The 71,889-nt window shown below is 40.1% G+C and overlaps 2 protein-coding genes across 16 annotated transcripts in view; both read left to right on the plus strand.

Annotated features, from left to right (window-relative positions):
* The first annotated feature begins 211 nt into the window (after window positions 1–211).
* Window positions 212–33,603, plus strand: SINHCAF (SIN3-HDAC complex associated factor). 2 transcript variants are annotated; one of them, XM_026695099.2, is made up of 6 exons: window positions 212–354; window positions 16,930–17,111; window positions 18,289–18,388; window positions 25,289–25,415; window positions 26,786–26,936; window positions 30,476–33,603. In XM_026695099.2, exons 2-6 carry the CDS (start codon window positions 16,984–16,986, stop codon window positions 30,636–30,638), a joined length of 669 nt encoding a protein of 222 aa, XP_026550884.1. In that variant the 5' UTR covers window positions 212–354; window positions 16,930–16,983; the 3' UTR covers window positions 30,639–33,603. The 2 variants fall into 2 exon arrangements, with proteins under 2 accessions (XP_026550884.1, XP_087824648.1); XM_087968522.1 differs by having other exon boundaries at window positions 218–354; window positions 16,964–17,111.
* A 20,947-nt stretch (window positions 33,604–54,550) lies between these two features.
* CAPRIN2 (caprin family member 2) overlaps window positions 54,551–71,889 on the plus strand; it is a 33,800-nt gene continuing 16,461 nt past the window's right edge. For 7 of the 14 annotated variants that reach the window (XR_015750159.1, XR_015750158.1, XM_087968551.1 and 4 more), the window contains exons 1-10: window positions 54,553–54,723; window positions 56,202–56,467; window positions 57,373–57,435; window positions 60,590–60,676; window positions 61,497–61,735; window positions 62,755–62,837; window positions 63,169–63,324; window positions 66,686–66,729; window positions 70,117–70,839; window positions 71,102–71,218. Coding sequence is in view for 12 of the 14 variants with exons in the window: in XM_087968551.1 (XP_087824677.1) it covers window positions 56,216–56,467; window positions 57,373–57,435; window positions 60,590–60,676; window positions 61,497–61,735; window positions 62,755–62,837; window positions 63,169–63,324; window positions 66,686–66,729; window positions 70,117–70,839; window positions 71,102–71,218 (1,764 nt within the window). In the remaining 2 variants the exon portion in view is untranslated. Of the gene's footprint in view, window positions 54,724–55,589; window positions 56,468–57,372; window positions 57,436–60,589; window positions 60,677–61,496; window positions 61,736–62,754; window positions 62,838–63,168; window positions 63,325–66,685; window positions 66,730–70,116; window positions 70,840–71,101; window positions 71,219–71,889 lie in introns of those variants that run through there. The other 7 variants (XM_087968562.1, XM_087968563.1, XM_087968557.1 and 4 more) reach the window with 5 other exon arrangements.

Genomic DNA, 71,889 nt, shown 5'->3' on the forward strand with positions numbered 1-71,889 from the left:
AGCTACGTGCCAATTGCTCGAACGCTCCTCCCCCCCCCCCAGTCTTTACAGTCGTCCCCGACGTCGCCTACGTCACAATGCCTAGACCGTCCCCTCTGCTTTTCTCTCCCAGGCTTTTCGCTCGGCCCTTTTCTCCCTTAAAAGGACAATGGTACGCGTATGCAAAATAGCTCGATTGAGAATTCAGCCCGTGGGAACGGCGCATGCGTACACCGACTAAAAAGTTAAACCAATGATTCCAGATCTTGCCTGCTCTCCAGACGCAGGAGCTACTTAGACAAGGAAAGTGGCGTGGCGCGGACCCGGGGAACCAAATCGCGGCACACACCACCTCACGCGATCGGTTTGTTGGAGGTGAGGGGATTCGGCGTTTGTCGCTTCGTTTTGGCATTTGCTTGAAAGAGCGGTCTTGAATAGGGATTCCGGCCAGTTTTGCGTCACGCGTGCAAATTGCAGTTTTTGAAAAGCGAATCCCTAGGAAAACTCAGGGATGACTGAAGAAAATACTTATTTTTAGATGGGAGGAGTGATAGAAGGTATTGTTATCTCTACTTTGTGGGAGGTTTGAATGCACATCATTGCGGAAAAGGATGAATCGGAGTAGGAAGAGGTTGATTGCATTGTTGTGAACATGTGGCCAGTGACAACGACTTTTTACCCCCCCCCCCCGGAGAAAAACAGTTGGAAGAATATAAGTGCTTTGGAGACCAAATTGCTGGGTACAATCCTGAAGGGAATGTTACCTTGTGTACACTTTAAGAAGTAAACTCCATTGGACCCATTAGGATTTCCTTTCAAGGAAAGTGTAGAGTGAACGTTTTAATGGAGTTAGCGGTTTCCACCGTGATTGCGTGACTAGAACCCTCCGGCTTCATTGAGTTTGAGTGGGTGGTAAAACTTCTTAAAAGCAACTTTTCGAAATCGCTGTCTCGAAAGCTCTAAAAATAAAGGGAAGCGGGAAGAACTGCAGGTCTATGCATCTTCTTTTCCTAAAGAGCAATCCCGGGGAACATGCAGCAGGGAGCAAAAGAATATCGGAATGATGGCAGCCACCGTTTGCTCATTCGGGAGCGTTTATTGGTGGCTGCAAGCGGCCAGAGCAGCGTGGTCCACTACAACTATGGACGCGGCGTTAGCGACGAGGAGAGAAGCAAAGCGGGACGCTTGGGGGTGGGGAGGAGGAGAGGGAAGGCAAGGTTTGTTTACAGGTTTTCTCTTCGGGAGTCCTAAACCGGGAGCGGAAAGTTCGAATTCAGAACGATCCCGATGCCAACGTTCCACTTCGAACGCTTTCCCGGGACCTTCGAAAAGAATACACCTGTAGACGAGATGGAAGAAAAATAAGATGCGAGGCGGGGCAGAGGAAGCCCGGGGGAGGTGAGGGGTGGGGGGCGTCAATCTGCTTTTCTCCAGGGAGGGTGAAAAGCAGCCGGGATGGGAAAGGCCGGTGTTAAGTAGTTTTTTTACACTCCTGATCTGCGAAGCTCGACTTGTGGGTTCGGTGATTTGGGGCGGAGGGAGGGGAAAAGAATCCCCCCCGTGGGTTAATTAATAGCGCCGCCTGATGTGCTTAGCAGGTCGTCACGTTCTTTTTTTTTTTAAGTGTGTGAAATTCTTATTAAAAAGATTTCCCAAGATTTAAGCTGGTTGCATAGATTTGCCTCATTGGTCGCCGGAGCCGAGTGGGTGGTGATAGCGATATGGGGAGGCAGAGTCTTGCCATCTTCAAAGCCCAACCGGGGTGGAGAACGAACTCCCGCGGACGGTCTTTGCAGATCCCACTTCTCTTATAAAAAGCCTTCTCGCTGCAAAGCCTCTCCTTGTTCCCTCACACTCTCTCTCACACACACCCCCCAAACGCCACGCCGGGAAAGGCGAGTGTTTCAGGTGAAAGGGGAACTGGCCCTTTTCCCACCCTCTGGTGAAGGCGAACAAAGAGCTGCCATGAACATGTGGCTCTCGTGCTTGGCGAGCTGGGCCGGTTCTCGACGCCCGCGCCCAATTCCCCTTGATGCGGACCCTCTGAGGAGAAGGGCCGGGGAGGGGGCGAGCCCCGCGCGGTTGCGGGCGCGCCTTCTTAAGCGCTGAAGCGCGGCGGCCTCAGGACTTTTTCTCTCAGAGGTTAAAACTTTTTCACGGCGGTGCCCACCGTCGCGAGGTATCACGTTGCGTGCAGGGCAGAGAAGAGAAAGAGGCGTGTTTTAGGTGCCCGGAGAGCAGGAAGCGGCGCCTCCCGACGGATGGGAAAGGAGCGGTGGGCACGGCACCCTCGCGCGGGTGGGAGGGCGCCCACGCGGGATCATTGTTTGGGGAAACTTCGGGGCCTGCGCGAGGAGGGCGGGTTTTCTTCGCTGGCTGTTGGGGCGCGCTGCGCTCCACGCGCCTCGTGCGCCTGTTTATGGGAGGTCTTCTGGTCGAGCTGGCTTTGAAGTCGGAACTGTTGCCATGTTTGAATTACGTCAGGGCAAAGCCATGAGGAGGAACCAGTTCTGGGTTAACAGGGAGACCGCACGCGCGTTCGCTCGCCCGCCAGCTAGCTAGCTATCCGCGCGCCCACCTACCCACCTTCACAATAAACTCTTCCCCGCCATCCCACCCCAGGTAGTTGGGAAGGGGGTCAGTGGGAGATCTTCAGCGAAGGCCCACGGAGCGTGATGGAGTCGGGACGCGGGAGCAGCCCCCTTGCCATCCCTTTTGTTCTGCGGCAAAAGCCCGGGAGTAAAAACTTGAAAGCGCAAAACTGGGCGAACGATTTCGTTCTCTCAACCGGGTTGGCTAATAAAAAGCGCGTTTTGGCTTGTTTGTGCCACTCTTGGCTCGGTCAAAAGCCATGCAAGTGAGTTCATTGGGCGAATCGAGATCCGCTTAAACTGAGGTTAGTTGGGATGTACAAAGATGGGCCCCCTCCCACGCTGGAAGAAAACCTGAGAGCCCTGAATTCTGGCTTGGTTTTTCCCAGTTCTTTTTCCAATCCAGTCCAAAGTAAGCCCTTATTTACACCAGGTGCTGGTGATCCCTTTCCCTTTACTAGATGCTAGAATCTCAGGGAAATGGGTGCTATTATCAGAAACCCTGTGACAGTAAATATGATCCATCTCTCTCCTTAAAAAAAGTTATTGAGACTCTGGAAAGAGTGCAGAGAAGAGCAGCAATGAGGGGACTGATGGTTAAAAAGTTCAAAGAACAGTTGCAGGGATTGAAGATGTCTAGTTTAATGAAAAGAAGGACTGGGGTGACCTGATAGTAGTTTTCCAATATCTAAAGAGCTGCCACAAAAAAGGTCAACCTATTCTCCAAAGCACCTGAAGACAGAAAAAGAAGCAGCGGATGGAAACTAATCAAGGAGTGAATCAACCTAAGAAATAACTTCCTGTCAGTTAGAACAATTAATCAGTGGAACAGGTTGCCTTCAGAAGTTGTGGGTGCTCCATCACTGGAGGTTTTTAAGAAGAGATTGGGATAACCATGTGGCCGAAATGACATAGGGTCTGCTGCTTGAGCAGGGGGTTGGACTAGAAGACCTCCAAAGTCCCTTCCAACTCTGTTATTCCTCTCCCAATAGCATTTGTGCAGTCTAGAAGACAAATGTTTTGCATCCCTTTGAAGCCACCGAGGCAATGAGTTGCCAGTATTTGGCATTAAAACATGAAATTGGTTGAAAAGAAAATAGGAAACCTCAACATTGCGCATACTGGGAAGAGAGGATGGAGAGAAGCTTTTCAGCTTCCCTGTGGGAATCTTGTCTTTACTTCTGCAGTTCCCTCCCTATCCCATCATTTTGTCATTATTAATCAAATCATACTTGAAGCAACCATAAAGTTTATTTTATTTATTTATTTATTTGATTTGCCAATTGTTTACAAGATAATAAGTATAAGTGTATACATAGTTGTGAATACATGAAATGGGTACATATAAGAAAAATAAAAGAAGAATAAGAGAAACAATAGGACAGGGACGGTAGGCACGATGGTGCGCTTATGCACGCCCCCTACAGACCTCTTAGGAAAGGGGTGAGGTCAATAGTAGACAGTCTAAGGTTAAAGTTTTTGGGGTTTGGGGAAGAGACTATAGAGTCGGGTAGAGTATTCCAGACATTGACCACTCTATTGCTGAAGTCGTATTTCCTGCAATCAAGTTTGGTGCGGTTTAAGTTCTGGGTATCCATCCTAAAACTTTGTGGCAGTGATTGATTAGGGCAGGGAAAGGAGTGAAGAGGAGTATCATTCCTGTACTGCAACTTATGGGAACCCTTAATACTTGCCTTCTTTTAAAAAAGATTTGGTAATGCAGATCTTGATGAATACAGTTCCTGATGCTTTGTGATTTGGCCTTTCCTGGGGCCAAAGGATGGAAGCCTCTGATTTTTCCTTGATGTGCTGGGGTCTGTTTTGAAAAGTAGGTCAGCTTTGGCAGAGGTGGACACAGATGGGTGGTCTTTGTTTAAGGCACAGCCTGCTTGTATGCCCTGGTGTGGCCTTTCTCTCAATTCCAGATACTGTTTTTATTGCTTCCTTGCTTGGAAATGCCTTTCCACTTCAGTCATTTTGAATTTATAATTTCTCCTGTCCCTTAAGGGCAGTGATCATATTAAAGGCAAAGAAGGTTGAGAACTTTTGAAACACGGCATTGCAAGCATATTTTTTCCCATCTCAATAATGTGGGTGTTCCACATTGATTGGCCAGCGTTTAAAACCTTATCCCATTTTGTTCAGCATTTCTGCATGCACGTCAATGGTGCAACAGCAGCGTATTCCTAAAATACCTCTGATTTTATTGGGTATTGCCACTGGTTGCAGCCATACACGTTTTAACATAAAATAACATGCATTGAATTCATCTGCTCAAATTCATATGTGAAGTCCTCAATTCCAAGAAAACAATTACATTTGCTCAAATTCTGCTTTTTTCACTTCTGCACCTCACATACCAAATTACAACAATTATTTTAAAGCTGGAATCCTTCCTTCCTTCCTCCCTTAGATGAACAACAATAATAATATAACTTTGAGTATAAAAATCTTTACCAAGTAATTACAAATGCCTTTTTTTGGTCATAAATACAAAAATTTGTTAACAAAATCAGGGAATCCAGGGAAGTTTAGTGATTGTTGCATTAATCTTTTTTCCATAGCAACTTTAAGAAACAAATTATCTTTTGGTGCCTGAATTCTAATAGCAACAACCTTGAGAAGAAAGAATGCACTGTTGTGAATTCCAAGGCAAGGAGATAATAGCTTGCAAGTAGATCACCCAGGCAGTTTTTCTTGGTAGAGAAATTATAATGAAGCCTGATGGTCCTTGCAACACAGTATGTGTGCCAAATGCACAACTGAATAACATCTTTATTATAATTTTTTGTCATATTACATGGTCCATTTTTTATGAAAATAAGCTGCTTTGGCTTTGAATCAATATTTTACTAGAATTGCAGTGCCTTAACATATACTGAAATGTACACAGGAGTTTAAATAAAAGCATTCTGGATTTTATGGCATTGAATGTACCTTAGTGGTGAAAACTATGGCGAAGGAACACATGGGTTACACATAGGAAGTATCAGGTTCAATCTTGGCATCTCTTATAGGGCTGAGAAAGATGCACTATCCTGCTTTAAACTGCAGAGGTGCATCTAAACCAGGGATGTTCAAGCCTTGGCAACTTTTAAGACTTGCAGACTTCAACTCCAATTTCAGGCCAATAACATCACACATAGACAGTATTGGTCCTTAGACCACAAATTGCAAACCACTGTATAATCCTGTCATAATGTGACTATCTTTTTCAGCTAAAAATGAAATCTTTGTTCCTCCTATATGTCTAACATTCTCCTGGATTCTGTTTTACAATTCTTTTCTTGGGGGTGATAGTTTTGATACAGTATGTCATTCTATAGCAGCAGGAAAAGGACCAGCCTTAAGCAATTCAAGTAAAAGTCCAAAAATAGCAAGTAGGAAATAGAAGAAAAGTAGATCTTAAGGACTAGCAGCTTAGGTCATTTGAAATGAAACTGTTGTCACTTGCTTGTAGAAAAATGGAAAAGACTGAGCCAGCCATAGAATCTGGAAATTTCTGACCACCATTTTGTGGTTTATGGAATTGATGTTGCATATTCACATCATACGGCCTGACACTTAAGATTCCAGTTGAGTACCACAATTTTTCTAGTGTGAAAAAGAATTTGCGTATATGCACAGTGCACTAGCGTGGTGTTATTTCTAGTTCCTTTGACAGAATATCTATTCCAGTGGTGGAAAAAAAATTCTTTGGTATCTTTTATACCTGGACTGAAAATGAATGTCTTTAAAAATGTTTGCCATAGTTTTACAAGTGGTGAAGCGAGAAGGGGTGTTTTGCTACAAGCGTGGCTCTTTAAACTAAAAGTACAGGAATTGCTCTCATCCATACTGTGGGAACTGAATTCGTTTCACATACAACAATGCTGAACTCATCTAAGAAAGAAACCCTGAACAGACCCATTGAGTTAGAAGTAAGTCCCACTCTGTTCAGTATTCTCAGGGATCCCTTGCATTAGATACAGTCAAAGAAGGACAAATGTTTTGTCTTCAAAGCCTCCCGCCTATCAGGAATTCTCAGTAAGATGGGAACCCTGCTCCATTGCCTGAAAACTCCAGCAAGGGGGGGGAGTAAATTCCTGAGTTAAAAGGCTGCTTGTGAGATTAGTTGAAAAATGCCCTGCTGGTTTATTCTTTTGTACATTTTAAAATCCAGAAGGATAGGTCCTTCTTGATCCTGTCTAGTTTTGGGATAAAACAAGAATAAATAAACTGCAAATCTACTGCAATCTTTGTAATGGCAGAATTAGTTTCTGACTGTTATGACATGAAGCACCTTGCAGTTTGTGGATGCAATATTGAGTTTGCATACTATGGGGTGGGTGTGAACTCCAGTATATAATTTTAACAGGTCAATGAAAATACATGCTTTTCAGCTGTGTAAAGTTTTTGGGGAGAGAGGGTGCTAGTTAAAATACTGATGAGTTATTTTGGGGTGCAAGTTTGTCCACCTGTTACCCTTTATAAAAGCTCCCATGTGTTTTCACACCTGGATGTTTCTGTCACAACTAGGCTGCCAAGGAGGTATTGTGGAGAATTGAAAACATAAAGATGAGAATGTGCCTTTTCTGCATGCCAAAGTTGGACAGATTCTTGTGGCTAAGAAAAGCACATTATTTGAGGAGGGGGAAGGGAACCCCTGCTTTAGGACTTTACACAGATTTCTTGCCTTCAAAATGGCAGGAAATCGGCCATCACATTCCGCCCTTTTGGGTTTTTTAAAAAAATTTTTTTTGCCTTAATATCACTTTGAAGTCTAGAGACTCAGCAGAGCTGAATTAGTATCACTTCATTCAGTAAAATGTAAATGATCAACCACATTGGGCTGCAGTTAATGGTGGAGGGTTTTAAGCTAGTGGCAAGAGAATTTTAAGCTCCTGTCAGTCCTCCCAGGTAAGCCAGACAGGAAACAGAGCTAGACAGTTAATTTCTACTTTATTGTAAGGCTACATTAACAGAATCTTGCAAACTTCCCTCTGCCACTTTTAACTGCTTGGTCAATTAGGGTGCATCCTTCCTGAGTTTCTTTCTCTGACCTTTCAGCCCCTGGAGGCTCCTGCCACTCTTGTCTTGATTGTTTCCTTGGCAGCATCTCTTCCCCTTGTCCCCCCAAGGTCATCCACTCATTCCATTACAGGCAATTTGGGTTATTAAAAGTAATCTTGGAAGTCAAATGTATATTTAGTATTGATGTTCTACTTGCTTTTCATTACAAACAATTGAACAGATTTTGAAGAAAATCCTCCTTTTTCTTGAAATAGAAGTCTGCTTAATCCTCATCATGAAATTGAAAGCTTCAACAAGAGGCTGACCCTGCTTTCAAGTTAGGAAGGGATGGTAAATGTTTCTCTTTAAAGAGTTTCACAGTTGCTGTCTAGCATGTTGGGGACTGCACTGCTTATCTATGTTTAATGTGTCTAGGAAAGCAAATGCAAATAAAAAAAAGATTTAGAGTCTCAGGTAAAAGGACTAAACTTAAGAAAATTAAAAAGTCGACATCTTTATCATCATCATTATTAATTAAAAGTTACCCAAATGTTGTGCCAAATTTTGCATGAGAACTCATGAGATATTGTCTTTTTAATATGACACATACATTAATTTTCACATTTTTGTTATTTTTGAATTCACACATCTATGATGGTGCCATTAGCTGAAAATATCCCTATTTTTTAAAAAAATATAAATACAAGTAGTCCTCAACTTACAGACATTTGTTTAATGACCCTTTGAAGCTACAACAAAGCTGAACAAAGTGACATATGACCTGTCCTTGCCCTTATGACTGTTGCAGTGTCTCCTCAGTAGCATGATTAAAATTGAGCACTTGGCAAACAGCATGTATTTATAATGGTTGCAGCATCCCAGGGCTGTGTGATCACTGTGTGTAATTTTCATAGCTGCCTTCCAACAACCATTGACAATGGGAAAGTCAGCAGGAAGTTGCAAGTCAGAGTCATGTGATGTTGTGTTTAATAAGCTGTGGCAATTCGCTTAATGACTGCAGTGGGAACTGATGAACTGTAGGTTGGGTGTGGTCATTTGATTTTATGACCGCATTGCTCAAAACAGAGTTTCCACTCAAAATCGTGGTTGGTAAGTGAGGATTACCTGTGAAGGAAAGGTTCTGTAACTTGCTAAGTTGCAAATAAAATAAGGGAAGCCATTGTTGTAATCTTATATGAGTGTACCTCTATCACATTTCCCCCCACCTTTCAGACGTTTTAAGACCACAACTAACAAAGTTACCAGGCTGTGGCATAGCTTGGTTGGAAGCCTAGTCAGCATAGCCACTGGCATACAGCACAATTTGTTATTCTACTTGCCTAGTATTTTTTGTATTTTTGGGGCTTCTTCAGCATGTCAGGCTGCAATTATTTGTTTATTGCCTTGTTTATACCGTGTTTCCCCCAAAATAAGACCCTGTCTTATTTTTTTTGCCACCAAAAAAAGGCGCCAGGTCTTATTTTTGGGGATGTCATCCACTGACTAACCTCACTTGTGCCCCCTGGCCTCCTTTTTGCTGTCAGAGGCCTTCAGGAACTTCTTCTGCGACCAGCAAGGCTTTCCTGAAGGGCTCTGCAGCTGATAACAGAGCTCAGTATCAATCTGGAGCTTTGTTATCAGCTACAGAGGCCTTCAGGAAAGCCTTGCCAGCTGCAGAAGAAATGGGCCAGCAAGGCAGGTGTCGGGGTGTGCGAGTCTAGCTACAACTGTCCAAAGGTAAGTAGTAGGGCAGCTTCCCCATCCTATCTTAATTTTTACCCATCTACTCTGGAGTTGGCGTGACCTTAATTAGGGCTTATTTTTGGGTAGGTCTTATATTGGGCACATGTAAAAATTAAGCTAGGACTTACTTTCAGGGTAGGTCATATTTTTGGGGAAACAGGTTAGTTTAATGCCTACAATGCATTATAGAATAATTTTTCTGGGCATTTACAATTCACTAATACACTCTTTTTCCATTGCTCTGTACACAGAGCCCACTCTGCCTTATAATTTTGCTAAAACAGTGAGCATACAGATAGTCCTTGACTTACAACCATTAGTTTAATGACCAAAGTTACAACAGCGCTGAAAGATGGTGGACATCAGGGGTGGGATCCGACCGGTGTAACTACCAGTTTGGTGGCTACGTGTCGCGGGTGCATGCACGCTTGATGCGCGCTGCGTGCACGTGCAATTAACAAACTGCTGAGCTGCCCAGACAGCTGAGCAGTGCTGCGTGCAGATGTGCAGCATTTGAAAAAGCACTTTTTTCCTGCTTTTTCAACCGCAGTTGTGCCACGCAAAGCAGCTGAGGTTGAAAAAGCAGGAAATAAGGGGACAGGTAAGAGCCCGGGCAGGCAGGTGGGCCAAAACAGCAGCAGACACAGAACCAGTTTGGTGTCTGCTGCTCTTCAGAGCTACTGGTTTTATAGAGCTTGACAGAACCGGTAGAATCCCACTCCTGGTGGACATGACCGCGTGCTTGAAGCTTTGGCTCTCTTTTGTATGTTGTACATGTGAAAAGGCACAGTTCGATTTGGGCAGGAATAACCAGCAATCCCCACGTATGCTTCTGTATTTAGTTTCTTAAATCTTCCAATTCAGCACAGAAAAATGCTTGTGTCTTAATAATCTTGCCCTCCCCCAGCAGACATATATCTCAACCTGTTTAAGTAAAGAGCCCAGGAAAGAATAAAACTACCTTGATTGAGATTGGCCCATACATCTTTATTTTCTAACATTTAAAGAGTGAACTCTGCTACTAAGTTCCTCCTCTTGTTTGGCAGGAGGAATTTGCATCAAATTATTCCAACGTCAAAAAAAAAGTTGATTCCAGAGAACTTTCTGAGAAATGTCAGTCTTATAGTTTATTTACTCTTTTCTGGAAAAGGCACATGGGTCTTTAATCCCCCTCCCCCTAAACAGCAGAACTGTGATATCAAACATCTGCTGTAGACTCCTTTAGAATAAGGATTTCGGTTTCTGTTTTTGCTTATGAATCTCAGCTCAGGGACATGTTGTGTAAATATAACAGCCATAAGAGTAAAGTAGAAGAACTTTAGCCAGTGGTACTTGGAGAGCAGATGATTGTTGAGAATTTCCCTTTGCCTTTTCAGTATCTGATGCTACGTTTCCTTTCTCTGTCTTGTGCTTGGTAGAACTGGGATTCACCAGGGCTACAATTACTGTTGTGGCCTTTTCCTGATTCAAAGCATTACACAGAATCACAGCTTCCCACTTCCATTGTTTCTTAAGGAATAAAAGGGTTCATTCTGGTGTGGCATGATAATTATGTAGGTTTCTTTTTTAAAAAAAATCCATTTTCAGGGCCAAAATTCACTTTTTAAGATTTGAAAGGAACTGTTGGAAACTTTTGAAAAAAAAATTTCAATGTTTTCAAATTCTGTTCGAAGCATCTTGTCAAACAGATATGTAACAAATAAGATCCGGTCTCAAAGTTGGAAAACCAGGATTTCTCCTTTGTCCCATTCTGGCCAACAGTGCGGAATCTTCACTACAAAGAAAAAGATACTTTTGAGTCAAGAGCAATTCTTGCTGACTGGTCCCAGATACAAATAGTCCTGGACTTTACAGCAGTCCATTGAGTGACCGTTCGAAGTTACCTTGGCACTGAAAAAGTGATGTGACCATTTTTCACACAACCTGTTGCGGCATCCCCATGGTCCCATGATCAAAATTCAGATGCTTGGCAACTGGCTCATACTTAAGACAGTCGCTGTCATGCCCCTGTCGGAATCTGATTCAGAGGGGGAGACCAAACAGCTGACAGGGAATGGGAGTGTCGCTCCGTTGGCTATGGAAGAAACTGGGGAAGGGCACAGTCTGGCTGGGCAGAGCAAGGAAGAAGTGTACAGCAAGGCAGAGGGAATTCAGAGGAAAACCCAGGCCCATCCCCTCTTCATCCTAGGGCACGCACGCAGGGAGGAACAGAGAAGGGAGCAACGTGAGTTGCATGGCTTACAGGGAAGAAAAAGGCCCTGATTCCCCTTCATTAGCTACAGCTGGGAACACAGTGTTTAAAAAGGAAAGCTGTGCGCAGCAAGTTGTTGGGAGCAAATTGTGAATTTATCTGTTATTGTGGCTTATCTGTGTTCCTGGCATCTTCCCAACTGTGTGAGTGTTGCCGGGCTTTCAAGTCGGAAAGTCTTTCTCCTGCCCTGTCAAGTTAATTACTGCGGCTTTGTTTGTTTGGATTTTTAGTTACAGTCTGTATGTACCTGTGATATGCCGCGCATAAGACGACCCCCGGCATTTCCACCAATATAGTTTGTTTACCTCCCAACGCCTTCCACTTTGCAAATATATTGAGGACTTATATGGGAGGGCATTTCAGTGCTCCCGGGGGGCGGGGGGGGGGGGCGACAGGAGTTGGCGCGGGCTGCCGTCCCGGGAAGGAAAGGGGAGGCGGGGCACGCAAGGAGCGGCCCCTGCTTCCTCCCGAGGCAGAGAGCGCACGGAGCCGCCCAGCTAACAACCCCGCCCAACCGACCAGCAGCCCGGCACCCCGGGAAAGGCGGGCGCTAATCCGCTCCATGGAAGCCTCAGCCGCTGCACCGCAGTGCTTCCAATTACGCCGCGATAAGACCGCATTAAGACGACCCCATTGAGGGTTTTCAGGGCAAAAGCGCTTTCGACACTACCTTGTTTTGGACTGAATTTTCTACAGTTAAAGGCTGTTCCTGGGAAAGTTTTTCTCCAGCCGAAGGTAACCTGGACATTGGGAGCAAAGTTGGAGATAATAAAGGGACTCTTCTTGCTTATTTGACTGTATTGCCTTTGTGCCATGCCCCGGGGTCATCACAGTTGCAATAGCCTGGGGTCATGCGATCTTTTGAGACCTTCTGATAATCAAAGTCCGTGGGAAAGCCAGATTTATTTAACAACTGGGTTACTAATTTAACAACGGTAGTAATTCACTTAATAACTGTGGCAAGAAAAGTCATAAAATGGGGCAAAATTCACTTAACAGCCATCTCCCTTAGCAACTGAAAATTTGGGCTCAATTGTGGTCATAAGCCGAGGACTACCTGTAAACGTCTTAACAGGATTCTGGAGGTGTTTTGTCATAGTTGTCTTCTGGAATGTCTTTTTCAACTTCCCAAGCTAACCTAGAGCATTTTATAATTCCTGCATGTTTCAGTGCGGCTTCTGACCAGAATTGGTTTATCCTACAGTATTCTAATTTGGTACTTTCTTTGGGTACGTTTTTTTTACAAAGCTCTTTTCAAGAGTATTGCAGTTTATTGCACCTTCAAACATTTTGTTATTTGCATTTACTTCTCTTGTTTGGTATTGGAGAATAAAATTGGATTTTTAAAAATGCAGCGCATAGGAAGGAGGGAGGTCTCCTTGAAAATCAAGTTCTTTTGCTTGGACTTTGTGACTTTGCATTCGCTGCTAATGAGTGTGGAACCAAATTAGTTTATTTAAACGTTCCTTGGATGTCAAGTTCAGAAAGCTTGCATTTGAAGCATTCAAAATCAGAGAACCTTCACTCAAATAATTCATTAACAGATTGTTATTTTAACTTTAAATTCAGTAGTATTTTATCTTTAAATGCATAAGTGACGGCTGCAAAATTATTTGGAAAGTTGGGGGTGTTATCATGGAATTTAACAAGTAGTTTTCTCCATAGCTTTGTTTTATTCCCTCATTGGTAATAACTCTTTTGTGTAGAATGTACATCAAATTAGTACCTTCTCAAATTGTATTCAGATTTTTTTAGCTTTGTCTTGGATTAATGTTGGAACTTGAATAAAAAGAGGGAGTGGACAATTTCAGTCAAATAATGATTTATAACCAAATGAAGCCTTTGTTTCTTGTATTTTTCCAGCTTTCATCTCTAAACTCAGTACTGTTGAGTTCTGGAAAGTAAGTCTTTACTGAGTTCATGTTCTCTTTGAACTAACTATGCCACTGAACAATAGAGCTGCTCATTGATACCAGAGGTGCTGCTGCTGTCATAACTGGGAAGGTAGAATAGATGTTGAGCAATGACAGCTTTTATGAAATTGTGGCTTTTCAAAAAACAGCAGTTAGGACAAGAGTCTTTAAACTTGGCAAGTTTAAGACTTGTGGACTTCAACTCCCAGAATTCCTGAGCTAACATGACTGGAGGAGAAATTCTGGGAGTTGAAGTCCACAAGTCTTAAAGCTGTCAAGTTTAAAGACCCCTGAATTAGGAGGACTGAAGTAGAAGGTAAGAATATCCAGTACAGTGTAATTCACCCACTGATGGCTGCTTTAAAACGTATCTGTTTGAAAAAAGGATGAAGTATAAGAAAAAAAATTGGAGAAAAGGTTGAAGCAAAGACAAGTGGTTGAAAACAAGATCTTTTACCATGCTGGAACGCATCCTGTTTGGAGATTCTGTCTGCCTGTGTTATTGTTAGCAAGTCCTACATGACCAGTGGAACAAAAGGCAACACTTAGTCCTGCTCCCTTGGAAGTTAGACAGACTTGGCCTCAACCAATTCTGAAAGTAGAAACCTCTTGCAGGCACTGATTCAAGGACACAGCTCTTGATAAGCTGGTTTTATGGAAAGTACTAGAAAAATCCTTAATGAAGACAGTCAACAGCTGCACAATGAAAGCTGCTCTCTGGGGGTGGGGAATATAAGAACCATTCTTTCTCCTTGCAACTATTGGCTTAGTGGCTGTTCAAAGTTACAACGGCACTGAAAAATGTGACTTATGACCATTTTTCACACTTATGACTTTTATAGCACAGGATCAAAATTATGTGATTTGGCAATGGGTTCAAACCATTGCTTTGTCCCTAGGTCATGTGATTACCTTTTGCAACATTTTGACAAGCAAAATCAATGGGGAAGCCAGATTTTAACCATGTACTAACTTAACAACTGCAGTGATTCACTTAAGTACTACTGCAAGAAAGGTTGTAAAATGGAACAAAACTTAACAACTATCTTGATTAGCAATGGAAATTATGGCCGTATGTCAAGGGCTACCTATACCTAGTTTTTGAATGATATTATGTGATAAACCTGACTAGGTTTACATACTGGACTAAACCATAATGTGGTTAGTTTGGTTTTTCCTTTGTGCAAACCTAGTCATAGTATAGTCAATTTACTATCAGCCCTTCCGGGTAAACCAGATGGGGAAACACGATGACCAAATGAACTACTATACTGCAAGGCGACATTAACAGAATCTTGCAAGACTAAAAGAACAAACTTGCTTCATTAAGGCAGGTCCTTCCTAAGTTTCTTTCTGATTATTCAGCCCCTGGAGGCTGCTGCTTCTCTTGTCTGATGGTTTCCTAGGCAGCATCTCTTCCCCTCATTCCCCAAGGTCATCCACACATTCCATTACAATGTGTAGTTGAAGATTAATGAAACGGATCTGGTGAATTTAGCCATCCTCCTGGGTGAATCTGATCCCTAGAATGAGCCATGAAAAAGCTCTCCCCTTGTGGAAACCGAGCTAGGGACTGGCTCATGAAACTGCTGCAATGGATCTTTCCTCCCTGTATTGTATCATAAACTTTTCCTGGTTGCAACTTAGTGGGTGGGGATCAGCTTAATTCTTAATACCCTCTCGGCATTTAGAAAGCTAATAGGTGCTTTTTAACAATAGCAGCCACCTCTGATGGATGTAAACCCTTGTGCCACGGAACAATCCATCCAAAATCTGAAAAAAGCTTGTTAGGTGGAAGATGAGATGGTAAGACGTGTCTGATTTAATCTTATCAACAATACTGTTCTTTCAGTATTGTTGCATGTATTGTCTGGGGGGGGGGCTTCAGCCGGTTTGTGCCGGTTGGCGAACCAATAGTTCTGACAATCGGCTGGCCCTGCCCCTTCCAGGAGTCCCCACACCACCCGTTTTGGATCCCAGGTAAGTGCAGGGATCGTGCGGAACCTGGGGAGGTGGAAAACAGGCCTCCCAGAGGTTCGTGGAGGGCAAAAACAGGCCTATTTTCAGCCTCCAGAGAGCCTCCAGAGCCCAGGGAGGTGGGAAAGGGCTCTCCACAGTCTCCTTTCACTCCCAAGATGGTGCAGGAGGCCGACTAGGCCATGCCCACCATGGCCACGCCCACCCAGCAACCAGGCAGAGAACCAGTTGTTCAATTATTTGAAGCCCACCACAGTGTATTGTTTAGTATTTTGATTTATTGTTTACCTTCCTGACATTTTATTTATATCCCTCCTTTATTATTTTCACAAATAACTCAAGACAGCAAATTATTCAACACACCTTCCTTCTTCCATTTCCCCCACAATTGCAACCCTGTGGAGGTGAGTTGGCCTGAGAGAAAGAGACTGGCCCAAAATCACTCAGTTGGCTTTCATGGCTAACACGGGACTTGAATTCACCATCTCTTGCTTTCTAGCCTGATGCCTTAGCCAAATCATGTTGTCCTGACAGGACTAACAATCTAAAGTAAAGTACCAGCTGTTAAACCAAAACCCAGTTACTATTACTGCAAATATGATTTCTGTAATGGTATTTGGAAAAGAACTTATTAGGAGACAGGAAAAGAGATGGTGCCCAGGGAACCATCAAATAAGAAAAAAACATAGATCGATAGTGGGTAGCAGAAGAGACTTCCTCTTTTTCTTGAGCTGTTAAGGAGATGATAGAAGAATTGTTCTTTCAAACTTGCAAGTTTCTGTTAATGTAGCTTTACAATAAAATAGAATTAGCTTATCTGGTTGTGTCTCCTTTCTGGACTACCTGGTAAGGCTGATAATTTCTTAAAAGACTTTCCTCTTCCATTATATTTTAATTTTGTTTCCTGCATGTAGAAAAAATGTGGATAAATTAGTCCCCAGAAGTCAATATGATGGAATGAGGAGAGTTTCAGGTTATCACATCACCCATACAGAGAAGGCAGCACTTTCCTTGTTTCATGCGACTGTTCATGAAATATCCTCATCCCTTCACTCCTCCAGAATAGATGTGATTGTAACCCCCTTGCCTGTCATCCACTCCCTGCTTGTTTTAAGCCTGGCAGATAGATCTGTCCCCTTCTACAAGGCGGGTGGTGTTTTTCATTTTTGCTTTTGGCATTCAATCTTGTGTCTTAGGTCACCTTGTTAACATGTCTCATTGCATTTCCTGTAACGTCCTTTGCCTTGAGAGGAAGGGCGGAAAAAGCTGCCAGTGTGATCCATAGCGATGAAGATGGATTTGAGACTTTTGCCTTTATGGATGGGCGGTCGTGGTAATGCTTAATTTAGAGCACTTGCCGAGCATTTTTTGATTGCAATGCAGAGTGTCAGTTGGCAGAAGAACCGGAACTGGAGGAGATTTCTTCTTCATCTTTTCACGGTGTTCTCCTTGGGTTTTTTTTAATCTCCTTTTTTTATTTTAGCTCAACCTCCCCCCTCACCTTGTTACCCCTGCAGACTAAAGGAGGGACGGAACAATGTTTGGCTTTCACAAACCGAAGATGTATCGCAGTTTGGAGGGTTGCTGTATTTGCAGGGCCAAGTCTTCAAGCTCCCGTTTCACAGACAGCAAGCGATACGAAAAGGACTTCCAGAACTGTTTTGGGTAAGAAGTGCTGCAATTCCGGTTAAAGTACCTTTGCCTAACGTTGGGGCTGGGGCTATGCAAAGGGGAAATGTTGAATGCAGCGCATGGGGTTCCTGCAACATGAAAGATGCCACATGTTTTGCGTTTGGCAAAGATCTCAGGGAGAAATTTGTCTGTTGCTGAACGTAGGGAGGTTTGCTTCCAGCTAATTATAGCCTGGAAGTCTGGAGGATAGATGTAGCCCCCTTGCATGCATTTACAAATACTTGGCAGATAAGACCTGTCTGTGTGGGAAGAAGGGCAAGGTAACCGCTTGAAGGACAAAGCAGTAATACCCAGCTGGCTGAAATTTGGAATATCACGTCCTTGGTTTCTGAGTTTGAAGATTGGAGGGAGGATGTTAGAGGGCTCAGTAACCTTGTATGAGCCAGATAGGGCCAGGCACTCATTTGTACTCCACAAAGTGATTGCTCTGGTGCTTATGGTAAATCACAGAACCACTCCTTTTTCCAGAGGGCAAATTAATCTCCCACAATGTCCTGTTTCATCCCAGTGAGGCATTTGTAAGGTCCAGGGGCAATCCTGCAACAAAGAGAGTAGAGCCTAGTGCTTTGATCTGCTAAACATTTTTCCCCTGAATGGAGATTTTCAGTCATCTGTGGTTGTCCCAAAGGTGCTTTTTCAAAAAGCAGCTGGACTTCCTTTGTTTTTCTTGAAGGCATTTCACTTCTCATCGAAGAAGCTTCTTCAGTTCTGACTGAAGAAGCTAAAGAACTGAAGAAGCTTCTTGGATGGGAAGTAAAACTTCTTCAAGAAAAACAAAGTCCAGTTGTCTTTTGAAAAAGGACTTTTTGGACACTTTTTCTGATTTTCTACCTTGTGTGTAGATTTTGGAGAACACCAGAATAATAATAATGATAAAAAGAAAGTCAATCTTTTCTTTAATGTGTTGTTAAAATATAATGGCTATTTATTCCAAAGGTGGGAAGACACCTTTGCTTAATTTAATGTAATTATCTTAAAGTACATTTTTTCAAGTGATCTCAATAGAGCAAGCTAACCCAAGATATTGATTTGAGTTTGGAACATTGCCTCTTGCAGAAAATCAAGCCATCTTTGTGTGTGTGTGTGTGAATATATGTGTTTTCCCTCACTGATTATGTGCAGTAATTGACCTATAATCTTCTCTTTACAGTCTGCATGAAGCTCGCTCAGGAGATATCTGCAATGCTTGTGTGCTTCTGGTGAAAAGGTGGAAAAAGCTGCCAGCAGGATCAAAAAAGAATTGGAATCACGTGAGTTCCTGAACTGTCATTATGATGTGATTTATATTATTTTTATTCATAGATATGGATGTTCACATTCAGGTATATTTTACCCCTCTAATGTATATGCTTATGCATTATTACATGAAATAATTAACAGTTAAAGCCAAGGAAGATTCACTACTTTAAACAGAAAAGGCAGTATAAGTCAGAACATAATCAGTTATGTAATGTGGATGCAATAGATCAGTGTTTCTCTTGCTGGCTGGTGAATCCTGGGAGTTGAAGTCCACCCTTTTAAAGTGACCAAGTTGAGAAATACTGTACTAGATGATTTGTTTCATAAGATAAAATATACATGTTGTGCAGAATAACATCTTACTGGTCATATCCTGCAAAAGTAAAGGATTCTCATCAGTTAATAGGCATTTCCTTTCTCTTGAGAAGGATTTCTCAACCTTGATAACATTAAGCTGTGTGGACTTCAGCTCCTAGAAATCCAATGCTGGCTGAGGAATTTTGGGATTTCATCTCTACACAATGCAAAATTGCCAAGATTGAGAAATATTACTCTAAAGAAGTCTAGCTGAGCTGATAGAAAATTATCGGAGTCCTCACCAAATCTTGATATATTACTTAAGATTTTTAAATGTTATACTAATTGGTTTAAAACATAAACCCGTGTATACTAGTAATACTAGTAAAATTAGGGGACACTGGCTCTGTGGCTAAGACGCTGAGCTTGTCGATCAGAAAGGTTGGCAGTTCGGAGGTTTGAATCCCTAGTGGCGCATAATGGAGTGAGCTCCCGTTACTTGTCCCAGCTTCTGCCAACCGAGCAGTTCAAAAGCATGTAAAAAATACAAGTAGAAAAATAGGGACCACTTTGGTGGAAAGGTAACACCATTCCGTGTGTCTTCGGCATTTAGTCATGCTAACTACATGACCACGGAGACATCTTCGGACAGCGCTGGCACTTCAGCTTTGTAACGGAGATGAGTACCACCCCCTAGAGCCGGAAACAACTACCACATATATGCGAGGGGAACCTTTACTTTTACCTTTTATACTAGTAAGGTACTTAATCTTTCTGACTGTGACTTAGTAGAACTATTTTGAATTTTACAGAAACTTGTTTTACAACATCCGGTAAGAAATGGCAGATTTTATGTTTTATATAATCTGTTTGTAATATCTCTAGCCACCCAGAGTTGCTTGACATATACATTTAATATGTGGCATTGAAATAAATGAGAGAGAGAGAGACAGAGAAACAGAGATAGCAGGAAAGAAGGAGGGGAGAGAGAGGGAGAGGTGATCGATAGCTTTGTATCCAATGTATGTGTGGCAAATAAGCATGTGTGCTAAGCATGTGCATAGTGGCTGGGTTCATACAACAACTAGTGAATCCCATTTTAGCCAAGTGAAGGCTGTTATTTGGGTGGAGTCTCTGTGTTAATAAGAGGGCTGCATTCAAGTTGCCAAATAAATGTATATTGAGACCCTTTTAGGGCAGTTTTTCCTATCCTGGCATTATTCAACCACATCAAGACTGCAGCAGTCAGAATTGGTTAATGATTGTCAAGCACAAAGGATCAAGACCATACTGTTAACTTGAAATTCAGTAGATTTATTGTCAAGCCTGCCTATACACAAGAATCTAGTCACCAATAGCAGTAACTGAGAGAGAGGGATCTTGGAGTCTTAGTGGACAACCAGCTAAATATGAGCCAGCAGTGTGCAGCAGCAGCCTAAAAAGCTAATGCAATCCTAAATTGCATTAACAGAGGAATACAATCAAGATAACGGAGGTACTAATACCACTCTATAAAGCCTTAGTAAGACCACACCTAGAGTACTGCATCCATTTTTTTTAACCACATTACAAAAAAGATGTTGAGACTCTAGAAAAAGTACAGAGGAGAGCAACCAGGATGATTAGGGAGCTGGAGACAAAAACATATGAAGAACAGTTATAGGAACTGGGCTTGGCTAGTCTAGTAAAGAGAAGGACCAGGGGAGACAGGATAGTGGTCTTCCAATATTTGAAGGGCTGCCACAGAGCGGAAGGGGTCAAGCTATTTTCTAAGGCGCCTGTAGGCCAGACAAGAAATAATGGATGGAAACTGAACAAGGGGAGATTTAACCTGGAAATAAGGAGAAACTTTCTGACAGTGAGAACAATCAACCAATGGAACAGCTTGCCTTTAGATGTTGTGGGAGCACCATCACTTGAGACTTTCAAGAAGAGATTGGACTGCCATCTGTCAGAAATAGTGTAGTGTCTCCCGCTTGGGCAGGGGGTTGGACTAGATGACCTACAAGGTCCCTTCCAACTCTGATTATCTGTAAGGGATGATTTATCCTGCTATTGTTACCTATACACAAGAATCTAGTCAACTAACCATCAGATCAATTAAATTGGTGCTAGATAAGGGTCAATGGAATTCAAGAGGTGGGACTGGACTTGGACTGCTTGTGGCAATGTAACAACTCTAGCATGATGAGTGTTTAATTCCACACACACTCCAACTGTTCTCCCACATGATGAGGCAATGCTAAGAATTGAGAATTTGGCATCAAACACCCATGGAGTATATAGGGTTGGAGAAGGCTGCTTGAGGGGCCACACTGCTGGATCTTTAGTTAAGGAGGAAAACAGGTAACTTTCCTGCCACTATTGGCAATAGAAAGTTGTGATTTACACAGCCTACAGTGAACATCTGTTTTGAAATGTAGTAAAACTCCTCACTTATGAGTAGATGCATGTCCTGTCTTCCTACTTGGAACATGCCCATGTCTCAGGTGTGAAACTGCTACTTACTCCTCACTCTTGTACTTTTGTTTTTGACAGCATTCATATGCTACCTTTCCGTCAAATTCTGGGCAGTTCACAACAGCAACATCAATAACATCTCCAAACATGCATGAAATTATAGGGCCACAATTTCTCCTGTGGCTAAAGTTCCTTTGGTAGATAAAACCATAAAATTATAACTCTCAGGGGCAACAGCAGCCAACTTTTCTTCAAGCAGTCCTGTAAAAACTGGGCAAAAAAAGACATACTTTACTTGTTTCCAGACTGCCGTTAAAGAGAGAACCATTCTCAGTCCAGTAGCCAGAAGATTCCATGAGTTTTTTCCCCCTCTGTATTTCCACCTTCTGGATCACTAAATCCTGCACAGTAAATCCTGTTCAGGAAGGGCAGTCTCATAATAACTGAAGTCTAATAACACATATTAGACTTTTGTCAGCTCTGCAAGGTAGGCCTGACTAAGGAACCAATGCTAATACATCTCTAGCAGTAGAAAAGGCATGCTTTGGGTCCCATCAGCCTGATTATTCTGACCAGCAGACCCCAGGAGAAGGGCCTTTTCTGCTGTTGCCCCTGCCCTCTGGATCATCTTGCCTCCCCCACCCCCAACATGAGTTAGCCCCAAAACTCCTTTCATAAGGGCCTAAAGACCTGGCTCTGCCAGGCTTGGGGTCCCAGTGAGGGAACAGCACAGTGGAGGTGGTTGATCAAGTAACAGCAGATTCCCATCTACCGCCATTTCGCCCCACATGTAATTAAACTTTAATAATTGGTTTCAACTTATTTGTTTTAACGTATATGGATAGATTTTCATGATAATAAGCTGCCTAGAGTTAATTTGTGGTAAGATGTGCGGCCAATAAATTTTAGAAAGGTGGAGAGAAGGAGAGAAAGGAAAGGAAAGAAGGAAAGATCAGGATTACTTTTATTTTACAACTATAGTAACAGAACCTTGCAAGTCTGAATGTGCTTCCTTCCCTCCCTTCCTCTCTGTTTTGAACAAGGGCTTGTCTGAAACATTTTCATAAATTATTTCCTTGGGCTGGACTCAAGTCCTATTTATCTGACCATTGTCTTGGTAGCTGCTCTTCCTCTTGTCCTTCAAGGCCATTCCTTATTTTTTTTACAGCTTTATCAGTAATTATCAGCCCATTGATAGTACTTGGATGCCTACTGAGGCCTAATCCAACTTCTCTGAGGTGGGTGCTGAACCTGGATTGGCCGATCAGTAATCAAGCAGCCATATTTTGAACCAGCTGAAATTTCGTAGTCATCTTCAAAGGCAGCCCCAAGTAAATCCCATTTTAGCAATTCAGACAGTAATCCCATTTCTGCTATAAGTCTAGATCAGGGGTGTCAAACTCAATTTCATTGAGGGCCACATCAGGGCTGTGGTTGACCTCGGGGTGGGGGGCGTGCGTGCATGGCCAACTGGGTGCTTTCTCCCCAAACTGCTGACATGTTTCCTTTTCACACTGGGTAGACCTGGCCGAAGCAACGCGGGCTGACCCCCCTTACATTTTCCACGACAGCCCCGCATACCGGTTCTGTGCCTTGAGTTTGACGCCCCTGGTCTAGATGATGGTAAGAACATGGGGCTATTATAATATTTCAATTCCTCAGGTAAAGTAATGCTTGGAAAGAGAAACTAAACATCAAGCTGTCCTGCTGGGTTCTGCTTCCTTTTTTCTTCCACACATTTAAAGGGGGCTATTGATTTTCCCCCTCACCCTGGATCCAGCCTGCAGGATGCTTATATCTAGCCCACAGATCTGCTCCGGAAATAGCAAAGGATGCCCCACCCCACCGCGGCCCATTTTTGGCTTGGATGGCCTCCTGCAACACTCTGCTGGCCAAAACAGGGCGTGGGGGGGCGGTTCCCACACTCCATTTTGGCCTGCAAAGTGCTGCAAGAGGCCATGCAGGCTGAAAACAGGCTGCAGGGGGCTCACCGTGCCCTGTTTTGGCTGGCAGGGTGCTGCAGAAGGCATCTGTCCTGTCTCCCCCCCCCCAAACCGGCCATGGAGGAGAACTACAATGCTGATCCAGTCCTCGAAGAAATTTAGTTTGACACCCTGATCTAGGTGCTTGCATGGTCCAAGACCTGATTAGCTTTGACAAGATTTCTCATATCTGTGCTGGTCTTTCTTTTTGTGATCATTGGACTGTAAGTTCCTTAGGGTAGCAGCTCTTGGGGATAATTGAAACAGCTTTCTTAGTTAACCTCACAGGAGTTTTTCAATTGGCCACCTCAGCCTTCCCAGGTAAAAAAAAAACCAGATCTGCGCCTTGTAGTGTAGATCATGCTAAGCCAAGATTGGTGATCCAATATATTCTTCTTCTACTGAGTAGCACTCAACATGCCTAGAGCTGCTGCCATTCTAGCTTTGTCTCTACCTGCCTTTATTATTAGTATGATTCACAGGAATCTAACAGGTTAAATAAACACGAGGAAGGTGGTGACAGAGAGATCATGTTTTGTATGAGCCACAACAAGTCTGGCTTGAACATTCCTAATTTACAGTCTAGTTCTCAAAGATGAAGCTACTGTAGGTAGACCATGACACTCCTGATTGTGGGTTGTGGCTTGAGTGTTGCTTGTAATAAATGTCTTTCTATATTAGGGTGAATAGGTAACAGCAGGAATGATAACAGGTGGTTCTTGATTAAGGATCACTTGTTCAGCAACTTCAAATTTAACAACAGTCCTGAACAAAGGATACTTCCAACCAGTCCTTGGAAGTTCCGGCCATTGCAGCCTCCCTGCGGTCATGTGATCTGGGTATTTGGTAACTGACTTGGACTTCGCAGTGTTGCAGTACTGCAGCCATAGTCAGGCTATTGCGATTTGCAGTCAGTGAGGAATCTAGCATGAAGTCACAGTTGTGGGAGGTCTTTGCTTAATGACACGTGATGATTTATTTAGTAGTAACCAGGAACTATAATCATTAAGCAGTGTGGTGACACATGACGTTGCATTTTATTACCACATTTCTTAGTGACAGAAATGCCCATCCCAAATACCGTTATGTAGTAATGACTACTTAGTTAGTAATCTGTCAAACTTCAGCTTTGCTCAAGTTTCTAGCCATTTCTCAACTTTACCTTAATTAAATTTTTGTCCAGTTTCTATATTATTCTAACTTCCTTACAATTTGTATGAAAATCGGGACATATTTTTAAACATCTCTTAATATAAATTGGAAATATTCTTGTAAACAGTCTTTTCTCCAATAATGCATTGGGTGGTATTTACGTTAACATAAAATTATACATTTCATGAACATTTTCCTCATCTATACCTACCCTTCTCGTGTAACGCCTTTATAACATTTGGAAATTATAATAATTGTGGTTTGGTTGAATATTAGTTCTAGAACTACAAAATCACCTCCCATTGTTTTCTGCTATAGAAGAAAATTCAAACCTGAAAGTTCCAATTTATATATTAGCACCGTTCACTATTTTGTGAAAACCAATCCTTTTTTCTTAAGTAGCATTGATGTCAGGATTCTGGCAGTTACCCCAATTAAATCATGAATCTTGAGCCAAACTTCCAAAACTTAAAAAGGATTTATTGGGAGTTAAACTGTCCGGCATTACCTGGGTGTAGCCAACTCTGAGGCACATAATTCATTGTCACCCTTGACCCTGGTTTTCCCCCACCCCCTGGGTGTATCGTAATTCATATTCTCCAATGGGACACATTCATAGCCAAGAGTCATCAATCATTCCAGTTAGAATTTTGCGTGGCAGAAACTTCAGTCACCTAGTTATTATCTTTGAAAACATTTATAGAATGCGGTTTCGGTTTGCAAGCTGCTGCACTGCACTGGCAGGAATCCAATGGCAGAACAAATTCTGAATAAAATATCACAATTTCCAACTGTTTAATTTCTTTGGTAAGTACCAATCACAAACTTTTATTGGCACTAGGGTTGGATAGGCTTGATAAAAAAAAATCAATTTTCCTGCTTTTTCTTCTTTTTAGCTTTGGAATCCGGTTTTTTTTTTAAAAAAACTTCAAATCAGCATATTTTCCCATTTTTAAAAATTTATCTGTGTAGGCCTTATTGTTCCTGACGGTACTAAGCTATCCTGTTGCCTTTCTACAGGTGGTAGATGCAAGGGCTGGACCGAGCCTTAAAACAACACTGAAGCCAAAGAAGATGAAACCTCTACCTAGTAACAGGATGAAAAGCAATCAAATCAGCAAACTTCAGAAAGAGTTAAAGCGACACAGTATGTTCTGTTCATATTGATTTTTTAATCTGATATGGGCGGTAGGGTGGCTCAGCGGTTAAGACATTGGGTTTTTCAGCTTGAAATCCTGCAGCCAAGGTTTAAGACCCAAGTGCCTCAGCTTCTGCAAATCCAGCAGTTTGAAAGCATGTAAATGCAAGTAGATAAACAGGTACCATTTCGGTGGGAACGTAACAGTGATCCATGTTGCTGGTCTCATGACAGCATAAATATCTTTGGAGAATGCTAACTTAATGGCTTTGAAATGGAGATGAGCATCGCCCTAATAGTTGGCAACAACTAGTGGAGTAAAATCCACAGGGGTTCCTTACCTTTCTCTGGTGTAATAGCTCAACTGTATGTTCAGTCAGCAAGGAGGACTTTCAGTCTATTGACTCTTGATACTTAATAGTCAGTCTCGGCTTTTACATCTTGCCTTTAGAAGTAGGTTCACAATCGTACGATGTGTGAATTTTATTTAATTTGTCAGATTATTTTTGTACCCAAGTGAAAGACAATTGCTGGAGGATATTTGAATATTAGTGGTTCTCATGACCAGCCTCAAAAGGTTCTCTGAGCAAACACAATCTGGCTGATTTTATGACCTGAGAAGAGATAATACCTGTTTATTCCAAACCATTATATATAATTTATTATACAAACGGGAGGCGAACAGTAATTACTCACTATGCCATATTTGTGCTAACCACAACAAATCTGGTGAGAAAAGGAATAATACAGTATGTTTGAAATAACAATTTTGTGTTTACTATAAACGGTTTGGTCTTTCCCAAAATTGTAAAGTTCAGATTCATTAGAATAGGATTAAATACTAGTAGTTTGAAGAAAAATCAGGAGAAAAATAGCCTTTGTGGTTGCCATAAGAAATGAAAACTTCCTATATGTTGCATTAAAAATATAGAGAGAGAATCTTAATTTTTCTTCATGTTATGTTGCAAATGAAAGTTAAAACAATGAAGAATCAAAGAAGTCTTCAGTCCATCTTTGATAAATATTTCTGGGTTTAAAACTGTGTTACATAGAATAAAACTTTGATTTAACAGAAATTTGCATCTGGATCTCCTATGGATGAACTAAATGTTATATCTGAAGTAAATTGGACAAAATTGGACAATCATTTGGTGACTAAAAGTGATGTTCAGTCCAAGTATAGTTCATTTGCATTTATTAATTTGATTTACGTCATTTTCCTAATAACATATCTGCATAATTGCATTATTATACAAATGACGTTAAGTTACACAACATTAAATTCAGATTTAATGGATATTTCGGAATAACAGACACTTCCTCTCCCTGAATGGTGCATTAAATTTATTTTAGTGCAATTATTTCCTTCCTTCTTATAGACTCTGATGCTCATAGCACTACCTCAAGTGCCTCTCCAGCCCACTCGCCTTGCTATAGCAACCAGTCTGACGATGGTTCAGACACTGAGATGGCACCAGGTTCAAGCCGTACACCTGTCTTCTCCTTCTTGGATCTTACATACTGGAAAAGGTGAAAATGCCCCATTTGTGAATTTGTGTACCCTATTATTCCTAGTAGGATCTTGAATTGTTTTTCAGACTCAAGCAGTGAATGAAGATTGATGGATGGATGTGTACAAACATAATGTTAAAAGAAGAGAAATTGATGAGTGCAAGACCATAATCAGGGGTCTTCAAACTTGGCAAGTTTAAGACTTGGGGACTTCAACTCCCAGAATTCCTCCTCCAGTCACGTTAGCTCAGGAATTCTGGGAGTTGAAGTCCACAAGTCTTAAACTTGCCAATTTTAAAGACCCTTTCCATACCTGAAAGGGACTTGGAGACTTAGCTTTAGACCAGCGGTCCCCAAACTTGGCAACTTTAAGACTTGTGGACTTCAACTCCCAGAGTTCCTCAGCCAGCTCTGCTGACTGGAGATTTCTGGGCATTGAAGTCCACAAGTCTTAAAGTTGCCAAGTTTGGAGACCTCTGCTTTAGACAAAAGAGAAGGTAGACAGAAGAGAGAAACTCAGGAAGAGAGACAGAAGTTAGAAATGCACATAATTGCATAAAATGTCATCTTAATTACAAGGCTCTGCTGCTTCCGTTCCCTCAACAATTAGACAGCATTTGCAGACAGCTGATGACTCAACCTGGTTGTTTAAGCAAGTGGGTAAAAGTAAGTGGATATCATGCAGAGCATGAATCGGATCACAAGGCCTGTTGTTATCTTAAGAGTAAAATTCTACGTCTTCAGGCGACTTTCTTCTCCCTTTTCAGTATTAATCCTTTCTTGGAGAGGAGTGATGGATGTTGTTGACAACAGCCAGCAGGTGTATTGATCTGCAAATATCCTTCATGCTTTAAGATTAGCTAGTGCTGCACGCTCATGTCAGCGGAAATGCTTGCTAAGTCTAGCAAGGACCAGTTCTCTGTAAAGAGAGTTGGGGATTAGGAAGATATTCGAAATGGGTGGGTTTTCTTGCTGCACAATACAGGTAGTTCTCAACTTACAAACAGTTCATTTAGTGACCATTCAAAGTTACAACGGCACTGAAGAAAGTGACTTATGGCCCCTTTTCACACTTACGGCCTTTGTTGCATTCCCTCATGGTCACATGATCAAAATTGGCCACTGCTTCACACCAGCTGGTCATGTGATCCCCTTTTGCAACCTTTTCACAAGCAAAATCAACAGGGAAGCTAGATTCACTGAACAACCGTGTTACTAGCTTAACAACTGCAGCAATTCACTTAACAACTGTGATAAGACAGGTCATAAAATGGGCAAAACTCACTTAACAAATGTCTCACTTAGCAACAGAAATGTTGGGTTCAATAGTGGTCATAAGTTGAAGACTACCTGTAAATTGATGGGAACTTTCTTATACCTGAAGAGTACCTTGAAGTCCATGGCAATTGTAGTGGTCTGCCGGCAGCCTGCAGAGATGGCAGCAGAGTTGGACAGTGGAGACGAACATGGGCCAGTCCAGGAGTCTGGGGAGGACTCGGACAAGGGTCCTGTGTCCGATACAGAGATGGGGTCAGGGCCATCTGGCAGTTATGTCCTGACTCCAGAGCCTCTAGAATCTGACAGCAGCGAGGCAGAGAAACAAGGGGAGCTTGTTCCCAGTGCGCACATGTGCAGAGCTGCCAGAAGGCAAGAACAGTTAAGACAAAAGGGGTGACTTGGGAGTAAGGCTTGGAGATGATTGGCCCTCCCATAAGACATAAAGGAGGAGCAAAGGGACAGGAACGTTTGCAGGAAGCAACTTTGTTTGCAATGTTCGAATTAAACCTTGAAGCTCTGTGTGGACTTTGTACGCCGGTTTGGGTTTTTACAGTTAATTTGGCACTTTGATTGTTGGCAGCAATTCAAAGGAGATAAAGGTGGATGCTTATTTCAAGAGACTGTTTGGGGCTCATTACAGGCTGGGAATGAACAGAATTCCCAGCATTGAAATAAAAAGAGTTGTTTGGACTAAGCATGTAATTAATTATGGTCTCAGGAAGCCTTGGTCAGAACAACAATGTGCTCGTCTTAATCCCTTGGAGTACCTTCCATCTATAAGACCAAAATTTGGTTTCCCACCAAGAAGACACAAAAAATGTAGCATAGGCCTAAAGAAGCTTGGCACAGTTCTAAAACAAAGACAAAATTGTACTTAATTCCACCAAACCTTGAGGGATGGAGAGTAATGGCAGTGCACTTCATGGCTGAATTTAAGTAGTGCTTTTAGATCAGGAGAAGAAGGCCCGCAGAGTAATCATTTTACTGTAAGTTAAGAGTAGTTGCCTTTGATTAAAAAAAAAACACACACACATCGTCACACTGATACAGCCTTTTGTTTCATTTGGAGTGCTATAAACACGTAGGATCTCTAAATAGAATGTTTTATACTTACCTAATTATGACTTTGAGCAGGAAAACAGCATGGTGTGATGATTAAGTTGGTGGCCTGGGAGGACGGTTCTAGTGTGTACTTATCGGGGGAACCAGCTGGGTGACCTTGGGGTCTTCTAAAGCTTTAATGAGACTCAGGCTTTGTGAGAAGCTGGCTAATAAACAGTGCTTGTTTTGATACAGCATGCAGGCACCATTGTTGTATGTATCATTATTTATTTTCATTTTGCATTGATGCTTTTAACCATGTTTGTTACCCAGAGTTTGATTTTGCTGATTGCCATGTGAACACAAATAAACAAGCACACAAGTAAACCACGTTGATGGATGTACTGTCAGAACTAGGCAATTGTAGTGAAAAAACACGCATGTCCAGCAACTTTGCAGGAAAAACGCTCAGGGGAAAAACAGCCGTTTATGAATGGAACAACTTTTAATGAATTTTGCTATAAGTCTGTATAAGTCATCCCCTCTTAATAAGCACAATTGGGACCCACAACTCCACCACTAACCAACAGGTTGATCTCACATGACCGCAACTTGTGTTTCTACTGCTAGCTTCTCCCTGGACTCTGCATGTGCATAGGCGCCCAATTGGTAATCGTGGCCATGCGATGCTGCAATGGTTGAAACAGTCATCAGTTGCAGTGCACCCAAATCTTCATTGCATGGCCATGGGGACCCTTTGATGGTTGTGCAAGTGCAAAACGGGCCATAAAATTACTTTTAGAGCACCACTGTAATTTCAAAAGCTGCTAAACAGGGCAATTGTTAAGAGAACCACCTATTAGTCCAATAGTTATCCATCTTTCCCTGAAAATAAGAACAGGTCTTATATTAAGTTTTGCTCCAAAAGACGCATTAGGGCTTATTTTCCAGTTGGGTCTTATTTTCGGGAAAGTACTGTGCACATAAATTATTTTAAAATTATCTTTAAAATATGGGCCTTACTGTGCTGTTGTTTAGAATAATCCTAAAGATCTGGTTCTTTGAGAGTGTTTATTGTGCTTGCCATTTTTTTTTTTATCTTTACCTTTTATGCCTTATTTTATTGCAATTTCTTTTTTGGATTGTTGTAATCCATTCAGAGGCAGCGAAAATCTGGCGAGATGCAAGTTTAATAAATTATACAAGTAGTAACAGTTTGATTTGTTTTCCCCCTGAAGGCAAAAGGTTTGCTGTGGAATTATTTACAAAGGCCGCTTTGGAGAAGTCCTTATAGACACCCATCTCTTCAAGCCCTGCTGTCGTAATAAGCAGCCTGCCGCCGAGAAGTCTCCACCGCCGGTTCCTCCATCCTCCACCATCCCCAATCAAGAAGAGTGGTGACTTCCTTAAAGAGAGATGCAGAGGGAGACAGATGCGACCTCTTCTTCCATCTGTTGAAGTGGCCTTCCTTTTACTTTGGAGACCAAAAGACTTTTATTTTTATTTTCCTTCGAACTGTCTGAAGATTTTTTTTTAACTGCATCAATTCTACTAATTCAGAGTCCCTTGATATCTTTTCAGAAAAAAAAAAGACTAAGAAATATTGGCCACATGGTGAAGCTGAACGCTGCTGTGTGTCATCTTTGTTTAGCCTCGTTCCCACCCTAATGACTGGAAGGCTGGTGACCATGTGGAGCAGGGGTGATTGCAGCGTATGGTTAAAAAGAAAAAGGATGGAGGCTGAAGTAGTGCAATCAAAGCTCTGCCTCTTTTTATGTGTAACATTGATTTAAAAAAGGAGAAGTTTTCAATTGCATTATTAGGGTTGCCATTTTGACTTTTCTAATCATACTCTGCACACATCCCTGATACGGAGTATATATACATTTGTCATCAGCAGTTTTCCTGCTTGGCATAATAAATTTTAGGTAGCCATTTTTTTCTGTCTCTATGAGGAGAGGAATGATTTACTCTAAGGTAGTCTTCCCCAGTGTAGTGCCCTTCAACTATTCTGCTCTTCCAATTCTTCGTATTTGGAGCCTTTCTATAGCTGGGAATTCTGCTGGAGTTGAAAGGCTTGTGTTTCCAGAGGATGATGCCATGTTAATAAAGCAGAGCCATGGCATGAATTTGGAAGCTTGTATAAGACTTCTCTACCATGCATATGATGTAAAGTTTGTGGAGTTCTATGAAAGATGTTTCATTCGAGTTAGTATTTCTGGATAGGAAGAATGTATGTGTGAACTGACAGTGGATGCATTTGACAGGCAAAACTGGTACGTGTGAAGGTTGATCAGACCAAGGGGTGGTACCACTATCTTAAATCATAATTTTCCCCACAAACAATATTGCAGGTAATTTATACAGAGAAACAATTTTTTCATAATATTTTAGGATAGGGACAGGCAACATGTGGTCCTTTAGCTGTTGGATTGCAGGTCCCACCATCTTTAACTGTTGAGCAGATTGGATGCATTTGACTGCAATAGTTCAACAACACCTGGAGATCCATATATTGTTTATCAAATAGAAAAGTCAGTAGAAATGTTCTCCATTTGCATACGGATTGCACAGCAATATGATGTAAACACAGTGATGTGATGACAAAACCTTTAATTACCAAATAGGTTTCTCTTGGTATGATGCTACAGTACCTTACAGGTATAAAACTATGCCCACTTTTTCAGAGTGGGAACAGTTGTCTATTATCCATTTGTAATACTAATTCTTAAAATGGCCTGTAGGCTTAGAACCATACCACATATGTTAGTAAGTTCTTCCTTTTGTTTGAAAACTTCAAAAGAAAGCCATGTTGACCAAAATTCAGGTTTAGCCCTTGTCACTCCCTCCTCTCTCCATATTGTTGACTTATTTCTTATCCAAGTCAGGAACATTCCAATACTAATGTTTCCCACCACTCTCCTTGAAGATGCTTTCTATGCCATTTGAAAAAGCAAAAATTAATATTTTGAATTATATCCTCCGTAAATATGTGTATAGCAACTCATGGCATTCTTCTTACTTCCACACCGTAGTTCAGCCTGACTATTGGGTGGAATCAATTATTGAGCAGGTTTGCCAGATACGACAGGAGCCCATGCACCAGCCTTGGAGAGGTTGAATTATGTAATATATTCTCTTAAAATATTTCACAGATTGACTGAATGCCTGCAGAGACCCACTTGTACGTTCATGCCACCTGGACATAGTAAATGTTATTCATTATTCTTGAAACTTTGTCCCAGCTGCTACCCTCCTGGAATTCTCATTTGCCCCTCCTTATCCAGAAGTGCCTCCAACTGTTGTAGCTCCTCCTTTGCCCAGACTCCCAATACAGAGCTACTTAGTTAACATCCCTAATGATTACCCCTAATTTGATAATAATATCTCATGTCTCAAAAACTTGAAAAACAAGTTATCTGGTTTCCCTCCAACATTCCCATGCGATTCCCTTTGGTGACTCCCAAGTTCCTAAACATCCCACCATTGTTTTCAGGCAATATTACTGTAATTAATTATTGTACAGTTCAGTAAGGCTCTTATGTCAAACTTGCTTCAGAAATAGGGTAAACTGAAGCATTATGATTCCTGGTTTTTTAATTGACATTCTGATTACCCAGGAATAGCTTTCTGTTAAAATGTGGCTGCTTTTTGGGATCAAAATAATGGCTTCCCGGCAAGAGTTCTGCTGCTTTTGATTTTTGTTTTACTTCATTTGAATAGTGTGAGAATTTTGATTTGATTCTGCAGTGCACTGTTATAAATGTGCCTGGGTTTTTTTTTTTTTTAACTGAACAATGAAATTTTAGTTGCGCTATGTCAGACAAATATGAATATTAAATAATGTCTTCCTATTTTTATAGGGTGTCCTTAATTGCCTTTCTTCTATCCCTATCCCCTGTTGTAAATAGGAGACTTATTCTAAAGGGAGGATAAAATAGTTTTTTTCCCCAGACTGACCTAATGCCTTGGCAGTTTTGCTGGCTTGGTAAACTCTGAAGGATGCGTGTAGGCGTCTTGGTTATCTTCTTCCTGTTGGTTTCTTGGTTGATGCTTACACTAGTCAATATTGGTCAACAGTTCTGTGCATTTTCAATTACAGTATGAATTATGTGTAACTATAATATGGATCATCTCTTCTTCTGTATTTATTTATTTATTACTACTACAGCAGACTGTTCCTCCCTTTCCCTCTTCCTCGAGTAGTAATGCAAGATGAATTGTATGTAGTTATGCACTTTGTATCAATGTAGTAGAAATCTATGGAATCTGTTTTTATACTTTTTATATTGTTCATACACTTGTAATCCAAGCTTTTTTTTTTTAAAACTAGGGCAACAAGCAAATAAATAAATGAATAAATAGATTTATCTAGGGGGGCAAGAAAGTGTACTCTTTCCAGTTGTTGACTTTAGTGATCTCATGGGTGTCAGCTATTTTGAAAAGTGAATAGAAGGCACAAGAAAGTTACTATGAAGCTTGCTCAATTTAATACTCAATACAGGTAGTCCTTGACTTACAACAGTTCATTTGGTGACTGTTCAGAATTACAACAGCACTGAAAAAAGTGTCTTATGACCATTTTTTCCACACTTATGACCATTGCAGCATTCCCATGATCATGTGATCAAAATTTAGATGCTTGGTAACTGACTCATATTTATGATGGTTTCAGTGTCATGTGATAACCTTTCGTGAACTTCTGACCAGCAAAGTCAATGGGGAAGCCAGATTCACTTAACCATGTCTTTAACAACTGCAGTGATTCATTTAACTGTGGCAAAAAAAGTCATAAAATGGGTGAAAATTCACTTAATTGTTTGCTTAGCTTTAGTCTTGCTTAGCTTTGAGCTCAATTGTCATATGTCGAGGACTACCTGTATTCTATATATTGATTCATAAAGTGGAGATTTGAATATTTGTGGTACAAAAAAGGGGAAGTTGTGTGTGGAGGGGGGGTTTCAATATTTTCCAAGAGATGATCAAGAAATGGCAGGCATGTCATTAACAATCTTGATGGCTATTTGCAGTGCTATATTCAGAATTGTAGGCTGCATGTGTTAAACAAGGTTAGGGTAAACAGTAGAAGAGAGTTTCTGCATGCACCTGGCCCCTGGAACTCTTAATGTTGGAACAGACAATCTTATTGACCAAATAAAAAGCCAAAGGAGTTACCACGATCTCTCAAAATGTGCTTTTTTCAAGAGGCAACTGGACTTTCTGGTTTTTCTTATGTTTTGCTCATAGCTGAAGAAGCTTCTTGGATGAGAAGTGAAATGTCTTCAAGGAAAAACAAAGAAAGTCCAATTGCCTCTTGAAAAAAGCACCTTTGGGGCAACCATGACCTGGATGACTGAGAATCTCCATAGGCATTCTTACGATCTCATTTGCCTTTATAATGTTTCGTGGAGAATCCTGTTCACTGAAGTCGTTGGCAACTACTCTGCATAATATAAAGAACTGCTATTTAGGAGTAGTATCAATCAACTACTCGGAGATCTTATAATCTGTGTTTATATGCTATATAATATCGGTGACGAATCTCAGGAATGGAAGGAACATTTCGACCTTGCTCAGTACAGGAATTGAAATTAAAACATCTTTTCATTATCTATGCAACTTCCGTATGAATAAATCTAATACAGATGGGGGAACCAATTTTTGGTATTCAAATTGCTATTATTAGAACATTTTTTATCAAAGATGGTCGTGGGCAGCATTTTTGCTCTGATTCTGAAATAAAGCTAGGTTTACAGTGGCAAAAATTGGGGAGGAGTTTTCCCTGAGCAAAGTTCTTGTTAAATGTTCCTGTTCCCAGTTTTCCATTTTCATTAGTAGAAATTGAACCCATTTATTAGTACACATTTTGACTCAGTAGGAATGTCTATGGCATATAAGGATCAAACTTCTGCCTTCCTTATTTGGTGAATTGCCAGTGCTAAACATTGACTCAGAACTTGAATTGTTTGCTTCCTTGGATGTTAAAGAAGAAAACAGTAAAGGATGCTGTTTCTACTGAATACAATGATTTGCAAGCAATCTGTGCCAACAATTTTATGTATTTGTGTGATATATGTATCACACAAATTCCTCAATCCTGAATTTGTTCCCTCAAGAAATGCTGAAATTACAAAAAAAAAAAACAACAACAACCCAAACCAGTGCCTTGAAAAATGGTTGTAAGTTGCAATGGAAGAACTATCAACACTATGAGTACTCTTGTCTAGAGATGTCCTTCTTTTTAAAAAACTGGAATAGTTCTGATCTGGCAGCTAAGCTTTATTGCTTTATTTCACTTTCTATTCATGCCCTTGTTTTTCCTATGAAGTTTCATAAGAAGAGACAAGAAATAATAAGGGCTATCAATGCACATGCTGCATTTTCAAAACAGGTGCCATGGTTCTCTTAAGTACACACTCTGTTGCCTGTATAGCTAGCAAGATCTGCCAAACAAAATGGCTCACAGAACAAGCAGAATGAAAAAAAAAAGTCCTGTTTTATATGGCTGCTGTTGTTTCCTAAAATTACCTATTCACAATTATTTCAATTCAGAGCTTAATCTTCAGTATCAGTTAATTTATCTGTCTGTGTTTTTCAGATGTAGAGAAATATGAACTGGTAAATTCTGGAATTCTGGGTTGAATTGAAGTCCATCCATCTTAAAATTGCCAAGGTTGAGAAACACTGCTGTACTTCATCAGGGTCACTGCCAGAAGATTATACGAATATGCTCTAATTCAGCCCTAATTGGGAGACCATTTCAGCTAGACAGAGGAGCTGAGGCGCACTGTTTTTAATATGATTTGGAACCAGATGGTTTCCAAGAACCACCAGATGGAGCAGTTTGCATAAGAAATTCCCACTGTCTCCATATTGTTATAAGGAGAAAACATATGGGAAATAATGTTCAATGTACCAGTAAAGGAGAATTATTTGTAGCTTAGGGTTGAAATGAGAGGTCCTTGGTGCTCTCTCAGCTCGATTGTTTTCTTGCAGGCATTTCATTACCCAAACTGGGTAATAAATATTACATTTATTTTTAATTATGTAATTAAATAACTGGCATGATGGCTCAGCGTTTACTATCTTTCTTCACACATTTGTTAAGTGAATCACTGCAGTTAATAACATGGTTGTAAAGTGAATCTGGCTTTCCCATTGACTTTGCTTCTAAGAAAGTTGCAAAAGATGACACCGCCATAAATAAGAATCAGTTGCCAAGCTTCTGAATTTTGATCACATGACCAATGGGTGGCTGCAACAGTCGTGTGAAAAATGGTCATAAGCAGAGGTGGTATTCAGTCAGTTCGGACCGGTTCTGGCATATCAGTAGCAGAATTGCCCCCGCCATTTCCTGTCCTATATCCCTTTTTTTTAAAGCTCAGCTGATTCGCGCAAAGCGCGCACTAAGAACCAATAACGCACGATTTGGAATCCCACCACTGATCATAGGTCACTTTTTTCAGTGTTGTAACTTCAAATGGTCACTAAATGTAAGTGAAGAGCTACCTGTCGTTCCGTTGTACCATGGACAATGCTATCAAAAGCTGCCAAAAAGTTAAAAAAAATAATAACGGAGCTCCTCCCACGAGATAACAAGCAATTCTTTTTCTCCTGCTGATAAACAACTGATTTTGCCACCAAAGCTGGTTATTTGGGGTGTCTGCTCTCCGTTTTTTTAAAGGGGAGACTAGGTGGGACCCAAGGTGATCTTCAAATGATCCTACCCTCTGGAGAAGATCATGGCCCCTGGAGAAGAGTTGTGGGTCTTGATGGCTGCAAATCTCGGTAAGTAAGGAGCTCAAATCAGGTCTGGTCTCTTGCTGTCTTTTCCCTTCAGGTGTTCGATTTTTTTAAAAAATGTGCCTGGGTTTTAATTGCATCTTTGGAAGCTACTATCTCTTGATTCATGACTTCTGACCTATTTTATAACTCCTTGCTGGACTTTTACAACTTTTTTTGTGTTCTTTTACTGTTCTCCGTGGAGCTGCTGTGAGCATCCAGATAGTGGGAGGTGCTCTAGTCTTCACTCTAACAGGCTGAGCTATAATTGAGGAACGCTCCTCCTCCACGTGACTCCTCCATGCGTTCCCCCAGTTTTAGCTCAGCCTCGCTAAGTCAGGCAGCTGGATTTCTTGCTCCTTGGCCGATTCAGGTTCTTAGCTATTTCTAAATCAGGTTTGATCTCTCCTTCCTTGTCCTTTGCGCTGGTAGTTTGTTTGTCTTAAATTTTACTGGAGGAACGCTTTGTTTTCGTCCCTCAAGGGGGAGATAGGGGATTTGGAGCCCTTGCCCCCCCCACCCCTCCTCTGTTTTTTCCTTCTGCCGTTTTCAAGCCGCACTGCAGCTGAGTAGTGGCTTGAGATCGCGCTTCAGATAGCGCGGTTGCGCCTTCCCCACGAACGCCTAGAAGCAAAAGCTTCTTATTTTAGCCCTCGTTCATTTTCCAGCCGTTTTTTGGTGTGCTAGAGGGTTGTGCGTCTCTGAGGTTATAGCGCCAGAATCGGTGGCCATTTTGGGCGCGCCTCGTGGCCGGCCGCCATTTTGGAATTTCTCTTGCTATCTCTCCGATTGGGCTGCGAGGGTTTTAAAGGCCCATAGCGGGACCGGCAGGCCGAGTGGTGCCTAATTGTTAAGGGTAGTGTGGGTTCAGTGCCACGCTGCCCTTCTCAAATTATTTCTAGTTGGCTTTCTTCTCCGCAGCTCGCCCAGAGACGTAGGCACTTACTTCCCATTTTTGGTGGGAGGCTGCCTCTGGAGGCCCCATCCTTTTTTTCCATTGTTGATTATTCCTTTCTGGCCTCTGCGTTCATTTGGTGTATTGGATGGTTAGGATTTAATTTTTTTAAAAAAAATTGTTCCTTTATCCTTGGCAAGTAATATTTTGAAAGCAGCTTATTATTAAGCCCTCCTTTTGTTTGGAATTGATTGATATTTTTGGGCCCGCCCTATATAAAAATAAAAATAAATAAATAAATAATAATAATAAAAATTAAAAATAATACAATATATTATAATAAAAAAATTTTTATCCAAAAGGGGGACGCGCCCAACTATAGGAAAGCCGGCCTGCGTTGTAGGTCGAACTCCCAGGCGTGCCAACTGCCCTTTTTTTTCTGATTTGATATCTTTTTGTGTCATGGCAGAAGGCAATCCCAGTGGCCCTTCTTTGAAGGCAAAGTCAAAAATGCACTATCTGCGCAAAAGGGACAAGGACTCTTCCAAGGCCTCTCAAATGGATGCCTTAAGGCGTCATAAGGCCTTGGAGAAGGAGTTTGACAAACGATCTAAAGACTCGCATTCTGTAAATCCTGCCCTGCCCTCCTTGTCAGGTCATCCTCTCCTTCCGGTGTTCACCCACACATAGTCACCAGGCTTCTCGCACGCCTGAGGCCACTTTCACACCAACTGCAGTGGGACTACGCCCAGAAAACCCGTCCTCATCCATTATTCCGGACAGCATTATAGAGTGGATGCAGCTGGCTATCAAACAAGAAATAGCAGAGGGCGTGCAACAGTTGTCCAGAACAGGATCCCAAACGATGGCACCCGAGGTCGAGTCGATGTCCGGAAGATCTCTCTCCAGACCGCCATCACATCACGGTCAGGTACCTTCCGGAAGGGGAGCCCCTTCCCGGAAGGGGAAGCCCCTTCCCGGAAGGGGAGGTGAGCCAGGAAGAGGAAGAAATGGGGTTTGAACCCTTCAGGGAAGAGGAAGGTTCAGACGGGTCGATCCAGTATTCAGAACCATTCTTCGAGGTAGACCTCATGGAAGGGGAGATGTCCGAGGACGAGGGCATTTCCCCTGACCAGCCAGTATTCGTGGGCTTGTTTAAGTCCTTGTTATTCAAGGCAAAGAATGTCTCGGGCCTGACTTCCCAGGCTCCTTCTGAACCATCACCGCGATCTCAGGGGGACCAGAAGACTCAGTTTTCAGACAGCCGGTCATCGAAACCGAGGTCGCTCCAACTCCCCCATTTTTTCCGATTTGGTCGCTAGACAATGGGCCTCTCGGGGCCCTCCCACTCCCTCCAGTCAAGACAAGAGGTTGTTCAATCTCGACTCGGAGTTTTCTAACATGCTAAACACTCCGGAGGTAGATGATCCAATAGTGAGGCTAGCATCCTCATCCAACCCCACCGACGCTTTAGAAGCGCTGAAGCCGGAGGATAAGCGAGCTGAGATGGCTTTACGGCGAGCGCACCAGTCGGATGCTTGGGCCATCCGGTCGGCCACAGCCGCATCATTCTTCACCCGAGCTTCTATCAGGTGGCTCAGGCAGTTAAGACAGCATGTCCCCCTTCAAACACTAGGGCACATCAGAACATTGCAAAACTAACGGCCGCAGCAGAGTTCGCGTCGATGCCACTTTTCATTCCATAAAATTTTCCGCTAGGGCCATCTCCTCGCACGTCTCTGCACGTAGGTTACTATGGCTTCGGAACTGGCAGGCCGATGTCAAGAACAAAGCCAAATTAGCCTCAGCTCCTTTGTCAGGGGAAAATTGTTTGGCCCAGCACTTGAGCCGTTGCTGATGGAGAGCCGGAATAAGAAGTTCCTTCCATCTCTTTTTCGAAGGCAAGAGTCTAGAGGGTCTCAGTCCTTTCGGAGGGGCTCCTTTCGATCTTCCTTTCCACCGGCCTTCACCCCCAGGTATCAGAGCTCCCCGATGTTCCAGTCGACCTATCAGGACCGGAACGACTCGGGGATAGAAATAGAAGGGGAGGCTCCTACAGGAGACCCTTCTGGGGCACTGGGAATAAAGCTCCCGCCGTCCCAGGTAGCCCTTCAACTTCCTATCCCATTGGCGGTCGCCTTAAGTACTTTGCCGACCAGTGGGACTTATCAACGCCTGATTCCTGGGTTAGGGATACTGTAAGGTTTGGTCTCCCTCTTCAGTTTCAGTCGCCTCCTCCGGAGCACTTTATGGTTTCTCCTTTCCAGGGACCCGACTAAGCGGGCTCTCATGGCGGCCGCTATCACTCATCTTTCCGATATCAAGGCCATCCAGCCTGTACCATTGTCACAGCGGGAAGGGGTTTTTATTCCCTCCTCTTTCTGGTCCCGAAGCATTCCGGGGTTGGAGACCCATTTTAGATCTAAAGAGGCTCAATCGCTATGTTGTTCATCACAAATTCAAAATGCACACACTTCAGTCTATTTTACAGGGTACTAGGAAGGAGACTGGCTCACTTCCATCGATCTTTCTGAGGCTTATCTCCATGTACCCATTCATCCCTCGTATTCCAAGTATCTGAGATTTTGCTATAACAATCAACATTTCCAGCACGTAGCCCTTCCTTTCGGTCTTGTCTCAGCCCCGAGGACCTTTACCAAGGTGTTGGCGGCCCTGGCGGCGCACCTTAGACACTTCCCTATTCGCATTCACTGCTACCTTGACGATATCCTTATTCTGTCTCCTACCCGACATCAGGCTGAGAGTGACACTAAGACTACCCTCTCAGTGCTTCAGGCTCACGGATTCCTCGTTAACTGGGAAAAGAGCCAGCTTAATCCTTCCACCCGTATAGCGCATCTAGGAGCTGTAATTGATTCGGTTCAAGGGAGGGTATTCCTCTCCCAAGAGAGATTCACCAGTATACAAAAAGCTATCAAGACAATCAGGCAAAATAAAAAGCGGCGTTACTAAACCTATCCAAGCTGCTTGGAAAGTTGGTCTCCTGTATATCAATTATTCCCTGGGCACGTTTACATGCCAGATCCCTGCAGTGGTTCCTCCTGCCTTACCAACGCCCGGAAGGAGCAACTCAGGTCTCGTGGTGAAGGTCCCCCAAGGGTTCTCGCCGCTTCTCTGGTGGACAAGACTGTCTACCAAACGAGGTCATCTCTTCAAGGAGCCCCAGAGGGTCACTCTCACAACAGATGCCAGCCTTTACGGATGGGGAGCTCACATACAGTCGTTTTCAGCCCAGGGAACTTGGTCAGCAACCGAGCGACGCTGCAGCATCAACTGGCTGGAGCTGCATGCAGTATATCTGGCTCTACGTGCCTTCCTCCCTCAGGTACGAGGCCGTCACATTCTGGTTTTAACAGACAACACTACCACCAAGGCCCACATCAACCGTCAAGGGGGCACTCATTCTATTCGTCTCATGAGAGAGGCCGAGCGCATCTGTCGATGGGCAGAAAGACATCTCTTATCCATCAGGGCGGAGCACATCTTGGGGGTCTCGAACGCCCAAGCAGACCGCTAAGCAGGGCCAAGCTGGACCAATCGGAATGGCGCCTGCACCCCTCCTTGTTCAGGAGGCAGCAGCGAGATTCGGTCAGCCCGTGGTGGACCTGTTCGCATCTCCTCTCAACGCCCAGACACCGAGGTTCTTCTCTCGTTATCCTGCCGACAGCGCAGAGAACCACGATGCCCTGCGTTGCCCCTGGCCCACCGGGCTTCTATACGCCTTCCCACCCCTCCCGCTAATACCCAGGGTGATTCAGAAATTGATCCTCGAACAGGCGGAGGTCCTCCTGATAGCCCTGTTTTGGCCCAGGAGACCGTGGTTTGCGGATCTTCGCAATCTATCAGTGGCCCCACCGTGGAGGATCCCCTTGACAGGATCTCTCTGTCCCAGGGTCCTCTTCAACATCCAGACCCGCAGTGGCTTCAGCTAGCCGTCTGGAGGTTGAGCGGGAAAAGATTAAAGGATGAGGGCTTGTCGGCCCAGGTCATCAATACCATCTTGGCAGCAAGGCGGCTTTGACTACTCGCATTTATGACGCAACCTGGAATATCTTTTGTCAGTGGTGCCGTAAGTCGTCCGTGGATCCGCTCTCACCTTCAATCGCCCAACTCCTAGCCTTCCTACAGGCCGGGCTAGATAGGGTCCCTCCCCAACACTCTGAGAAGGCAGGTCGCAGCCCTGGCAACGGTGATCTCTAGCAGTTCTGCTGGCTCACTCTCACACACCACCTCGCATAAGGTCCTTTCTTAGAGGGGCTTCCAATCTACGCCCTCCGGTGATTCACAGGTATCCTACCTGGGATCTTAATAAGGTTCTTATGGCATTAACTAAACCTCCTTCGAACCTCTCAGGGAGGCGCCACTTCAGTTCCTCACACTCAAAGTGGTGTTCCTGGTGGCGATAACATCAGCAAGAAGGATATCTGAAATAGCAGCTCTATCCGTGAGAAAGGACATGTGTCTTCCCGCTGATCGGGTGGTCCTGAGACCAGACCCCGCCTTTATGCCTAAAATCAACTCGGCCTTTCACAGATCCCAGGAATTGATCTTACCTAATTTTTGCCCCAAGCCTTCTCGAGAAAGGAAAGGCAGTGGCACACTCTTGATGTGCGAAGGGCTCTCTACCGTACTCAATCAATCAGAAAATCAGAATCCTTATTCCTGTCTTTTCAGCCAAAGACGCTGGGCTGCAAGGTTTCCCCGTCTACTGTTGGCCGCTGGATTAGGGCTACTATATCCAAGGCCTATATGGCACAGGCTCTTCCTGTCCCTAGTGGCATTACCGCTCACTCTACAAGGAGTGCGGCCACCTCGGCTGCCTGGGCTACTCAGGCGTCAATTCAGGACATATGTCGAGCAGCTACCTGGGCGTCTCCATCTCCATTCATACACCACTATAAAATCGATGTTTACGCCTCAGCTGAGGCTTCCTTTGGCAGGCGAGTCCTTCAACAGGTGGCAAAGGATCCAGAGGTGATTCCGGACCAGACGGAGTCCCTCCCGTAGGACAAGCCAGGCTTTGGTATGTCCCACTATCTGGATGCTCGCAGCAGCTCCACGGAGAATGGGCGTTGGTACCTACCTGATACGCCCTCTTGTCGAGCTGCGTGAGAGCATCCAGCCCCACCCTAATTGGTCCGTCTGGGGGAGTCCTGTTTCGCCAATGATGTATATAGTTCAGAGTTGAGTCTTGTCATATAGTTGACATGAGAGGATAGCTGTTGTCTTCTCGTCTTCGTAAAACTGGGGGAACGCATGGAGGAGTCACGTGGAGGAGGAGGAGCGTTCTCTCAATTATAGCTCAGCCTGTTAGAGTGAAGACTAGAGCACCTCCCACTATCTGGATGCTCTACGCAGCTCGACGAGAATGGGCGTATCAGGTAGGTACCAACGCCCATTTACTATTAAATTCCAAATGATTTTCATTTAGCCCTAAGGCTATTTGCGGTGAAAATATATTTTCTTTGGCAGTAAAAAGGTCTTATATTTACACAGGATTATATTCAAATTTTACTCTTTCTAGTTTTTTTTAAAGAGTTTTGATATTTATTTTTTAATTTTGGATGGGAAAATTTCCCTTTCTTTAACCCCAGGTGTGGAGGGAGAAGCCTTTTCCTGGGCTACAACTTATCCGCTTCTCTTCTCCTTGTAGAAAGAACAGTGTGATTCTCAAATGTCTCTAAAAGGAGATAAAATGTTATGGAAAGCATTTGAAAAAAGAAAGCTCTCTAACAGGTTTTATTTGAAAATGTAAACAAAAAAATCAAGGGGATCAATAACAGTTGTGTGAACTCAACATGATGTCCAAACGCAGTCAAGAAGTAGTTAGACTTGGTTTGCAGCTTGATGAATTGGAACCTGATCTTTGCTGTCAGATGTGTAGAAGAAAGTACTTGGTTTGAAAAATATGGATTTGCCAAAATAGATTGAAAGGAATATGAATAAAAGGAATTCTGAGATAATGGAATTGATGAAGGATGGACTGGACTTTCTTCGTAAGAGGAATACTGTGTTATTCAGGAGAAATTTTCAACAATGGATATTACCGAGATTTACAACAAGAGATTTACCAATTTTGGAAATGAGATGCAATTGTTGGGAAAGTTCTCAGTATTTCATCCGCGACAAATCAGAGATAATGATTGGGGTGATTTGTGGTAAATAAGAAACCAGACAGGCTTTCTATGAGTAAGTCACAATAACAAACGGTTAACAGAATGCCTTGAACTTTATCTGTGCTGTTGTTTAACCTTATTAACTACTTTTTCTTTCATATATGTAATATATGACAGGTCAGTTGGGCTGCAAATAAATGCTGCAGCTTATAAATTTTGGACCTGCTTTTTTTTGGGGGGGGGAGCTATTGTTACAATAGATCTGTCAGTGTTCATCTAGGGGTATAATATGTGTTTTTGTCTTTTGTTCTTTTTAATACATATTTTTTAATGTTCTTGTCTATTTTTGTCTTTGTTAAAAATTTCTTTTGTATTTTGTATTTGAATCTTCTGAATAAAACAAAATTAAGAAAAAAATACCAACAAGGTTACACTCTTTCCCACAGCTATTAGGGTGACTAAAACCAATTCCATGCAAAAGCATTTTCATCTAAAAGCTAAGTCAGCAATAAAGTGACAGGCATGTTAGTGCTTAAGAAAGGGTCAAATCCCATTTGATAATTTTCTCAACCTCCCTTATAAGTAATGCCTTGCAGAGACAAAAACATTGGGACAATTTATTTTAGGGCTCTTTGGATTATAACCTATAACTAACTGGATTATAATCCATTGTCTGGATTAGAACACCTGCCTTTCATTTAATTTTCAGAGAAGTAGGAACATATTCATGCCCATTTTGAGAATTCAGACAGGTAACTATCCTGTGAACTCTTGGTTTACCTAAAGACCTTAAAGAGCAAAGTTTTGGATCCACTGAGTGGACATTTGGCAACCAAAAAAGCTAATGTAACCTCTCCTTAAATATATATACGTACTGAAATTCTGATTACTGTAACCTTTAATTGGGTGAAATGGTGCACCACAGAGCAACATTTTTTGAAACCAAGGTACCTTGAGTGGGCTAATTTACAGAATGGGCTCAAAATCTGGGAAGCAAATTCTGTGGAATTTGGCATATTTTATAAAACAATAAATAACATAAAAATTATAAAACAGTTGATGACAAAATATAAACTGTCATAAAACATTTCCTATGCTGATGTTTCATTGTACTATACAATTCAACACAGGCTATTTTCAAGGCAGATAAATCTCTGGATGGATCCCAAATTTTCCAGTAGAGACAATACATTACAGACTCTGTCATTATGAAGGCATTAAGGAATCTGATAAGGAAATATTTCTGAATCAAATGACCCAATGAGTCCACTAGTAACACTTTAAAAGACATTCAGAAAAAGCAGAAGAGATTATACTGTCATTAAACCCATGAAGCCATTTCAAGGACAAATATTTTATTTGCAGAACATTCTTAGTATTTTCACTAAGTTATTTCTAGGCAATGCTCCAATTAATTTGAAGATTGCAGCAAAAAGCATCTTCTCCTGCTGATAATGAACAGGTATACTGGTATATTCTCCACTCAAAAGATCCTTCTAAATTTAGGTGACATGGAATGAAACATATATTTCCCTTTTTTCTGTCTTGGCTTCTCACACAAGCAAGACAAACTGGCCATTGTATTCACAAGCAAAAAATAAAGAAGAGTCATATATTGAAATGAGACCTTTCTGCTTGTGGGGGGGAGGATCTTTCAAATATAAATACTGGATCAACTAAGTGGTTGCTAGTTATTTACTGTACATTACTTGGACACTGGATTTCAATAAAATTAATCACAGAGATTATGTGATTAGAAAAATGTCACCAGCAATCCTCCCCGCCTTCAGCAAGGTTACTTACTATCCTTTTGGCAAATGTTCTCAAGACAACTCCATCTATTTTTGCAACACATTAAATCCATATTAAAAGATTAAGAAATGTATCCAGTAAAAACTACTAAATAGTAACATGGTAAAAAGATGGCAAGTAAAAAAGAGCAACTAAAAACTATTAAAATCCTAAACCTTAAAACTCTGCCAATAAATGTGTATTTCAACAAAGACTAGAAAAAGCAATGGAAGGGCCAAATTTGTCAACTGGATGTAGTCCAGATAGGTTAGATTTGAGCTGTCATTATTGTCAAGCATAGCAGCAAACAGAATCATGGTAAGAACTGAAATCCAACATGTCCAGAATGTACCATTTTAGGAAAAGATGGGCATGAGTTCCAAAGCTGTAGGGCACCCTATTCTTTGAAATTTATTTTTCTGTGTAGATGTATGAGTTACAAAGGCAGGGATGGGTGGGTGCGAAGAAGAATTTTACACTTCTCTAAGATTAAGAAAAAGTGAGAATAAATATTTGCAAGATGGTTGGAGGAGAGTGAGAAATAAATTATCTTGCACCTACTTAACCTAAAAGAAAGGTGACATAGAAATGTAATTATTTTTTACTCCCCCAAAAGATATTTTTTTTGGATATTAAACATGGCTCCTTTGACTACGGTACATGGAAGAAACCATAATTTCTGAATTTACTTATTGCACTGAGTAGAAGTATGATTTACTTGGTTTTCCTAGAATCAAAGAAGGTAAGGATTGGAAAGGACTTTGGAGAACATCTTGATTAATATACTGCCCAGGCAGGATTTTTCTATTTAATTACTCCTGACACATGGATAGCCAACCATTCTTAAATATGTATAATGAAGGAGTCCTTTGCCTCCTGAGGCAGTCTCTTTCATTACTTTATAGTTAGAAAATTCCTCATAATTTTTTTCCTTCCAGATTTTTTCTGGTTGATTGCTTTCCTCTGAACATGTTATAGTTTGTCCATATCCTACATTCTATACTTCAGTTGATGCAATTGTAGGAGTATATTTCCTTGTTTTGCAAGCTTATATTCAGATACCAGTCAAATTCACTTTTTTTAATTATTTACATTGAAGGATAATGACTAAAAAAAGAAAATTTTTACCGCTAAATAATACTGAGCACATACATAAATGCTATTGGAAAGATCTTTATATTGTTACTTTACAAATTAGGATTAAGCTTTGTAGGGCTAGTTCGAGATGCTGACCCAGAACTGAATGGCAGCTAGAACTTTTGTAACGCAAAGACTGAGAAGATTAACAAAGGGAAACTCACAGTTGTATTTTCTAATTCCTCCTGGAAAAACAATATAATGATGTTCAAGCTGTTCTTTGTACCCCTGACAATGTAGGCCTCTGTCACGCTTGTTCTGAGTAAGTGCTGGACAGTTTTGCAAATGCAGCAGCATTCTCTTTTGGCAGGCCTCCATTATACAGCAAAATAAGAAAATAGCTCCTATAAATGTAAGGCATGCAGAACAACTTTTTTTTACTATTTGACAAAGGTACATCAGACTGATAACTCTGCTGCCTGACAACTCATTGATAAAGCAATACATGCCATTCATTGCTGGATGTCACAGAATAGTTAAAATGGAAAATATAATTCCTTGATCAAACAGATGAACATTAAAAAGTAGTCCTTTTTTAAAAAAGTGGAAATGTGAAGGTTTCATCCTTTAATAAACTATCATGCAAACTTCAGCCAAAACTCTGACTATAATTTGTGAATGCATGGCAGAAACAAAAAGATGATGTGTTTTGGTGTTGGTCTTAAAAATTTAGACTGGCTATGCCTAATTTACCATAGCCTACTCTTTAGAGCTACTGGATGGCAGCTTTCTTACTTCCCACCCAGCATTTGAATACAGAAATTAAAGTTTAATACTTTAAAGTTGAACAGAACATAAATAGATGAACATGTTACAGCAGTAGATACCATTATTTAAATAAAAAAGCAAACTGCTTGCACTTTTTCCTTTTTTGACAATTAGATATGATGGTAAGCTTATCACATTGCTTATTGCATCTTTATGTGGCTAAAACAAGTTTTTAAAGAAAATTTTCTACTTTTGTAAAGTGTTAAATAAAATCTTGTTGCCTATGGTTTGCAATTTCTTTGAAAATAATAAAGAAATTGCAATATTAAGAGGAAAAAAAATTTTTTTTACAGCTCACAAAAGTACAGAATTCTTACTTCACTTCTACATATTCAAATAATTGTGATAATTATGCCAAGGGCAAGGGTTCGAATTGTAATCCCAGTAATAAAAGTGACTATCCATACAGATTAGCAATTTGTAAGCTGTTTAGAAAGATGGTCAACAGACAAATTAGCATAATTTTCTCTATTGTCGGCCTTAAGTTTTGTTACAACTTTATTAATACCTGATGCAGAAAACAATTTTATAATCATTTTAGTTCAATTAATAATTGTATTCAAACTCATAACTCTCTTAACTAAATGGTTGCCTAGTTATAAATATTCACACACAATCTATTCATGCTTACTCAAAAAAAAAACAACAACAACCCAACCACCATGACTGATTTTAACAGAGTTTCATTTTAGGAAGATGGGACACGGTCGCTCAGTGACTAAAACACTGAGCTTGTCGATCAGAAAGGTCGGCAGTTTGGTGGTTCGAATCCCTAGCGCCGCATAAGAGAGTGAACTCCCATTACTTGTCCCAGGCTTCTGCCAACCTAGCAGTTCAAAAGCATGTAAAAATGCAAGTAGAAAAATAGGGACCGCTTTGGTGGGAAGGTAACAGCATTCTGTGTGCCTTTGGCATTTAGTCATGCTGGCCACATGACCACAGAGATGTCTTCGGACAGCGCTGGCTCTTCAGCTTTAAAACAGAGATGAGCCCCCTAGAGTCAGGAACAACTAGCATGTATGTGCAAGGGGAACCTTTACCTTTACTAGTTTCAAGAACCATGATACAGGATTATAGTTTTAGTGTGGTTTTCCCATCAATGTTAAAAATAGTTAACTTATATGATAGCCATACTAAGCTTTTATAATAAAAACTAATTACAGCTTCTAACCAGACATATTTTTAGAAGTAACAAGGGATAATTTTATTAAATGTGAGGGAAATCACAGATGAGGTTTTGGAATGTGATTAAAGACCACAGTCAATTTGCCTCTCCTCCAATCTGGATATTATGAAATATCTAAATTATATGAGAAACACGGTAGATATTTGATGTATTGGTATTAAAAATCCTATTTTTCTAATTATTCCTCGCTCCTTCATTTTAGAACAAAATTAATAAAAGTTAAAGCATACAAACTTACTAACTAAAATATCAAAATTATCAGTTAAATTAAATAGGCTCTTAAAAACAAATGGCCAAGAAACTCATAAAGTACAAGCTCACTTACAAAGATTATAGCTTGTGTTCATGCAGCAGGCCTAACCAGTTTACCAAACATTTTAGCAAAGCATGTTATGAATATCGAACCTCTTTGGTTAGCTTGTATTCAAATGTCATGCATAGTCCAGAAAACTGGGATATTTGAATTAACGAACAATTTTTTTTTATCTTGCCATTTTGTTTTACTATCATGCAATGCAAAATTTAAAAGAGAGATATTAACCTTAGCTCTTTAACAAAGAAGGAAAGGCTGCAACCCTACAACCTTTACTAATTTAACCAGGGTTTAATTGATTACCTTGGTTCTTAATTTGTGGGGCACAAATTAGAAACCCTATTCTAGGTTAACACTGCAACTGTAATCTCTTTTATGTACTGCAGCAGAGGCACTTGCAAATAATTCATGTTATGATTGCAAATAATTCTTTTCAAACATGCTTTCAAACTTCATTTATTCATTTTTAAAGGATTAATTTGTTTTCTCAATGAATAGACCTGTCTTTTCTCCAATAGTATAATTGTTGTTGCATCATTGTAGATTTACAGCTTCACATATACTGCTCTAGAAAAAATGAAAGAGGGAAGTACTCTCCTTTTGATATATTTCAAATAATTAGAAATGTAAACAAGAACATTTATGATTCTGATAAATATTCTATTGACTCACGGATGCAAATATCAATATGGATATTCTTTAGAGAAAAATGGCAAATAAAGACTCTAATTTATGATACTCTTTATGTGTATGACTGCATTCCTATTCACGCTAGTAATACTATTATTAAATTTGCAGATGATACAACAGTGGTAGGACTCATCTCCGCAGGGGGGGATGAGTCTGCCTACTGACATGAGGTGGACCGGTTGCTTTCGTGGTGTGGAGACAATAACTTGGTTCTCAACACCAATAAGACCAAGGAGCTTATAGTGGACTATAGAAGGAACAGATCAGACATCCAGCCCTTACTTATCAATGGTGACCGAGTGGAGCAAGCGGCCAGTTTTAAAATTTCTGGGTATTACCATAAAAGAGGACCTGACCTGGGGTGCTCACATTGCAGCACTGGTCAAAAGGGCTCAGAAGAGATTATACTACCTGAGACTTCTCAGAAAACAACAACCGAATGAAAAACTGCTGGTGATCTACCGCTGCACCATAGAGAGTATCTTAATTTACCGCACCTGTCTATGGTTTGCCAATTGCACGGTGGCAGATAGGACAGCACTCCAGAGGGTTAACGTCATTGCCCAGAAGATCATTGGTTGCCTTCTTCCATCTTTGGAAGAGCTTTATAGCTCCTTCTGCCTTAAGAAAGTTCAAAACATTCTCAAAGATCCATCTCATCCTGGGCACTCTTTTTTTGAACTATTACCATCTGGCAGATGGTACAGGATAATAAAAACAAGGACAAATAGGCTGAAAAACAGCTTCTATCCCAGGGCAGTAGCTCTTTTGAATTCTGCTGTATAGTGCAATATTAATGCAATATCAGAGGTTTTCAATTCAATGTATAGAATGTGAAGGATGTGTGTTTGTGTTTATTTTCAGTCATAATGTATACTGAAGATGGTATTTAATTTTGTTGTAGGAGATGCAATGACAATAAGCTCAACTCAATTTAAAATAGGAAGAAAAAAAAATCTAGTTACCTAAATAAACCATTGCTTGTTCTTTACTGTGTTGTAATTTATCCAGTACACTACCAGTCATTAAAGCAACTAATCAAAACTATCTTCAATTTGATTCTGATTCCAATGAGACCCACTACCAATAAATAAGCATGCTGTTGAATGCTGCATTTTCTGTATCTTTATTTTCATTTATTATATTTGTATAGTCACATTTATATTGACTGTTTCCTAGTATGATTTGATTGCTTATTGTACCCTATGACTATAATTAAGTGTTGTACCTTATGACTTGACTCTTGACTCATGTACCTTTTCTTTTATGTATACTGAGAGTATATGCACCAAGACAAATTCCTTGTGTGTCCAATCAACTTGGCCAATAAAGTATTCTGTTCTGTTCTGTTCTGTTCCGTTTCTGTTTCTGTTTCTATTTCTATTCTCACATAAAAGTGACTCTGGGTGGGTTACAACACTTAATTAAAAAGCACTAAATACATAAAAACAAATAAGTTATAACATAACTATAAAAAGGGCACACAATTACCACAGAAAGGAGCAATCGCAAAATTTCTCCAGTCCCCTGGGACCCTCAGGCTGTTAAGTCTTAAAATGCAAACAGATTTTCCACTAGACTAGAGCAATATAACTAAGATAACTAAGATTGTTTCAAATATTCATTCGAGAACAAATTTCTATGCTATATTGCCCCCCCAAAATAACCTCCTGAATTCAGATTATAAAAAAGATTACCTGCTTAAAAAGTAGATAAATAGGAGTTTTAATTAAAACGGTTTAGAATTGTGTTTCTTAAAACATTTTTCTCTCAGGACCCTTTCCCACTGTTAAAAATTATGGACACTGAAGATTTGTTTGTTGGGATGTTTATCAACATTTCCTGTATTTCCTGTATAAAAAAATTAAAATTGGTATGTTCACTACCATTATAAATTCTCACAACTATTTGGTGGGATTTTATTATATTTTTCAATATAGGTTGGCAAATAATTTTGATTTCATATATCTGAAAAGGTTTTGGGGGGGTCCCCCAGGGGTTCTTGGACTACACTTTGAGGAACACTGGTGTACCGAAAAATGGATGTAGAACTGTGTTACAAAAGGATTGCAAGTTCTGTTCTGGTACCAAAAACAAATCTGCAGTGATGAGAATTAAAACAGAGATACTGTGTTGTGTGAAAACTTTGGGTCAAGTCAAAATTAGTCAAAACAAAAATAACATAAGTCACAATTCTGCTCAAGAACACTCCAATGTATTGTGGGGGGGAGCACACGCATTCACATGCAAGAGGAAGAGAGAGAGAGACAGAAGCAAAAAATTCCACAACTTTAATACCTATGTAGAGGTAAATATCTACTGGTATTGTTCACAATCCAAATCTAGTAGATTTTCACTACTGTGTGAAGTAGACCTATTTAAGTCATGGTTGTTTTAGCAATAACAAACCTAATAGCCATGGCACAATTTATTGAACCAGAATCCGGTTTGCAAACCACAGTTTCATTCATATTACACTAAATCAAACTATAAACAACTGCATTTTACTAAACCAAGCAGAACCTAGACTATTTAGTACTCCTTACAAAGATTTACAATGAAAAAGCAGCAATTAGCCAGCCAAGATTTCAGATTAACACAAATATTCAGCAAAGTCTCTGATCAGCTTCTGAAAAATCTTAGTTTTTTAATAATACCCAATAGTGAGTATAATACTTAATAGTAAGTAGATGCAGATTAGCAGCCACAATGAAATGGGCTTCTTTTCAGTAGAGACCTAATCATGAAAACCCCTCCCTTCTTCCCCTATTCTTTTATTAACTCCTCCTCTCAGCTGGTTCCTCCATTCTTTTCCTATTTGCTTCCAAACAAGTAAAAACCATGAAGGCTGGGCAGGTAGGTAGAAGCTAGTTAGAAGCAATTCTACCTGGCTTTCTACTTTCATATTTTGCTGAAAAGCTGGAATTTCTCATCTGGGTCACTACTTCATGGCTCTTGGGTAAGTATTTGTTTCTGGGGAAGGGCTGTTGTGTACAAACTGAACTAACCGCAGGCTTTTTCAAGAATTAGAATAACAGTTTTTCTACAGTTTGAATGTTCACCTGGGCAGGAATTAAAAAAAAAATTAAATTCCCTAAAAACATTAAAATGAGACAAAGTTGTCACATTTAAGTGCTTTTTAATTTCTGGAATGTTACTCTAATGTAATTTAACTCAACCTCTGAAATGATTGTGGACTGGTAGTTCTTAAAAATTTAAAACTAAAATTTAATTTTAAATTAACTTGTAATTATAAAATATTAAAAAATGGATTAATGAAGCTTGGAAAATAGCATTTGGGGAGAACATGGCACACGAAGAGAGAGAGAGAGAGAGAGAGATTAATCCTTGTATTTTCAAATATTCTTTGTAGTGGCTCTTTACACTGCTTTTATATTTGTACAAATATGAATATAAGAGCATATTTGCCAAGTTGTTCTTTGGCAAGAGCATATTGTAATTGTTTTAGAGCATGTTCTCTGAAGACAAAATTTGCCTTTCAAGTTTCCTATGTGGAAAAAAAAAGCAACAATTGTACAATACCAAATATAATGGTATAAAAGCAGGGGTTCCCACAACCGGGGGTGCAAAAACTTGGGTTTAGAAGTTTCAAAAGTATACTGTATATGTATAATTATATGCATATAATTATTTTAAGGGGTGTGAGAATATATCAGAAGTGTTATAGGGGTACGGGGTATAAAAAGGGTTGGGAACCCCTGGTATAAAGGAATGCTTTAAAAAAAAAACTCTTAAGATACCAATGAGGGTCAAGCCCTATGGCCTGAGGACCCCTAATCTTTGGTCATCTGTCTTTCTATAAAATATTCATTATGGCTTATGGCAGAAAAACCTAGGCAAGTACAGTATAAAAAGTACTTAGTATCAAGAGCCAGTCTTAAACCAAGCAACTTTAAAAGGCAGCCGGCATGCTTTATGTAAAAATCCCTTTAAATTTAGGGGCCTGATATCTGGCTACAGCCCTATAGGATTGAACCCACATCATACAATTACGCTGAAACGGGGGGAAAAGTGGCCCCTAGTGAGGGGAAATGTTGCTTAGTCTGATGAAAAAACAATTCTAGGTTTGCAACAAAAATTGCAGGTAATATAATTTTGAAACGAGTAAGGAAGGGCAGGGGCGCGGGGGCTGCTCATTCCTAGCGCCCCTCCAAATTCAGTCCCTCCAAAATCGTTTCGGTTTGTTTATTTTTTTCGGTGCATCCCTGAACGTGGCTCCCTTTGCTTCCACGAGAAGCGAGGCGAATTTGCGTTTTGCCGGCTTCCACACGTTAACATATCCGGCCGCACGTATAAGCCAAAACTACTGAGTCTGCTGGCTCATCGCTTCTGATACACGCCGCTCTATTTTGCAAACCGCTCGTTCGCCAGGTGGCGCCGACCCAGCCAAAGGATGCTCTTTCCCCTAACCTAACTTGGTGCGCGAGCGGGTCCTTCACCCTATCGGACCCATGAATAGCCGCAGCGCCGAATTTCCCTCAGCGCGGTTAGAACCCCAGCGTTCCTTCGCTCCCCCACTCCCCATCTTTCCCGCCCCACCCCCCGCGGTTAACGGTCCATCCAGTCACGTGGCGAGGCCCCGAATGCCGGAGAAGGCGGCCATGCGGTTGCTGGGGTGGGACCGGGCGGCCGAAGCCGGGTAGTGATTGGAGAGTCGTCGGCTGACCTTCCGCGGAGGCCCCGCCCCTTTCGTAGCTCCGGGGGCGTAGGGTTTATAAGCGGGGACGCGAGCGGACGGGCGGGCTTGAGTTGCTTTGGCTGATGAGGTGAGTTGTTGGTTGGGGGTTGGAGGCCGGACGGGTGTGAGGGGGACCGGTCGGGGCTGTGATGCCGACGTATCGCGGAGCCTTGGGGGCGCCTGTTCCTGGCTGGCCGAAGGATGTCGAGGGAAGAAGAGACGAGCCTTGTCACGGTCCCAATTCGACGAAGGGATGCCTCGGGAGCTCCGGTCCGCCAACAACATGGACGGCTTTGAGCGGAGGATGACCCAGCGCTGCCTCGTCACTAGTCCCCGCCAAGCTGTCTTGCGGGCACTGAAGGAGGGTCCCCTCTTTTCCCCCCCGGCTCTGGCAGGGATGGAACTTCCCTGGCTTCCCTTGTTGCCCTTACCTGCTTTCCCCCCACAAAAAACACCATGGGAGATGGGCTGCGAATGGATGTCTCCACCGTTTTTCCTGGGTGGGAATTAGACTGATGCTCCTTTGAAGAGGATACTTCCTAGAAAGTGAACTCGGGAGTCCCTAGTAGGCTTTGGATGAGGTGGTGGAGCTGCGTTCCTCTTAATTACCTTTAGAGTAAGGGACTGCTTGTTTCTCCTCTTTGGAAAGAGATAAAAAATGCTGATTGATTTACCTTTTACTCCTCCTCTCATCATTCCACTGGATGATGGTATAAACATTTGTAAAATGGGACTTTAGTCTTCAAAAGCACATTTGCACATGCTTATACTGTATATGCCCAGAAGCATGCACACAAGTGCACACATGCATACAAAGGTACTCCCAATATTTGGTTTCTTATGTATCGGAGGGCTTCTGTCCCTTTGGAAGTTTGTATTTTTATTTCAAGGGATGCTGGTGTGGTGTAGCCTTGTTCTACCATGTGCTATAACTGTCAGTATTAATTCTATGCTTCCCTGGTCATCAAACAAGACAGGAAGGGCAAAGGTTTCGCTGCTTTCTCTGCCCTCTCTGTCTCCCTGTAGGTTGCTGCTAACATTTCATTCCAGATCCTGTGTTTTTAGTGCATTGAACAAGAGCCTACGGGCTTCTTAAATATCTCTGGAATTTTAAAGAAGAGTTTGGAATTGAATTCTGTATAGATGAAACCATAGTGTGTTTTTGGCTTGGTGTGAATTGTGGATGGTCCTTAGTGGATATGGCTGTTAGCACTATACTAGGACAATAACAGCAAATCAGGAGAAATTGAAGCATGAAGAATGTTGGTTCTTCTAAAGGACTCTTAAGGAGCTGTGAAGTTTGCAATTCCTTAACACTGAAATGCTGTAGTGAGTATCCTTTGAGAATTTCTAAAGTGATGCCTGTATTCCACATTTAAAGGAGAACATAGTTTGTTCCTTGAAAGTTCTGTGGTTCTGGAAACACCTTTTGCATTGCAGTGTATAAGGTATTTTCTGTTGAAGGCACACAGCACATTGTTACTTGCATATTTATGCCATGCTGCTTGCTTTAAAGATGCTGTGAGGGAGGGAACAGCTAATCAGCCCCAGTTTTTTTTTTTGCAGCCCTAGCCGTTCCAATGGTGCAACTTTCACAGTCCCCCCTCCGCCGCCCTTCACCTTCATGCCACTCTGAGGAAGGGGAAGAGAAGAGCATGAAGCCTGATAAGCAGCAGGTGACTCAAGGTCCTCGAGGGGATAACCAGCCTCCCATGAGCCCCCTGCAGGCAGCTTTGAATTCTGCAGCCACAGCTTCTCAGGCATACGAGACTTACATTGATAATGGACTTATCTGCTTGAAACACAAAATTAGGAATATCGAGAAAAAGAAGGTAGGGATATTTTTCTAAACTAATAAAGTGCAAGAAATAATATTGTAAGACCATAATTGCTTTCACTGTATAATCTGCCTTTGCTTATAGATTTGGAAAGCAAGGTGCTCAGGGGAAGTAATTTTATTTACTGCTTATAAAAAAATAATTTGCTCTATCCAGAATAAGTGTATGGGTAGTTACTTTTCTTTAGATATTTGCGGCTTTTAAAAGAAATTTTAAGATGGACTTTACATTTAATTTTAAGATAGCTTTGTGACTACAGAGGAATAGGTTTTAAATAGATATGACATACATATTCATTTCTTTACTGTGTCTTTTATTATACAACAGTCCCTTGTAATAAAAAGTATAAGTTAAGTTACATTGAATTACTGTGTAATTTCTGTGCTGTCAGTGTAATGAAACCTGCCTGACTGGAAATAACTTCATGCTTCATTAATCCCTTTCTTTCTGTTGAAAGATTGCTTTACAATATAGCTGCAAGAGATTTAAATATGTTAAAAGGCTGTAGTTAGCTGTGAATATATATATTATCTCCAAATCACAATGGTGCTTTTGATATTCTAACATTTCTATTCATCAACAGTCCTAAAACACTGTTTCTGTGTTTAGAGAAATGCTAGGTCATATTAGCTCTGTTTGCAATCTCCTGTATAGAGCTTGGACTGCAGCAATGAATTATAAAGGGTACTTTTTGATTTATTGTTTCACTGATCTCTAATGCAGTGCACTTAAATATCTGGTATATTTTCCAAAAATGTCAGATTGAAAGTTAACCTTACAATAGCATGATATAATATATGGTAGCAATGAATGTTGCAATGAATGGTATTTGTGTGGTTCAAGCTTGGCCTGTGTCTGAAGAAAAAACTTGTTCATACTTGTTTGACTTATGTTTGCAGCTCAAGTTAGAAGACTACAGGGATCGGCTGAAAAGGGGGGAGGTCCTCAATCAAGACCAGTTGGTAAGGTATCTGTTTTTATACCTCATTTTTATTTTACCAACTTTTTTTACAGCTACTCTTGATCAGTTAAATGGCATGTGGTAGGAATGCCACATGTGCATATATCTAGCTAGCTAGGCTAAATTCCTGCTATATACCGAGTGTATATAGAAAAACTTGGGGTTCTTTTTGTTAAGACTTAGCAGAAAATATAGGCTTTAATAAATAAAATGTGATAAAGTTTAACGCTAATGGGAATAGAAGGCTTCTGGGAAATGAAACATGTTCCTTTCAGTGAAACTCTGCATCATTCAAGTTCCCCACCTATAACCTATAATTTACTTTGGCCTGTTGATTTACTTTAGCCAGTTGATAAAGGGATAAAGTAATGGTACTGGGTTCAAACCATGCTAATCAACAAATTAGCCAATAACATTTTAACTTAGCATGTTTGTGCAAACCATAACTTATACCTCTTAGATATAAGAGCTGTGGACATTGTCAGTAGAATGGACCTGTCTCATCTGCTCTTTACAGCCTTCTCTTATTTCCTGCAGCATTGTCTGAGTACCTTACAATATAGCCAAAAAATGTTTCTGAGTATTTAAAGAGATTTCCAAATATAAGGTACCGTATTTGCCGGCGTATAAGACGACTTTTTGCCCTGAAAAAGATGCCTCCAATTGGGGGTCGTCTTATATGCCGGGTCGCCTTATACGCCGGCAAATAGTAATTGGGAAGCACTGCGGCGCCCGCTGGTGAGGCACTTTTGCGCACCGTGGAAACGAATCCCGTGAAGCCGAAAGGAGCAGCCAGCCTTCTCCCAGCTCCCAAGGAAACGAGGCTCGACCGCCTGGGCTCCGCTGAGGTATCCGGCTGGGGCTGTCAGGAGTTGTTACCGCTGGCACGGCCCAGTCCCGCTGCCTCGGGAAGGGAAAGGCAAAACCAGGAGCCACTGCTGCCATTGCAAAGCGCGCCGCGGCTCTTCCTTTTGCCTTTCCTTCCCGAGGCAACGCGGACTGGAGCCGCGTGAGCCGCGCCAGCGGTAACAACTCCTGACAGCCCCAGCCGGATACCTCAGCGGAGCCCGGGCGGTGCGAGCCTCGCTTTCCTGGGAGCTGGGAGAAGGCTGGCTGCTCCTTTCAGCTTCACGGGATTCGCTTCCACGGTAGACAAAAGTGCCTCAAAAAAAAAAAAAAAGTGCAAAAGTGGAAGGCGTGCGGAAGAGGGGGCAAGTATATAACAAACTATATTTTGAGTGGAAATGTTGGGGGTCGCCTTATACGCCGGGTCGTCTTATACGCCGGCATATACGGTACTTGAACAAATTTGGTTAATCTGTATGTATTAGCAAAATCAATTGCCATGATCTTTCAAATAGTACTATAATGCAGACTTTTATAACCTGGGAGCCTTCCATTGTATTTGGGATCACAGCTCCTAAAATTCCTTATAGAACAGCAAAAAGTAATCAAATATGATGACACTTGGAGGATTCCATGGGAGATAGAATTAATGTTTTGGTGAGAGGAAATTCATGCTAAAGATTTTCTGAGTGGCGTTTGAAGTACTTTAAATAATTTTAGAAGGAGTCATGGTAGATCATACTTGCTAATGTAATTTGTGCAAATAAAAAACACTGTGATATTTTAAAGTGTATTAAACATACTATCTAGTTGATACTTTATTAATTGCTTAGATGCTGGGGTGTCTACCTGCATGTGGTCCTAGACAGCTAGTAATGCAACCCCACAAGATATAAAAAAGGGAATGTTATTTATATTAATTATATTATACATTTTATATGTCACCCAATGGCCAAGACAAGCCAAAACGTTAGACAACATGCTTTAAGTTTAATTTTTCTTTTACAAGGTTTCTGCTTAAATGTTTGGAACTTGATGCCATGCAGAATCTATTTTGAATTCATAATAGTCATATTGGCAGAAACAAAGTTAGGTATTCAATAATCTAAAGTTTTGTTTCATGTACTGTTGCAAAATAGAGAGTTGTGGCTGATTTAGAACTGAGGTATAAAGATGAATTAGAAAGTTTTGGTTAATACTTCTTGGGTTGGTTGTATATTGCTAAAATTACAAAAGCATATTTTAATAGCAATGATCCAATTTAGACATGCAATCCAATTTGCATTATTCCAGGTTCCTGTTGTGGAAATTCCTACTATTAAGTTAAATATTTAAATTTCTTTTAAATATTTGGGTTGGCGTATTTAGCTGGTATGAAATAGCTTTTCAGCTACTATGAGGCAACATACAAATTGGTAAATAAAAACACAGAAAAGTTATCATGCAAAAACTAAAGAAACAAATTAGGATTGCTGGTGTAATAATCATGTATTGTTCAAAATAAAAAAATGGAGGAAATCAATTATTGTAATACTCTTGATGTATTTAAGGGCTACCTTGGAGATATCTGCCATACTACAAATAGAAATAATTATTTTAAACTGCAATATAGTCCTTTGAAAAGATACTAGTTAATTTTTAATATTTTAATACTTTTTTTTACTGAACAAAATTTTATAAAGTTATTTATAAATTTTTATGTGGTGTATACTCTTAGTGCTGTGTTTATAACAATGTCTATGTTCATGTGAGTATCTTTCAACAATCTTTTATTTAAATAGTCACAAATGTCATAATTCTTAAAATGTCGCTTAATCCTCCCTAAGACTTAATGGTTGTTGCTTGTTTAAGTTTATTTTTTATAAAAGTCAGCCAAAGTCCTCTTTCATGTTAAACATGTTATAACTGGGGTGGGGGGGTGGGGTGTTTCAACACTTTAACATGATGTGGAAACTTTATTGATAAAAAATATTCATGTTTTAAAATATAAATCTTGCCCAAATCAAAATATGAAGAGTATTTATTCTGATCAGTATGAAAAATAGAATGCTTGTTTAAAATTAGCCAGAATGCTGTATAAGCAAATAAATCCTGACCAAATAAAATTGGCTGATTTTTTACTTGTGTTTCATTTTGAGTGTAAGCCAGGGGCAGAAAACATTTTGTTTTAATATGTGCACTTTGCATAGTAAAATCAAATTAGTGTTTTAATCCACCCAAATATGCCATACATTTTATTTGAGGTACTTCAAGATCCATCTCAATAAACCTAGATGCATTTTAAATGAATAAAAACTGACTAATTGCAGGAAGCTGTTGAAAAATATGAAGAAGTTATACATAACTTGGAGTTTGCTAAAGAACTTCAGAAGACATTTTCTGGACTAAGTCAAGAAGTGAGTACAGCATATAATTGTGTTATTAGGTAATTAAGTTGACTCAGAAAATGTGTGAAGAATTAGATTTTTTCCCCACTGCTAAAATAATCACAGACTTGAATTATGCCTCTTCCATGGCAGAGAAGCTGCTTCTGACCAGTCATGATATGTATATGTAGGATGTTTTATTGTACAGGTAGTCCTTGACTTACAACAGTTTGTTTAGTGACTGTTGAAAGTTACAACGGCTCTGGAAAACATGACTTATGACCATATTTCACAGTTGCAACCTTTGCAGCATCCCCATGTTCATGTGATCAAAATTCAGATACTTGGCAACTGGTTCACATTTATGACCATTACTGTGTCTCAAGGTCATGTGATCCCCTTTTGCGACCTTCTGACAAGCAAAGTCAATGGGGAAACCAGATTCATTTAACAACCGTGTTACTAACTTGTCAACTGCAGTGATTCACAACTGGGACAAAAAGTTCATAAAATGGGGCAAAACTCACTTAACAAATGTCTCACTTAACCACAGAGATGTTGGGCTCAATTGTGGCTGTAAGTCAAGGATTACCTGTATCTACAAACATAAACTTAAAAGAAACGTACATAATATGGCCCATATTACTTTGATATAGGATATACGGACAATTAAATTGCTTGCATTTTAGGCATTAGTGTTTGTAAAAGCTTGAAATTTGGGACTTGGGAAATTCCTTATAAATGTGGTTAAAATAATCATTGGCTGAAGATATTTTCCTGAGCTTCAGTCTGTCCATTGTTTAGACCCTTTTATGAACCCACCACCAATCTCTTCTTCACATTGATACAGCTACTAAAAGCACAGCGGAAAGCGCAACGAAGAGAAACCTTACTGAAACTTGAAGCAGAGAAGAAAAAGCTCCGCACAATACTGCAGGTCCAGTATGTGCTGCAGAATTTTACTCAAGAGCATGTGCAGAAAGACTTCAGAAGTGGCTTGAATGGTGCAATATACTTGCCTTCTAAAGAATTAGACTACCTCATTAAGTTTGCAAAATTGACATGTTCAGGAAGAAATGAAACTGTTAGGTAACTTTTCTTACTTTACCTTTAAATCAAATAAATTTTGCAACAGCATATTGAAAATTTGGTTTTAAACCATTGGTGGTTTGTCTTGTTGCTGGATTCAGTTTTGGCAACCCCTTCAGGATGTAGTCCCTGACATAGTTTGTTTCCTTGTCAAAGATAAATGAAATATTTCTTCTGTGCATTTTTTGACTCACTTCTCCTGTTTGATATAATTGCATCAAGCAAGAAAAGTTGTTATTTGCTCTTAGTTTCCCATGCTTGGAGTATAACTGGAATCGCCTTGAGCAACAGGTAGATTTTAGTGGGCAGTGGGTTTTGATTAAATTAACTTTGAAATCTGTATGAGGACAACCTGCATAATTCTGGCATAATACATACCTTAAGACTACACAGGCTGCCCATATGTACTCAGTTGCCTTGACAAGGAAATGTCATACAGTATCAAATGAAACAAATTTATTTTAGTAATATGTACTCTATTATGACTAGTTTGATTTATCAATATACTGTTTTGTTACTCTTAGATGTAATTTTAATCTATTCAGTCTAGAACTATGTAATACAACATTTTTCAATCACATTCATATTCACATTCAGATTGATGTATCTAGTTTTACAGAAATACGAGCATGACTTTCCTATTAAAATTTATTTTGAAGATATTCCTTAAAATGTAGCATTTCAGCCTCAGTTAAATTCTCTTGGACTGGAATATATAAATGGATGTTATCATGCTGCTATCAAATACAAAACCAGAATTTCAGGCAAAAATGTATTATTTCCAAATACATAAAAAGTGTACCTTGTTTTAGTATCCATTCCTACTTACAGGAAATTAGATTGGCGTATTTAGCTGGTATGAAGTATATGGAACATTTTTCAGTTGCCTTAGTTTGAACTTTGCTAAGGAAATGTCCGTTACCAGCTAACTTAGCAATAAATAGCAAGCCAACCTATTGATTAAAACTTGATTGCAAACTATTTTTTTGAAAACTTTGTTTCTTTCTTTTCATTTTAAGCGTTGAAGACCAAATGGAGCAGTCATCACTCTGTTTCTGGGACCTGCTAGAAGGCAGTGAAAAAGTAGTGGTCGGGACAACCTGTGAGTAGAAAGAGGCTCTGTTGTTATTTTGTCAAGCTATAATATGGTTTTGCTTTTTGCTTAGCATTTGAAAATCCACCCATTGGAAACTAGGTCATTATGGCTTGGGCAGGAAAGCAGGATTTGAAATCCTGGGTTAGTATTGTCTATATAAGGTGTAAGAGTTTCCAGTAATGGATGATACCGCTATTGAGGAAACCATGATTTAGATAGCTGCAAAATACATGTCACTAACTTGAAATATTTATTTTTTAAGATGAGTGGTTTCTGCTAGCCGGAGTTTTAAAATATTTTAGGAATATCATTTAATATTGAACACCTTTTCTTTTAGATAAGCATCTGAAGGATTTGTTATCTAAACTGATAGATTCTGGATATTTTGAAAACATTCCTACACCTTGCAACAAACCAGAAAAAGAGGAATTGAAAGAAGAAATGCTTGAAAAACCCAAACAGTTGTCAAAACCAGAGTCTGTCAATGAAATAGGTAATGTATACATTTAAATCTTAAATTACATGATTGACCTTGTCTGGACTTTCAGGTTAAAATGGGCTTGTATCAAGGCTGTAAAACAAGACTCGGGAAATTAAAAATGTTCCTGAAGACACCTAGAAATTCCCAAGACATGGTGTGAATGAAGTCATCATGAGTCCCATTTGACTCAAAGAAAATGCCACTGAAAAATCAATAACTTATTTCTAGCCTATAACCTTTTGTGAAACTGCACATCAGGGACAACATCTGCAGAAATATATTTTTCTTAAAAAATCATAGGTTGGAGTCCATCCTTTGCACACAATACATTTGCAATTCAAATTAAAGCTCTAACCATACTGTGTTCATTTAGTTTGAATTGTATTAAATTTCAGGCTGGAATTGGGTTTAATTGCTTTGAAGTTGGTAACATAGTTTCTAAGCTAATTGTTAAAGGTTTCTGATTTGGCCATTTGCAGGCAGATAGGCTACATTCCCAGGTAAAAGTGCTAACTCATTTCTTGAAATAACTTATGACTGTCCAAACCAGGCCAGTGTGGTATGTAACTTTTTGGCCTAGATTGGTGCTTTGAAGTTTGAAGATTTTTAAATCTCCAAAACCTCTTGTAAACAAATTAGAAATGTACATGATACATTTTAGACAAGTAGGATTACAGATACTGCTGAAGTTGTTAGATTAGGTTAATTTTCAAATGTTATTTTCCTTCCCATTATTTTTTGCAAATATTTTCTGGTTTATCAGTACTGTGTTTTTTTTTTTTTTTTTGTACAGTAAACTATTCAGTGTCATGTGGCCTTTAATTAATAATTAATAATTTTTATTTAAATAATAACAATAATACATCCTGCAATATCTTTAATGCCATCAAACATTTTGCCTGCTTATTCGAAGGATACCAGATCCTTGGGAGGGACCCTGGGTGGATAATAATGCCAAATACAGTCTAAACATCTGATCCACTGAATACCTCATGCTCCCCACAATTGCTTCCCAACCTGCCACACCAGATCACTTACTGTGCGAAGATCTAGCAAGCTGTCTTCTCTCCAGCCTCTCAGCTGTGCACACCCCTCCGAAGCTCTGTTTTGGCATGCCCAGGCCTCATCTGGCACTTTGTAACTCAAAACGAAGCTTCAGAGGGGTGCCCCTGGCTCTCTGGAGCTGCTTTTTGGCATGCACAGGCCTCACACTTTGATATAAACATAATATAAAGGAAAAACCATATTTTGAAATTACAGAGGGAGGGTTGCAATAAAGTATGTTGATCGAAAATGTAAAACTTTTTTTTAGAGAGTTCAAGATCTGTTTCCAATGTACCATATCAAATGTGCTCTCTCTAATAGTTGCTGGATTATGATTATTGAGTTAAAATATTTCATCAAATAAAAATCTAATACTATTGGAACCTTTGTAGTTTCAGCCTGAATAAGATACAGAAGAGTTGAGAAAACAATTTGGAATAAATCAAGTCTACCGGGAAGTCCATGACACTGATTTTGGGGATTTTTTTTCTGCAAAAATGGACATTTGTACATCCACTATGCAATTCCATTACATAATGCACAACTAAGTACAAAATCTTTCTTCTTCAAAATTCTGTGAGGCCTTTAGAGTACGGGTGTCCAACCTTGGCAAGACTTGTGGCTGGCTGTGGAATTCTGGTAGTTGAGGTCTACATGTCTTAAAGTTGCCAAGGCTGGCTACTCCTGCTTTACAGCATTTTAACATGACACCTTCAGCCACCTTGAAGTGAAAATACCAATGTTCACTTTACAGAGAACCTTTATTCCTGTCTTTCAGGATTTGTTGAAATTGTGGATCATGTATTGCTTTACAGTAGTGCTGGTTTTATGATGGAATGTATTACCTGCATTTAATTCCAGTACATAAGAATTTCATTTTTTTGTTGCAGATATTACAAAAGTATAAAGCTTTATTTTTTAAAGTTGCCAAATTTCATTTCAGAGCTTTTATCATTAACAAACAGTGAAACAAAACAGCTATTATTAAACTGATTAAAACAAAAGATAATTTGGCATCTCTTAGTTTTTAATGTCATTTTATATAATTTATAAAATTGAGTATGTTCTTGCTACATTTTTATACAATAGTTTTATAATATATGATTAATCATAAGTACTTGTTAAGCACTAATACTTGTATTTTATTATTCTATTTATTTTTCTTTCTAATTGGATTTTAATACATTGTATTTTACATTAATGTAAATTCTATTACATAATTATACTTGTTTTTCAATACCCATAATAAATGGAGATTTTTTTTAGTTAAAAAACTTGGTTTCCCATATGTGTCCAAAATAGAAGATAACTAAGCAAACCATTACTAAATTGTTTAAATAAAAAACACTTGTTAAGATTACTGTCTCCACTTAACTTGGGTTAGCACATTTTTCAATATTGACAGGTTTTGACAGTAATTTAATTAAGTCACTGTTAATCTGAAAAAAATCTACTGTCCCCTATCGACGTAATAACATTTTCATTCAATAAAGATAAATTCAAACTTCATTTAAAATGTTTTTAAATTATTGTAAGATAGGGATATAAGCTTCACAGATGTGTGGTCTGTTATTATAGCATCTGTGCCAAATGCTTTAATTTTAGATTGAAAGAAAATGAAACCCAGTGTTGCATTATGGTTTAGGGTGTTGGGATTAGGATTCAGAAAGCACCCTTTTAAATGTTTTAAGCCACAAAAGTGTCCAGAACAACATTAGGCCAGTCGCTGGCCTGATTGATCTCACAAGTTATACATTAGGATGAAATTTAAGGAGGAAAAGTTGTGCAAATTGCTTTCAATTCCTAAGAATAGAATATGGTCAGAATTTAATAATGATTGCATTGTTTGCCTGTGATTAGACATTCATGTATTTTAAGAATTTTTGAGGAACATAGTCATAAAGCATTGGTAGGAATCTGCACAAAAATGATAAGCCTAATTACAAATCTGCAGAACTTGTTTTGTGATTAGAAATTTATTGTACCATGCATTTTGATCAAGATTGCCCAAACCCATGCATACAATAGTAACAATATGTGTGATTTGTACTGAGATAAATAAAATATTGCACATTGCTAACTTGGAATAGGAAACAGAATTGTGGTTGAAGCCACTCAGTCCAAAATCTGAGTCTGGGTTCATATCTTGCCCTAATCTGTAATGTATTGATTTTGGCTTAATACATTGTGTGAAGTGAGCCAAATATGTCATAAATTATGGTTAACAAATTATAATATATTGTGTTAATTAACTTCACTCTCTTAACACAATTGCAGCACTTGCTTCTGCAAGTACTTTAATTCAAGTTGCTTTTTTTTTTGTTTCCAGAATCTCAAAGGCAGCATGTTCAATCTGAAATACAACCTCAAGAAGTAAGTCCACCATATTATCTGATACATAACAAGTAATGTAGTGGGGTTATAAGTAGCTTTTAATATAACTTTCATTATAAGCTTTGCAAATACAAAATCTCTTTAAAATCTTGAAGAATTTCAAGTTCCAACAAAATAAATTGATTTTCATTTGTAATTATTGACTTCAACTTGTATTTGCTAAACTAACTTCCTTCCTTCCTTCCTTCCTTCCTTCCTTCCTTCTTTCTTTCTTTCTTTCTTTCTTTCTTTCTTTCTTTCTTTCTTTCTTCTTTCTTTCTTTCTTTCTTTCTTTCTTTCTTTCTTTCTTTCTTTCTTTCTTTCCTTCCTTCCTTCCTTCCTTCCTTCCTTCCTTCCTTCCTTCCTTCCTTCCTTCCTTCCTTCCTTCCTTCCTTCCTTCCTTCCTTCCTTCCTTCCTTCCTTCCTTCCTTGAGCGAGGTCAAAGATGGAAAATTTCTATTATTTGAAAAAGTATCAGGGAATCATTGGTATTTGGTAATTCTGAAGAATCCTAAGTTTTTTTGAGGCACATCACAAGTTTAAAATTAACAATGACACAAACTGGCACCAAAATAGTTTGTAAAATAATACTTAATAAATCCACACCAGCAAAAAAACCCCACAAATGAGCCACAAAGCAAGTTCAAATAAAAGTAAACCTGTGCAGAATGTAGATTGAAGCTCAAACTAAAAATAGTTCTAAAATAAATCAAGTACCAAATAAAATCAAAGTTCTGACCTGCTCTAAATTGTACTTACTACATCTGGCAGGCTTGGATTCCTCCCAGGTCTTACAATGTGTTTACATTCTTCCTCATAGCTAACTGCTGCTTCTGGGAAGTTTCAAATTTTTTCAAGCAAACTTTTTCCTTGTTCTTTAACTGGGGATGGGAAGAGTCATGTCTACTTACTATATTAACTGGCCTTCTTGGGTTTACTTATTAAATACAAAGTATTAGGAAACCAGCCTAGTTTTGTGTGAATTCTGATTTAACAGAGAAACCTGCCTATTCCAGGTCACGTCTAACAATTGGCTTTACAAGGCTTTTGGGATATGCTGAAAAATCTGTTAATACAGCACTATATTTAGTCTAAATTTCTGATCAAATTTTATGTTTAACTTATCCTAATTAAAAAAAAACTTGCATAAGTTATTTAAAAAGCTAAAGCATACAATTCAACCTTAGTTTGTTCAAGTACAGGATTTGACATGTAATCAGTAAAAGAAAAAAAACCCTCAATAGTTGGATAAAGTAGTAAAAGGAATCCACCTCATTAGTTCTGAAATAACAATATTTCAGATCCATTAATATCCATTACATTTGCCATATGCAGTGACTGGAAATTGTCTATAAGAACTGACTATGCAAGTGCCTTATTTTTATTTATCTTCTCAGTTTATAGGCTATTAAGCTTTTATATCTTAGTGATAAGACTACATTAAGTTTATAATTTTTGAGCTGACCAAAATGAAGGTTTGTAAATAAAGTGGTTAAGGCATCAGTCTAGAAAGCAGGAGACCATAACTTCATGTCCTACTTTAGCCATGAAAGCCAACTGCGTGACTTTGGGCCAGTCACATTCTCTTAGCCCAACCCATTTTCACACAGTTGGTGTTGTAGGAAAAACAGGAGGAGGAAGCTCTGGGTGTTGAATATGTTCACTGTTTTTGAGTTATTTGTAAAAATAATAAAGGCAGGATACAAATAAAGATGTTAAAGAGAAGTATGTTTTATTTTTTTCATGTTTCCTTGAATATTTTAAAAACATTGATCAGTTCCTTTAACTTTATACAGAAGAGGGAATCTAAATGGTCAGAAGTAGGAATTGAAGGCTGAGTTTATTTATGAAGATACTTAAATTTGGCAATCTCTTCCAGCTGCAATAATAGTGGAGTGGGAAACCAGCCAATCTGACAGACAAGCTTTTTAGCTGGCCACTTCTCATGAAGCAAAACATCATGATGGAATTAAAAGTCCCATTCACTGATAAACACAGTTCACAGGGAGGCACTGCTTCAGAGAGCTGGGAATATCTTGAAGTAATGTGTTATTCACCTCTCCTTCCCGTCTCATCTGTCTGTCACCTTTGCCAGTGAAAAACACAAAGAGTTAATCCAGTTGCAAGATAATGACATTTGAAAAGTGGGGTCTATTTAAAGAAAGCAAAGAATATAAAAGCAAAACTCTCTAATACTATTTCTAAAATAGCAACTAAAATAGCCACCTATCAGATGCATAAGGATAAAGCTCAAGAATGAGATGAATATTTGACTGATGCTATACCAAAAGTATATATACTTATTAATGCCTCTCCACTTGTCCATATACACTACCTAATTCATTTCTTCAACTGCAAGTTGTTATAACAATTTACCATAGTAAGTAGTCCTAATAACCTTATATGGGATTGAGCCACTGCAAGATTATGGCAGTTTTAGATACAGATGGCTTGCAAGTAGATGGCTTACTTCAGAAGCAAAGTGTTAACCTATAGATTTATTAGATTTTTATCTTCTGCTGAACCCAAAACAACTGGTTCTTTGGTGACTATATATTCTAGAATCAGAGCAGCTTAATTTTGTACTGGAAAAGATACTGTTTCCATAGTTACCAATGTTTTCAGACACCTCCCTTGATAGCTTCCTGCCACCTGCCTTTAATATATTTTTAAATTAAAACATTAAAAGGGAAGCCAGTTTGCTGCAAAGTGTTCGCTTTTAACATCTTTATAGGCATTTTTGGAAAAAGTGTGTGACTGCAGTGTTTTGCTTTGCTTACTGTTCTCACTAAATGCAAAAGGAGAAGGCAATATATTGGAGAGGGGAGATAAATTTGGGTGATTGACAACAGCCTCTTTAGTTTACTTCTGATAAGTGGATATGTTTTGACTTGGATATACAGTATCCACTTTGGGATTAATAAGTGTTCCTGCAATACCTGCCATTTTATACGAGTACCATGAATGTACAGTAAAACCTCTGGTCACAACCATAATTCATTCCATACCTTTGGTCGCAACCTGATTTGGTCATGACCCAAACCTAATTTTGGAAATTTGGCGTTTACCAAAAAAAAATGGTGCGGAAGGAGAAATCGGTCGCAGGAAAAAAAATTGTTAATTTTTTGGTCTTGGTCAGAAGTGTTCATGACCAGAGATTCTACTGTACTCTAAAATTTGGGAATGTCCTCACTGGCCCTAAGACATGTCCTCCCACAAACTAGAGATTCTATCGTCTTTACTTGTTGCTTTAGCAATAAGGTATATTTTAATTGATATCTATTGGCCCCTCTGATGAGAACTACTGTGCACATTAATACAGCTTATGCTGAATTTTATGCTGTTCCACTGAAGTGTTTCTTTTTTGTTTTGGTCTATACTACATAGTTTCTTAATAGGCGCTATTTGCCTGAAGCAGACTGTACTGTCAAGTCTGAAGGAACCAAACACTGGGAAATAGAACATGCTGTAAAAAGTGATCCCCCCAAGTCCTGGGAAATGCTGGTTGATGCTGAAGAACAGGAACAGAAAAGGCAAAATCCAGAATCCATGAAATCATTGGAATCTGTTAATCAAGAAGGGAAGAAGAAGCTGGAACTTTCGCGGCCTTGGGAATCGCCTCTTCAAGAAGTTGATGATCATAAACAGAATGTTCCAAAGCCTTGGGTGGCCCCAGTTAGAGAAGAGCAGGCCTCTTCCAAATCCTGGGTCACAAAAGAGAAAGAAGAGCAGGAACCAAAGCAAGAAGGTCCCAAGCCTTGGATAACTAAAAGTAAAGGAGGATTGGAACAAAACCAGGAAAAGCCAAAAAAGTGGGTGTCTCAAACTAATATGGAAACTTTGAAAAAAACAGAACCTTTGAAGCCTTGGGATGCACATGTCCGAGACGAGATGGAACAAAAGAAACAGCAAACTGAAAAGCCATGGGTCGGACATACAGGAGAAGAGGCTGAGCAAAAATCTCAGCCTCCAAAAGTTTGGGAAAAATCTGAGAGATCACAGCAAGTGGTCCAGCAGCCATTACAGAATCCTCCTAAGATCTGGGGAGTTGGGAATCTTGTACCAAAGGATCAGACTGAGCTAAAGAAGCTTGACGGGGAACTAAAAGAAGTGAGTTGGTATAAACAACAGCATTCAAATTAATGTGCTTTGCTTGAAAAGTAATTGCTTCACCTATTATCTATTTCTGTCAATATACTATTGGTAATTCAGTGGTTTTTCTATGTAGATTCTAGGCTGAAGAGAAGAAACCTTGACACCCTATTGAGGCTCACAAAACAGTACAAGCACTTGATATACATCAGTTTTTAGCAGAAGGAAATACTTGTTGCTGAATTGAGATCTAATAAATAGATTTTTTTGGCTTCTATAGGCTGGAAAGACAGGTGGAATAAATGAACACAGCATTGATGCATCAAAGAAAAAAGAGAGCTTTCAGTCAATTGGAGAATCATGTAAATTACCCAGGAATATCCAAAATGTCATGCAGGTGTGCTAGTCAGATTACTACAATATTTTGAAGTATATAAAATATTTGTATGAGTTGATGCTATATTTCTGCATAAAAAAACAGTATTTTGCTTTAGCCTTTTTAAGAAAGTAATCAGTGTCATAGAAGGAGAGCCACCTCTACTGTGATACTCCCCCCGTTGGAGCCCCACACTAAACTGGCAGAGCCAGGTCTTTAGGTTCTTCTGGAAGGTCAGGAGGGTCAAGGCCTTTAAATGATTACATATTCCAAGTTCAAATTGTTGACTAGATAAAAATCCATTCTATAAAAATGAATTAACTTTCTACCTTTGAAACAGCTTTATATTAGTTATGCGTATTATTCCCAGTCCTTGAGAATTTTGAGATAAGAGCTCAAATAGATAGACACTGAAAAACTTAAAAAGCTCATTTTAAAACAGTAAAAAGTGGTTAGCTTCATATATTATGCTGAACCTTAATCTGGTTTGTTTTGCTTTGACTTAGTGTTTTGTGCAAACTCAGTAATATCCTGTATTAGGACTTGATTTGTAGAGTAAGAGCAGCAAAACAGCTCTGCTTTTCTGCTCTCATTGCATCTATGGTAGCTGCTCAGTGGCCCTCTTTTGAGCGGCCAGCTTCCTCCTAGGTAAGGAAGGGCCTAAGGACTGAGTCACTGTGAGGGCTGTTTTA

The sequence above is a fragment of the Notechis scutatus genome, chromosome 6 (genome assembly GCF_049901735.1).
Source record: "Notechis scutatus isolate UNSWTSFEM ecotype Mainland chromosome 6, rNotScu1.2, whole genome shotgun sequence".
Classification (NCBI taxonomy): domain Eukaryota; kingdom Metazoa; phylum Chordata; class Lepidosauria; order Squamata; family Elapidae; genus Notechis; species Notechis scutatus.

What these genes read in the sequence shown, in the direction of transcription:
- SINHCAF (XM_026695099.2), top strand. Translation starts at nt 16,984, where the DNA reads ATGTTTGGCTTTCACAAACCGAAGATGTATCGCAGTTTGGAGGGTTGC. An exon ending in GACTTCCAGAACTGTTTTGG is followed by an intron (nt 17,112 to 18,288) that starts GTAAGAAGTGCT and finishes TTCTCTTTACAG; the next exon opens with TCTGCATGAAGCTCGCTCAG. An exon ending in GAAAGAGTTAAAGCGACACA is followed by an intron (nt 25,416 to 26,785) that starts GTATGTTCTGTT and finishes TCCTTCTTATAG; the next exon opens with ACTCTGATGCTCATAGCACT.